We start from the raw sequence: 72,089 nt of genomic DNA on the forward strand, positions 1-72,089 counted from the left end.
CTCCTAGAGAAATCAAAAACTCCAGTAGTTCAGGCAATATTTGGATGTCACGGAAGGGAAGTGACCACCCTCCAGAAATAATACCACTGCTTACCCAACCCCTGGGGTGAGAGGGTGGAGGGGATTGGAAGTATTGGCTGAAAACCCAGTTTCAAAACAATACCTAACTTGTATTGAATGAGTTTATGGGACAAGACTGGCTACCAGAAGAAAGTACCTCGGTTCCTTCCTATATGTGCCCCCTTAGAGCCCTCTGTAGCCTTGGCCCTCCCCACCCTGAGTGACACCCCAAGCACACCTCATAGCTTTTCCCAGATCCGAACAGGCCAGACCAATGCAATCTCTTACCCATCTTCTTCTTGTCTATTTTTCTTGTGTTTGTTTAAAGTTCCTCCCTTTTCCACCACTTGGGCCTGCCTTAGGGTGGGATTTTATTGGGGGTGGGGAGAGAGGAAGAGCCTTGAGCCTCTTAGTTGGAAGGAAGGAGGCCTTCTTTCTCCTTAACTTCGCCTCCAACTCACCGCATCTAGTCCAAGACCCTCAGGCTTGGAATCAGGGCAGAAAGGATTAGAGGAGAAAGTCTGACAGACCAGCACGAATGTAATCTAGTCTTGGGACTCCCCGGGAATAGATAGCAGAGTGGGGAAATTAAAGCACAAGATGGTACCTCACTTGCCCATAGTTAGAAAATGGTGAGTGTGGATTTGAACCTGGGCAACCCAGCTCTGAAGACTCCATTCCCCGGGACTTGGGCGAAGCCTCATGTTGCCCCTTAACACCTGGCCCAGCATCAGGCAGGCCCTACCTCACACAAAACACCCCCGCCGGGGCTGCCTCACCGTGTCTATGGTCCTCTCGGCCAGGGTCCCTTCCAAGATGATCCCAGTGGGATTTCTCCAGTCAAACTTGCACTCAGGACAACACAAGTCCTCACCAAGCAGTCCTGTCTAGCCACCCTGCTGCCAGCCAGCTCCTCGGACAGTCTTCCAGCCTTTAGATCCCCTGACATGTGTGAGGAAGCAGACCCATTTGTCCCCACAAGTCCGAGGACACATGTCCAGCTCTCTGAAAGGTACCCTTGGCTCCTTTGGCTTCATGTGAGGGCAACTCCCAGCATTGATAACTCTCTCCAAAGAAATTCTCTCCCTCTGGTTTTTGCCTCTTTCAAGAATATTTTTTTATGTACCCCAAGGTGGGCTATGAACTGAGAGTCGAAATCTACTTCACCATCTCTTCGCATTTCTTCTATGGGTGATCTGACATCTACTGTTCTCAGGCTTTTGGGGTCCTGGCCAAAACTGAAAACTCAGAAGACAGTAAAAACCTTCATTTGACCTCTTATTATACATGTTAGAGGTAATACGCTCTAAAGTATAACTCTGTCCTCCAGAAAAAGAAAAACAGAATAAAGGAAGGAAGGATGCAAGAGAGGGGCAAAAAGAAAGAGAAAGGCAGAGGCAGAAAGAAGGAAAGAGAACGTGAAAGTGAAAGAGAAAAAAGATGGAGGAAAAAGAGAGAGAGAAGGGCCAGATTGAGCAATGACATCATTAGCGTAACACGTGATACGAAGCCCTCTGAGTGCGTAATACATCTCAGTTTATGAGGCTTTTTGTGGAATCTTCTAACAACAACCGTTAAAGAAAGATGTTATTGTCACTGTTTTACAGATGAGGAAATGACGAGAACCTCAGGGCAGCCTGACTTTCAGAGGGGCCCACAAATGGGGGGCGGGGGCAGCCTTCTACCAGGTTGCTCTTATTCTGCAATTAACACGCATTTGAAGCCTCTGTCTTACGTGGCGCCAAGGCTCCTGCACGCCCTGGCTCTCCCTCTTTCTGCCTGGCCACTTCTTCTCAATCTTCTTTGCTGGTTTCCCCTCATCCTCGCAGCCTCTAAACACCTCCAGGCTCAGGCCTCAGGCCTCTCTGCTTTCCTATCTCCACTCACCCTCGGGGCGATCTCACCGGGACCTGCTGGTAATTCCCACGCTTACCTCTCTAGTCCAGATCTCTCCACCTACTAGCTTACTCGCCATCTCAAATGTTAGACATCCAAAGCTGAGCTCCTACCATTCATTCCGCCCTGAACCTAGTTCTCTTCACAGATGTCCTCACGTCAGTAAACGGCAAGTCGATTCTGCTCGTTGCCCGGAACAGGAACCCTGAAAGCGTCTTTGACTCCCCTCTTTCTCTCCTGTCCTACATGTCCAGTCCATCAGGAGGTACCTTTGGTGTGGTGCCTTCAAAGCATAAGCAGAATCCAACCACCTCTCAGCACCTGCATTGCTACATCTCAGTCCAAGTCACCATCCCCTTGCACGACCATGGCCCCTTGGCCAGTTGCCCTGCTTTGTACCATGGCTTCTGGAGTCTACCCTGCACATAGCAGTCTTAGAGTCTGCACCTTCTGAAATGTTAGGCAGAGCAGGCCAGAGCACTGCAGGAAGCACCTCCACACCCTCACACGCACACTCAGTGCTTTCCATCATACTGGGAGGAAAACCCCAAACCCTCCTAAGACCTATAGCCCTGTGTGATCTGACCAGCAGGAACTCCCCAACCTCCTCTCCTTCCATGTCCTTTCCCCTCATACTGCTCAGCTGGCCTCCACCACCCCCTCCGACGTCCTTGAGCATGCCAGACATGCCCCTACCTGGCAACCTTTGCATTCACTCTCCCTGCCTGAAATGCTCTCCTCCCACATAATCACATAGCTTCAGGCCTTCACTTAAATGTCACCTTCTCGATGGGCCACCCATCCCTGGCCACTCTGTCTGTATCAGACATCCTCCACACAGCACCCACCGGTGGTCCAATTCTTCTCCCTTCAGACAGAATTCTTAGGGGGGCTCTCAGAAGTCAGTCCGGGGAGATGCCTGGATCTGTTGCACTTGATACCAAGCAGTGGCTACCGTGGAACCTGCATGGATTCTTGCACTGATTCTCCTGCCCTTCCTGCCTCATTACTCCTGTCTCTCATGCTTGCTTCCCTGGAATTTTCTTGCCAGTAGAGTAAAAGCACTAGTTTGTCCGCTATATCTGTGAGTCTGTTTCTGGTTTTGTAATATTCATTCGTTTTATTTTTTAGATTCCACATATAAGTGATAACATAATGTATTTGTCTTTCTCTGTCTGACTTATTTCACTTAGCATGATAATCTCTAGGTCCATCCATGTTGCTGCAAATGGCAAAATTTTATTCTTTTTTATGTCAGAGTAGTATTCCATTATATATATATATATATATATATATATATATATATATCACATCTTCTTTATCCATGTATCTGTCTGTCAATGGACATTTCATTGTTACCAGTGTGGAGAGGGAAGAGGAAGACCGAGGGGCAAATAGGGCTGGAGGGTAAACAGGTCCAAACTACTATGTATAAAATAAATAAGCTACAAGGATATATTGTGTAGCACAGGGCATATAGCCAGTATTTTATAATCACTTTAAGTAGAGTATGATCTATAAAAATATTGAGTCACTCTGTTGTACACCTGAAACTAATATAATATCATAAACCAACTATAAATCAATTAATTAACTAATTAATTAAAAGTAAAAGCTTTAGTTTGAAGCACTGTGTTCTCTGAAACTCACTTTCTAAAATTGTAAGCCTGCTGCCAACACACATCACACACACACACACACACACACACACACACACACACTTACACGTGCCTTCCTATCCTTTTCACTTCTTTATTTTTCATCTCAGCACCTATCACTATATACTATACCATATATATTTACTGATTTATTTTGTTTAGTATCTTTCTCCTTACTAGAATATAATCACTATGATTTTTTTCTATTTTGTTTACTGTTGCATCACAAGAATATAAAATATTGTAGGTGCTCAATAAATATTTGTTGAATGAATGAATGAGTATGAAAAGGAGTTTGATCTATAGAACTGAGAGGAAGCAGCTCTCTAAAGATAGAGACCAGAGACGATGCTATGCAGATCCTGGCCTGCTGGGAAAGACTTGGAGCTCAGTGACTGGCTGGTCATTCCACATCTTAGTGGGTAGACAGGTGTGGGGGGCCCTACAGTAAAGTGACACTAGATACACTCATGGCTTATGTCTATGAAACTGAATAAACTAGCTTCATGCATCTTGAAAGAAATAAGTTTTGCTGTTGTCATTGTTGATATTTTCCACATGTTTAATGTAGATCTAATTTGTGTTGTTTCACATTTGGCAGTAAAGTGTGCTGTGACTTTAGATGACATCTTTGCTATTTTTTTTTTAATCCTAGTGGTTCTGTAATATTCCAGTTACATTTTACCCAGAAAATCACCTTTCCTGAGAAGAAAATGCTAAAACCATATCAAATGGCTTAGAGATTCCAGGCTGATATAAATAAATTCTCAATAGGAAAATTCACTGCACACTTGGTCTTTGTGGGATTAGGAGGTGTTATCCTGCCTTTCACATCCTCTGCCAAGGCAAACAGTGGTATCTTTATGATCAGTTTGGAAATCTGCCATATCAAGAGGCTTTTACATCCGTCAAGCAGTATTTATTTGAAATCCAGACTGCCTACGAAGTATCTAAAAGTACTCATCTACTGGAAACAAGATCAATACAGAATAATAGCCTATTGTGAGTGGCTCTGAATCTGGAGAGCCCTTTATTGTATTGTGGGTACAGTGCACCGCACCAGTAAAGTTTCTAATGAGAGAAATAGTGCATTTCAGAAGAAACAAATTTGTTATGGTGAAGATTTCAAATTGTTATAGCAGAAGAAACTACAGAATAGTATGTCTAGATTTCAGCAAGACATTTGATTAAGTCAGCCATGATATCTCCTCATGGACAACGTGGAGAAATAAGAACATTCCTTATATGACTAGAGCGAGGATGACATAGAGAAAAACTAATTATCGTTATTATATATTATTATATAATTCAATTCCTGGTGCAGAATAGCTATTCCATAAGGGTCATTATTATTGGTATCTTTATATTAGCTACCAATAGTGAAGACTTACCATGTGTAACTGAAGACTTATCATGTGTAAGATGAGTTAAATGCATCCAGAATCATCTAGAGGATAGAAGGGGGGCTTGCCAGTCCGCAGCTGAGGGGCTAAGCTAGGGATTGGAGGGTTTGGAGGAAGTCTGAGGCTAGAACCCTCCAGCACTGATCGGTGGAATCAGTCTCAGGGAGATGAGGCCTGGGACAAGAACAAGTGAGAGCTCCTGGTCCAAAAACACTCATGCAAAAAGCAGCTCAGAGGTCACCTGAGACAGGAGGTGGGAGGGAGGGATGACTAAGGCGCACAGGAAAACTTGGGGGACTGATGGATATGTTCATTGTTTTTACTGTGGTGGTGGTTTCATGGTTGTGAGTGTATGTCAAAACCCATCAAAATATACACTTTTTGGGGCTTCCCTGGTGGTGCAGTGGTTGAGAGTCCACCTGCCGATGCAGGGGACACGAGTTCGTGCCCCGGTCCGGGAAGATCCCACATGCTGCGGAGCGGCTGGGCCCGTGAGCCATGGCCGCTGAGCCTGCGCGTCCGGAGCCTGTGCTCCGCAACGGGAGAGGCCACAACAGTGGTAGGCCCGCATACCGCAAAAAAAAAAAAAAAAAAAAAATATATATATATATATATATATATATATATATATATATATATATACACTTTTCTTATGGGCAGTTTATTGTACATCACTTAAGCACCTCAATGAAGGTGGAGAGGAGAGGATAAGAGAGGAGAGAAAAGGAAGAATAAATTAAGCCATATCAAAGTACCAGTAGCTAGCATTGAGTCAGGCACCTGGAAGTCAGTGATCAATTCCAATGCAAGACTGGAGTTGCCAGAGCTAAATTCAAATGGAAAAGTGCAGACATGACCGGATGCTCTGACGTAAGGTCAAGAACCGAGGGAGACATCATTGGGGGAGCAAGGCGAGTGTGTCTCTAACAGTGGGGATACAGCTTGATGCTCTTGCCTTGCAGGTTGCTCCGTGCCCCCAACATTTGAAAGGGACCATGGTCAGATCCACGCAGTGAAACTTACTGGGCACCATTTTCAAATGCAGGAAGGAACGGCTGTCTTGGGAGGTGGTGAGCTCCAGTCACTGGCAGTGTTGAAATGAATGTTGGCTAATCAAACCTTGCTGCCTAATTGCTTAGGAAGCTTGTTAAAATGTTCCCCTCTCCACTCTCACTCCTGTTCCAGAACTAAGGAATCAGAATCTCCACAGTGGCAACTGACATCTGTATTTTTTTCAACTTCCCAGGCGATTCTGAGGCAGCCTGTGTTTGGCATTTGCTGCTGTAGAATTGGACTCAATTGATTATCTCTACAGTTCCTTCTAATTCTAAGTTTCTATGATTCGGTGAATACCCTGGACATATGAAATTATTCTTTGAGTGTGACACAAGGCTTCTGGGACAGACTCCCCCTTTTCCCAGACAAGAAGTCCTGGGGAGAATCTTTCAAAGTATGGGAGCCCCAAGGTCCTGATTCCAAGCAACAACAACGTGTGTGAAAAGCTTAGCCTATCAAGATATTCATCCCTGAAGACCTGCCCGTCTCCTTGGTGAAGGTGTCTACTCCCCTGTGGGTCCCAGCACCTCTCTTCTTTGCACTCGGAACTCTACAGCATCAGAAATCTTGGTCCTTTTGAAAAGGGGACCAGGGCAGAGGGTGCTTCTCATGTGTTGTCTTGGCATCATTTGCTGGGAGATTCAATAGACCCAATGAAGAATGCATGCCCAGCAAGTTACAAACGAATTGAGAAATCAGACTAAAGAAAAGGGCCAGTGGAGGAAGCCCAGACCAATGAGATGATGCCGTGAGATAAGTGCTGTGGAAGTAGGTTTGAGGGGCCGTGGAATGACGGTGTGTATATCTTGTCTCCTCACATGAAGTATAAACCAATGGAATGCAGGGATTACGTGTTACCTTCTTTTGATGTTCTCTCCAAAGTGCCTGGCACTGTGCCGGGCGTATTATGGATGTTCAAAAAAATGTTCAGGACAAAGAGCCCAGGAACAAGGGATGGAAAGAGGGAGGGAGGAAAGGGGAAGAATAGGGTGGTGATTCTCAAGCATCTTAAGGAGGAGGGAAGCAGGGCTTTGACAATGAAGGCAGGTGGCCTGAGTTCAAATCCTGCTTCTGCCTCTTACCGGCTCTATTATTCTGAGCAAGTTACCTACATTTTCTCATCTGTACCTACCACAGAGCCTTGTTGTGAGCATGAAATGGGTTTGGGCCTATTGATGGGTTAGAACAAAGTTGGCAAACTACAACCTGTGGTCAACCTGACCTGATGCCTATTTTTATAAATAAAGTTTTACTGAAACCCAGGCACGCCCATCATGCATGTATTGCCCACAGCTGCTTTCACACTACAGGGCAGAGTTGAGTAGCTGAAACAGGTCTTATGGCCCTGAAAGCCCGAAATATTGACTATCTGGACCTTTATGGAAAAAGTTCGCCAACAAAACGCTGGCTTAGAACACAAGTGATCTATTCTTTATCCCGAAGGAGTAGAAGACTCAGTACGTGTGTCATTTTCTCTTCAAAGTAGTCTCATTTCTGACAGTCGGGCCTTGGGGGGTCCCTCCCCACTGTCATTCCACGGCCCCTCAAACCTACTTCCACGGCACTTATCTCACGGCATCGTCTCATTGGTCTGGGCTTCCTCCACTGGACCCTGGGATTCTCCAGGTTGGGACTGTGTCTTGGTCATTGCTCTAGCCTTGCACAGGATTGACCCCCAGGAAATGCTTGCTCAATTAACGTAGTAATCAGAAACATACTAAACACAATATAAACCCTCAGAAATAAGAGTCTGTAAACCTACCAAGGGACAAAAGCTAGAGTTCTAAGCAAGCCTCTCTGGACTTTGCCCCCATCACTGTGGCTGGGGCAGATCTTCACATCCTCATCTCTGCCTCTTTATTTTCCTCTTTTTATTTCTCAGCGTCTGGCTGCAGTGGCACTGGAATAGTGGTCCCCCTGTCATTGATCAGCCTGCAATCTACAACTGGCATCGCTTGTCATTCCTTGTGGGGTCATCAGCCCTCCCGTTGGTGCTCGGGAGTCCATGCCAAGATGTGGCAGCCGGGAGAGCTTCAGTCCTGGGGCAGATGCTGCCCGTGGGAGCTGAGGAATGCACCCGCCCTTGCATTCCGCAGCAGGTGTGCGGGGGCATTCTTATCATGCTTCTTGTGGAGCTGCATCTGCTCCTGGCTTTCAGAGCTCCTGAGCATTTTCACAACAAAATGTTAGGCTATATTTATCTGTCACATCACCAAAGCTGGGCTTTGAAATTTCTGTCCAGGAAATGTTTGAGCTGTGCTGTTAACGAGCTCAGTGACCTTGATACCTCCCAGATCCTTGACCTCCTCCTCTGTAAAAGGAGGGGAGATGGTCACAAGTCCTCCCCACTGCAACCTTAAACTCTGACATCAAGTGCCTCTACAAGGTCACATGAACCCTCAGTACTGGAAATTCCTCTAAATGGGATTAGCAGCTAATTCAGGCATTGACCTGCCTGTGGGGCAGTTGGCTGTGAACTGCCCACCATCTGTGAAACCTTCTGCCTATAGGATGCCGACCTCTGCTCCTCCCACTGACAAGATCTTGCCCAAATCCTCCCTTTTAAGGTAAAATTCCTCAAAAAGCTCTGAGTAGCTTGAGCTTTCCCAAGGCTCCTTGGGGCTCAAAGGTGAAGTCAATGTTTGTCTCCAAGTAAGAATTCATTAGCTGCTATTGCCAATCAGAGCTGTTTTCTCTGAGTGGAAACGGCCTCCCTGGAACTCTACAGGCCATAAGGCCAACAGCTTAACATGCAGAATCTGCAAACAGCCGTGGTGTGATCCACCAGGACTGGCAGGTAACACATACGTTTCCTCTTCTGACTCAACGGTCTGGCTACCCATCAGGGACCGGCTGAAAAGTACCTGCCATATCTTGTGGATGAGACCCAGGCCCCAGCAGACAGCAGACTGCAAACCTCAGATGGATCTGGAAACCTGAATCCCTCTCCTGGGCGTTCTGGCAAAGCTCTCTCTCCAGTGTGACTTGAAAGAAGAGGGTTTGTTTTTTTCTTCCTTACAGCACTTTTATTCCCATGGGAATCAGTAAGTAGAAATGTATTTGTAGAGTAATGGGTAAAAATGATTACTAGGTTTTTAAAATGTTCTTTCTGATGTTCCAGTTCACTCAATGGTGACAGTTATACTGACAGCCACACTTATTCGTGATCCAGGGAAATCTTCTTTGCTTAATACTACATTAAGCGCTGTTTGAAAAGTAACAAACCTTGTCTGGCTTTCCCCACGGTGTTCAGGGCCTTTGCCATCCTACTCCACGGGAGCTGACAATGTTTTAGCAAAGTTAGCTCTTGATGCTGAAATTCTATTTGGGGCAGAGAAACATCTCAGGATACATTGGAGCCTGTCTTCCTCAGATAAACAGCCTTAAGGAATGTCCTAGGAGGATGGTGCTGGCCCAGGGGTGATGACTGCAGCCCTCTTCTCTGGAACAGACTTTATTCTGACTGGGGAAAGGCCACAAAATGAGCTCTTTTTAATTAAAACCCCCTGAGCCTTACTTATTAAGACTTGCGGCACTCGCTGACAGTGGAATTTTTCCTGCATGGTCCTTTTGAGAGCTACCTAGATGACTTTGGCAGAGAAATGACATATAAATAACACTTAGAATTATTATTATTGGGCCAGGTTCTCACCCTGTGTAACTCTCTGGGAAGTCTACTGCTCGTACTTGCTTGCTATAAATACTGCATCCTTCACCTTCCCCCCAAGCGCACAGGGGATGAGACAGCGGAGGGCTATGTGGGGGTTGGTAGAGGGCATCATTTGGAAGATCCATTAATTGAAGTCAGTTTGAGAGTCATTCTGCACATGATTAATAAGCTATTACAAATTATTCCCTATTTTGGGAATTCATTCATTCTCCAAGTCTCCAGAGAGTGCCTTTTAGACCTGTTTCAGGAATGGAAACAGATTGAATTGGCCCAGTGAGAGATGAGATTGTAGAACAAATGACACTGACCTGCCACAGGGTAGGAAGACATGGCCCCCTATCACAGGGGGACCATGTCTCTAACCAAATGGGACCCCATCAGGAGGCAGAGGACAGGGACTGTAGACTATCCCCAAAATTTAAGGGAAGTGTTTCTATTTAGGAATGCTGGTACCAGATCCTAGGGTGAACACTGGTTTACTTAGTAGATATTTGAGTCTGTGCCATGTGCCAGGAACCACCCTCTGTACTGGCCTGGGTGGTAAAGAGGACAGGCAAAGTCTCTGTTCTCTGGAAGCTCAAATTCTAAGGTATGGTGTCGGGGGAGATAAATCATAAATAAGTAAACAAGAAAGCAAACAAAGAGATCAGATAAACTCAGAGACACAAACAATGATAGTCAACAAAATCATGGTGGAAAGTGACTGGGGAAAGGTAGGCCTCTGGGAGCCTAGACAACTCTGATAAGAGTGAGTGATGAAGCCTTCCAGAAGGAGGTAACATTTGAGCTGAGACCCAAAGAATGAGAAGCAGACAGACCTGGGAAGATATGACTATAGCTTTGTAGGCAAAAGGAATAGCAAGTGCAAATACCCTGGGGCCAGAACATGAGTGGCACGTTCCAGGAGCAGAAGGAAAGAGGCCCTGATGCGGCCAAGTGAACAGGGGGAGTGGCAGGAGAGGCAGATGGTGCCAGACCACCTCCGAGGCCATGGTAAAGACTTGGATTTCATTCTGCAAGCATGGGAGGCCATTAGAGGTGCTATAGAAAAGACTACTAGTTGCTCCCTATAGCCATTCTCCCCTTCTTTTCAGTCCTGGAATCCTTGACTTTTAGCCAGCAAATGCCACCCAGTTTGAAAGTACATTTTCCAGCTGTATTTTGCATAAATTTATGGCTGTATGATTAAATTCTTGTCAATAAGATGTGAACAGAAGTAATGTATGCAACTTCCGGGCCTCACTCTTAAAATGATCAGGCAATGCTCTTCTCTCTCTTTCTCTCCCATCCCAATGAGTAGGACACAGATGTGTCTGTAGATCCAGCTTTGACTTTGGAACATGAGGGCAACATCCCATGGCATGGTGAGCAACAAGGGAGAGGGAACCTCAGTCATTGCGTGATTACATGCAGTTTGACAACCCACCTGCCCTGAATCAGCTTACTTCCTTTGTCTGAACTGTTGTATTTTGGGCTTGTGCTACATCAGCTTAGCCTGCATCCTAATACAGGAAATTTCAAGCAGGAAAGTGACTTGATTTATGTTTCCAAGAGATCAATCTAGCTTCCACATGGATAAATTACTGGGGCGGGGTGAACAGTGGATGCAATGAGACCAGAGGCCAGCTAAGAGGCCATCTGCACACAGAGAGAAGTGAGTAGATATGGGGTAGATTTTGGAAGTAGAACCAACAAGAGCTGGAGATGGAGTAGATGATTGGGGTGGGGGGGGGGAGATTGAGGAAAGAATAAACAAGGTAACTCCTAGTTTGGAGTCCTTGGGTGATTTTCCCATCTAGATGGGATCTGAAGACAATAGGAGATGGACCCCACTAAAAGGACACTGAAGCATCTCTGCCAGGGGCACCTCTGGTAGGAGCTACCCCTGAAATAGCAGACTTGGAGATGATCCACACCACAATTGTCGGTCCAATAATCTTCTATAAAGACACGTGTATCACGCCCCACATTTGAGTTGAAAATCCTTAAGATTATTTTAGTTGCATGCAACAAAACCAACTCTGGCTAGTTAGAGACCTAAACTAGCCCACAGAACCTAAGTGTAGTCCTTTGGGAAAAAAACAAAAAAAACTAGAACTGAGGACTAGAAAGATGACAGGCATCAGATAATACTTTTAGCTCTTTATCCCTAAATAGACCACTTTGTCTGCTTTTCTGTATATATAATGAAGGATGGTGTTTCCATGGCTTCAGGGTTTATATTACTTCTAGCAAATATACTAAACCTATCTAGACACTCGTCTCAATCCTAAGCCCCTAGAAGTGAGAATTTAACCAGCCTCGATTGGGTTAGGGGTCCAACCAACTGTAGTCAGGAGAACAGGACCAAGTCATTTAAACACGGCTGCCTCTACCCATCCGCACGGAAAGGTCACAGAGAAAGGGGCAGACAGCACCCCAAAGTGCCTTTCTAACAAGTCCATATGGAACACAAATCTCATTTTCATGAAGACACAGCACCTCAGGGCTCAAAAGACCCTTTGGAAGCATCTACCTCCAATACAGAGGTAAATTGAAGTCATCTTAAGCCTTCAGATAGCTTTCTTATTTTTAAAGGTATCTTGCACAGATGATGTCATGGCCTTCCTTGGGGACCACTGGTGAGGACTCACAATGCTTACAGATACTCTCTTCTATTTCTCACCTATGTGCTTACCACAGCATGCAAAAAACTCTTCTCTTTTTCTCCTCATTACAAAGCGGCCAGCTGGTCACCAATTCTACCCCCTCAGAATAACCCTCAGGATGGTATACCTCAAGTAAAGCTGATGGTAGTGGATGTGGAATTCTGTGCATGACCGACCTGGATGTGACACTGCAGTCTCAGAGGTTTGTCTAAACCAGCTCTGAACAAATCAGAGGGCTGTGGATTTGACTTTTTTTTTTTCTAGAAGCATGTATTCTACAAGTCAGTGATGCCATATTCCTCTTCCCCTTGTTGGTCTCAAACACTCATTTTTTATTCCCATCCAGGGCTCATTCTCTGCACTTCTCTGAATAAAATTTAAAATTGAGCTATAAGAATGGATACAGCATCTCTTTATCTGTCAGAGGAAGATTAGCTAAGGATAGTTATGGGCCCCAGGCAAAGATAGGGATGTCATCTGCCTCTTAAAGCCTTGATTGGGAGGGTTTTATTGTTATTATAAAGATGCACTTTCTTTTAAAAGTTTAGAGCTTTTTTTTTTTCTTCTTTTAGTCACAGGGGGTCATGTGATTTTTTTTTTTTTGTAATTAAGAGGCTTTTTGGTTTTAAGGCTGAAACTTAACCAGATGCACAGTAAGGACTCTGGGAAAGTGAGTGGGGCCTCTGAGGAACAGTTTACCTCTATTTATACAGAGGACACTGTGAGTTCTGTGTCTCCTGATAATACGTGCCGGTCACAACCCTTCCACCGCAGAACAAGCCCACCGCAGGGGTCCATGTATCCTTTTTCCGAAAATCAAGGCAATGAAGAAATAACCTTTTGATATCCTTTCTCTCTCATCATTCCTTTGACTTTTTTATTATGCAACTAACAATTATGATCAAGCAGATAATATGTATTAAAAGTTCTCTAAATATAGTATCTCACTATTTTTATAGGTTTTAAATTTTCCTTCCAGACTTTCTGCTCATGGTGTTCAAAACCGTCATTATCATCATCCCTATTGTCCATTAACCAGTAACCATCACAAGTTCCTGCTTTTTTTCCCCACATTTTTTTATTGTGGTAAAATATACATAACGTAGAATTTACCAGTTCCACCATGTTTAAGTGCACAGTTCAGTGTCATTAAGTACATTCACAATATTGTGTGACCATCATCACTCTCCATTTCCAGAACTTTTTCATCATCTCAAACAGAAACTCTGTACCTATTAAACCGTAACTCCCTATTTGCGTTTCCCCTGCCCCTGGTCATCTCTATTCCACTTTCTGTCTCTATGAATTTGGCTGTTCTAGGGACCTCATATAAATAGAGCCCCTGCTTTTTAATCTACTCTCCAAAGCAGACTCTGTGGCTCCCCTGCCACACTCTCATACAGAGGCCAGAGGCCATGCATTCTAAATTGTGGTCTTTCAATATGAAGACGATACCCTTTGTACACTCTCTTACTTAATCCTTATGAAACCTGGCAAGCTCCATAGGACCTCCTCCATTTTCTTGCTGAGGAAAATGAGGCTCCTACAGATTAGATCACAAGGCTAGTGAACAGCAAAGCCAGGATTCAACTCAGGTTATCTGAATACCAATCCCTTCCCTTCACCATCATGCTGTCCTCCTTGCCCCACTGACACCTGGCACCATAGAATAACTGTCTTCCAGACTCTTGCCAAGGATTAACATCATGCTCTTTGTTGTTCAGTCTTTACACAAACCCGAGGTTGGGAGAATGTTATTTACGTAGGAAGTACATGCGTGTTAGTGAGAGACCGTGCCATAGAGTGGTCCAGCCCTGGAGCCAGGCTGCTGGGTACAGCAACTGAGCGACCTCAGCCAAGTTCCTTAATTCGCACGATTCAGTTCCTATCTCTGTAAAATGGGGATGATAATGGTGACACCAATCTCACTGAGTTCTTGTGAAGGTAAAATAAATGAGGGCACGGAGAGTGCTAAGCATAGGGCCGAGTGCTTAGAAAACATAGTATATGATTCTGAAGTATATGGTTCTTCTGAGTATCACCCATTTCTATAGCTCAATGATTTTTACAATATTTTGATCATAGATTCCTTGATGACATTTATGTATCTCGGCATCAGTTAGGACACTTTCTGTTGTAAGTAACGAAACCATAAGTCAAACTGCCTTAAACTAGAAGGAAACGTCTGAGAATAGGTGCAATCTAGAGGTGAGCAGATTCAAGGCATGTGCGGTCATCGGTGGATGACGTCATCAACAACCATCCTCTCTCTGTATTCCCTTCTGTCATCTCAGCATCAGGATCAGCCTAAATGTTGGCTCCTGGGGGCAGATGGCTTCCCGTGGCAACCGGAGCTTTGTGCTTCCTGCTCAGATCTGGAAAGACAGAAGGAATAAATAGGCTCCTCATTATGATGGAGCCAACTCAGGTCTTACACGCCTCCTCGTGATGGGGGAGGAGCTAGCGGGTGCTAAGGCAAGGCCATCAGGAGCCCCTCTTGGAGCTGACAGTAGAGGAGCTGCCTTCAGAAAACCAGTGTTTTCAGAAAGACAAGACTAACAGCAACAGCTTCGAATCTCTGTGCATTAAAATACAACACACCAATTTGGCAAACAAGTTCAGAAGTTTCAGTCTCCAGGGTAAGATCCCCGTGGTAGATATTCTGAACGAAAGGTTATCGATGAAAACAGACGTCCAGGAAGTTGTATATATGAAACATGTTTTGCTCCCTCTTAGAACCAGTTACTGAATTGCATGCCAGCATTATGCTGGGGGTCTCTTCCTGTCACCCACAATAATGTTAGGGAAAATGTGTGCCCCTCCTGAACAACTCATTTGATTTTAGTTTCACAACAATGTGAAACATATATTTAACCATGATTCTCTCTCCCCTCACTCCTCTAGGCACCTTAGTTTTATGGCTTAATTCAAGGAAAAGGTAGAATTAGTTGTTCTGTGCTAACCCTATAACTTGTTTGTTGTCTTCCTGTCAATAGTTTCCCTTCCTCCTCACTCAATTAAATGTTTTGTATTGTATGTAGATTTTTACCCACTCAACTTCTTTATGGAAGAAACAGGGTAATAAATAAATACATTTAAATAGCCCAAAAAAAGGAAAAAATATTTTTGCTCAGTGTCAAACCCAGCATTATTAATAGTTAATTTTAAAATGTGAAGAAATATGTGTTGAGGGAATAGTTGAATAAATTATGACATATTCATAAAATTAAATATATTGCAATTAAAGTTATGTTTATAAAGAATTTGTGATAAAATTTTAAAAATCTTTGCTTTTAATATTAACTTTAAAAAAATAGCAAGCAAAATTGAGTATGGGTATTCAGTTTCTGACAAACAGTAAACTAGACTAATACAGCTTCTTTTCACTACAAAAAATACAAGTGTTAGATTAAATTTTTAAAATAAATTTAAATACATAGCTGAGAAATTAAAAGGAAAGGAAGAGAGAACAGTAGTGAAGGAGAGAAGGAAGGAAAGAGGAAAGGACAGGAACTCCCAAGTAACATTAAAAAAAAAAAAAAACAAGGATTGAAAGCCAGAGGTGTGATTGCTTGACATCATACCATGGAAGTTCAGGAGAACATCAGATCCAGATACATAACTTGACAGCTAAGAGCTGGGGCTCCTACACTCATGTTGGGACAAAATATAGAGCACTGAGACTAGGTAAGGTGAGGGGGGCGGAGGGTTAGAACTGAAATGTTTGCATGAAACCAGAATCCTCCTCCCTGAATGGTAGTAACAGAACCCATTGGCCCAGAAAAGCACCAATGAAACTTGTCTCTTCCCATCATGGGAAGTGGGGAGCCTCCATAAGCCTCTTACATACAAGATGTATTGTCCAAATGTATTTTACTCATAGGGTGGTAATCCCAGGCTGAAAAACTGATGAAAAATTAGTCTCAGATTGGTGAAACTTCAAAAAAATCACATGTAAAAAATTCAGTCTGGGGCTTCCCTGGTGGCGCAGTGGTTGAGAGTCCGCCTGCTAATGCAGGGGACACGGGTTCGAGCCCTGGTCTGGGAGGATCCCGCATGCCGCGGAGCGACTAGGCCCGTGAGCCACAACTACTGAGCCTGCGCGTCTGGAGCCTGTGCTCCGCAACGAGAGAGGCCGCGATAGTGAGAGGCCCGCGCACCGAGATGAAGAGTGGCCCCCGCTTGCCACAACTAGAGAAAGCCCTCGCACAGAAACGAAGACCCAACACAGCAAAAATAAATAAATTAATTAATAAACTCCTACGTCCAACATCTGAAAAAAAAAAAGCTTAGTCCATGTTAAAAAAAAAATTCAGTCTGTAAGGACACTGTCACAGATTGCCACAAAAACAAACAAAAACCATTGGAGATGTGTATACAATCTAATATATAAAAGCAGATGTGATGATAGAAAAATTCATACCCCAATTTGAAAAAAATAGAACAATATTAGAGAAATTCTAAGATAAATGTTTGAAATTATCAGGTAAAACAAAGAATAGCTACATACTAAAAGAATTAGATACTATAATATTAAAAATATAGTCACTGAATGTAAGAACCCAATAAAACAGGAGATTAGAATCAGCTCAAGAAAAAATTAGTAAACTGGAAAACAAATATGAGGCAGTTACTTAGAATACAGCACAAAAATAAAGAGATGAAAAATAATACAGAAATTTTAAGAATTTAAAGGATCAAAAAGACAGATATCTAAAAAGGAACAATAAATAGACTGATGTCTCATCAGCAAAAGTAGAGGCCAATACAGTGGACTGACATCAAAGTATTCAGGAAACATAATTGTCAACAAAGAATCATACCCAGAGAAACTACTCCTCAGAGTGCGGGCAAAACTGTGCAAACAAAGATGAAGGGAGTTTATCCTTCACAGGCCCTTGTTGAAAGAATTACTGAAGAAAGTTATTTATTTAGAAATAAATTGAACTTAGAAGATAAGAGTAGAACACATGAAACATTGTTGACCAAATGGTAAATGCAAGGGTAAATCTAAATAAACATCATGTGCAGAAACTCTAGAAAAACCAAAACATTATGCATAATAAAAATGATTAATTTTAGGGAGTTTAAAAACAAAACCAACTCAACATATTATTACATAATGACATGGTGGACAGGTGACAATCACAGAGTTAAAGTAACCTAAGGTCCTTGTATTGTTCCAAGGAGAGTAGGCATGTTGATTTAATGTTAGCTTTCTTAAATTAAGTACATAGGCTGAAAGTTCAAGGGTGACCACTGACAAAATAGAAATAGAACATTTACTTCTAAATATAGAAATATTCAAAATAAATATAAACATATTAAATTTACTCATTGAAAGACAGAGATTATCAGATTGGTTTTTAAAATACGCCTTAGGGCTTCCCTGGTGGCACAGTGGTTGAGAGTCCGCCTGCCGATGCAGGGGACACGGGTTCGTGCCCCGTCCAGGAAGATCCCACATGCCGTGGAGCGGCTGGGCCCGTGAGCCATGGCTGCTGAGCCTGCGCGTCAGGAGCCTGTGCTCCGCAACGGGAGAGGCCACAACAGTGAGAGGCCCGCGTACCGCAAAATAAATAAATAAATAAATAAAGTAAAATATGCTTTATCTTCCTAGTAATTTTTTTCATAATTATATAACATTTATCTTTATCCCTACACAATTTTTTTGCCTTAAAACTTGCTCATCTGATATAAATATAAATTCCATTATCTTGAGTCAACTATTTTGATATTTTAGAATGTCCCCTAGTGGCCTTTTGAAATTACATAAATATATGTTAGTTTTTTCCAAAAAGACTTTGATTTAGAAAAATGTCCATTTTAATATATGAATAATATTCATATCCATTACCTTTTGATTTCTAGGTAGGCCTCCTCCAACAATATGACATGCGTTTATCTTCCTAGACATGGGCATCATGTTTCAAAAGTAGGATATTCTTAGTATACTTTTAGTAGTTGCTCTTCATCAAGTTAAGGGAAGTATTTTCCATTTGTAGTCAATGAATAGTTTTTATTATGAATGACACTTTAATTTTATACTTTTAAAGCATTAGACTCTTTATATGACACCTTGCCCTTCATCCCAACTTCTATTCAACATTGTTCTACAGGAAGTTTTATCTAACAGAGTGAGATAAGAAAAAGAAAATCAGAGATAAGTAGATTAAAAGGGAAGAAACCACATTGTCATTATTCATAAATAATATGCTTTTTTTGATATAGAAAATCCAAGAATATCTTTACATGAACTATTAGCATTAGTAGAGATTTCAGTAAATATGCTAAATACAGCCGCCATACAAACGCAAACTGGTGTATCATCGTGAATATTACCTATGTCTAGAGGGATAAATCCACGTCACATAGTTAGAACAGGCCTGGAAATCGAAAGGTGGTACATATGATATTTACTATGCTTTACAAACCTCACGGACATCCTCTTAAACCAAAGCCTTTCTGGAAAAAAATTAACCTATGTGTATATAATTTCTAAAGACCATTAGGGAACATTCTAAAATGCCCAGAGGAGTAGAATTTTTTGGATGGCTTTTAATTTTTATCTCTATTATTATCTGTTTTATAAAATTTCTACAATAAGCAGTACTATTTTATAATCTGGGCGGATATTTATTTATTTTTTTAATAAAAAGAAAACACTGGATCCAAACCCATACCCTATCACCTTCCTAAGGAGGCATTCTAACGAGCCAGAGAGCTCTGACCAATCCAAACTGCTTTCTGCCTCGTTACTTCCATCTTACTTTAATCCTCATCTGAAAATAATTTTTTAGAGGGGAGGAAGAGGGAAAAATTAGGAGTATGAGGTTAACAGATACATATCACAATATATAAAATAGATAAACCACAAGGATTTACTGCATAGCTCAGGAACTATATCCACTATCTCGTAATAACCTGTAATGAAAAAGAATCTGAAGCTGTACACCGGAAACTAACACAATATTGTAAATCAACTATAGTTAAATAATAAAAAAAATTTTTTCCATTCCTTAGTAGTATGTGCCTTATTTTCTCCTACTCTGCTTCCTATAACTACATCCTCAAATCATGTGATATACTTGGACTCAGTATAGCCTAGCTTAAAATAATACCATTACCTAAAAATGCAGCGTCTCACACTTGCACAGCTTGATGGACAGCCTGGCAGAGAAGTAGTGAGCAGGGCCTGACTTTAAGACACAGTGTAGGGACCTCCCTGGTGGTCCAGTGGTTAAGACTCCGTGCTTCCAATGCACGAGGTGCGGGTTCAATCCCTGGTCAGGGAACTAAGATCCCACATGCTGCACCACACCACCAAAAACAAAAACAAAAAAAGACAGTGTAGACTATTGCAAGGGTGGGAAGGTGGTGTCACAGTGTCAAAAATGTCACCATTAAAACCTTTATGTCAAGCATTGGTCTCTTTTGGCTCCTTTTTAAAGATTTAATTCTGCTGAGAGTGACTAACATATTAAACCCTCCACCTGTTTACATTCTCCCTTATAAGGGGAAGGGAGTAGAGGCAGACCAAAGGAAAAATACAGTTTCTCAAAATTTGGACTAGAGCCGCCTGATCATAAGTTCCCATCTTTAATTGTGGCAAGGAAGGATCTTGGGAAGATCCGAAAGGAGATGGGCTCCCAAAGCTGACCTGTCTCATGGTATGCTGGTGTGACTTTCTCCTAAGAAAGACTTCCTTGGATTATTCTGCCAGACTGTTCTGTAGAAACAATTACAATCCAACTTTTTCAGAATTTGGGCAAATCCACCGAGGCTTACATCCATGTATTTGGCTCATAAGAGTGAGTGAGAAAACCCATCAGGCAGCCTCTTTTGCTAGGTAGGAGGTGCCGGGGTAGGGGAGCTTCCTGTGTGCCCCTCACTCCAGAGCAGGCAGCCCACACCAAGGGCATGGCAGGGCCAGCCCAGCACCTTCTGCACAGCCAACACCCAGAGGAGTCTGGGCTGTCAATGGAGGCCCACCGATGTTTCTAGCTCTAGCCTCTCACTCAAGCCCCTGCAGCTTGGTCCGACGTGGTTACCTCCCTGATTTATTCAGGTTGCTGTTTAGGTTTATTTACTTTGGGATTGCCATCGACAGGCATAGTGAAGCCAGAAAACCCAGACACTGAGTAAAACCTGGGCATCTTAAGTAATCTGAATTTTTTTCAGGCCCCACAGGAAGTTTAAAATAATTGGAGATTTCGACAATCACACAGCCATTCGATCATGAAACTACAATCAAGCATCTTCCCATGTATAACGTCCCTGCTAGGCCTTGAGAGTTGGGGGTGAATACAGCATGATTCCTGTTCCTAGGCCTTAAGTGTCTATTAGGCAGAGATATGACAAAAGGCAAGTAACCACAAAACAAAGAAGCAAGAGAAAAGTCTCATGAGAAAATTCCAAACCTACTCCAGGGTTAGGCAGACAAGTTGGAATGCTGGGTCTAACTCTTCCTAGCTGTGTGACTTGAGTAAAGATGGACTAGCTAGCACTTACGGAGCATGTTCTAGATGTCAGGCTTTGGACAAAGTGCTCTCACAGGTATCATTTCATTTCATCTGTATAATACTCTTAAAAACTAATAGGATGGGCTTCCCTGGTGGCATAGTGGTTGAGAGTCCGCCTGCCGTTGCAGGGGACACGGGTTTGTGCCCCGGTCTGGGAAGATCCCACATGCCGCAGAGCGGCTGGGCCCGTGAGCCATGGCCGCTGAGCCTGCGCGTCCAGAGCCTGTGCTCCGCAAACGGGAGAGGCCACAACAGTGAGAGGCCCACATACCTCAAAAAAACAAACAAACAAAAAAACTAATAGGAGGTGTTGTTTTTTAACAGAATAGGAAACTGAGGCTTAGAAGCAAGGTGCAAGGGTGCAAGGTGTTTATTAGGGAATCAGCACCTGTGAAAGGAAAGTGGGGAGCAGGAATGGACGGATCTGAAGGATGGCCCACATTGGGCTGACGTGGCCGGCATTACATGCTCACTCCCTCAGTCCCTAGACCCTAGGTGCAGGCAGCCCCAGGAAGGACATAACCGCCTTGGAGGCAGCTTTGCAGCTGAGGGAGACCCCAAAGGAGCCAACAGGTGGAGACTGCTGACTGTGCCCCTACAGGTGGGCAGCATCTCTGGTCCACTGCACGTACCTACCCTGCCACACTGTTATAAGGATAGAAATAGCATATGCAAAGTACCGGGCACAGAGCAGTTACTCAATAAATTGTGGCTTTTGTTATTCAACCTGGAACCTGGGCAAGAAAAATGTCATCGTAGCTCCTGGAATATATGTTGCAAGGAAAACGTCATCCACACTGATTGGACCTTAAAACTCTGGTTCTCCCCTCGCCTGTCCATGGCCAGCAGATGCTGAGGCTCATCCCAGGTACAAAGCGTCCGTCACAGGGCGGTAGAGGGATGTGGCCGTAGAAACATGCACTCGCTGGTGTGGGCAGCGCTGGGAAAGAAAGGAAGGCCTGGTTTGTGGTGTGCTTTTCTTCAGGGGATCTCGGAAGTTGTACGTTTTGAGAGCATTTCGCAGAGATAGCTTGTAGGATGGTGTTTATGAAGAAGTGCCCCGGGGGGTCGGGGTGGCAGGTCACTGGTTACTCACCAGCGGGAGGGTACACAGCGAGGAGGCAGGGGTGCCACTTGGGGATCTTCACGGGAACTGAGCTGGGGGGAACGGTGGGGGGAAGAGTCTGTGTGAAGTCACGGTCAGGTAGAGAGGAGAAGCGATGGAACAGGAGTTACTCAGCAAGCCCACGCCTTCCAGTGACTCACACCCAGATCTCTTCTCCAAATATGAAAGTGACTAGATGGACCTAGAGATTATCATACTAAGTGAACTAATCCAGACAAAGACAAATATATCATATTGCTTATAGGTGAAATCTAAAAAAAATGATACAAATGAACTTAGTTACAAAACAGAGACAGACCCACAGACATAGAAAACAAACTTACGGTACCAAAGGGGAAGCGGGGGGATAAATTAGGAGGTTGGGATTAACATATACACACTACTATATATAAAATAATCAACAAGGACATACTGTATAGCACGGGGAACTATACAAAATATTTTGTAATAACTTATAAGGAAAAAGAATCTGGAAAAAAATAGATATATCTATGTATAACTGAATCACTTTTTTGTACACCTGAAACTAACACAACGTTGTAAATCAACTATACTTCAATTTAATAAGTAAATAAATAAAATATGACAGTTACTTTGAAAACTACGAAAGTGACAATTGACACAATAAGGGATGAGCCTTTGGAACATGTATCCCACATCGGTAATCAGTCCAGCAGATGCTAACGACCTGACTTGTAAGATATTTGGAGACCATTTTTAATCTGCCTATTACTTTTCGTTAGGAAAAGATAAGAGTTCAATATTTTTCTACTTTTACCTTCTTCTGTTCACATCTGTCACGCACTTAGGCCTTTTCACACCTGTGATCTCTCGTCTTCCCATTATGTACATCCTCCCCATTACTGGACCCTGTGCCCTGTCAGGGCAACTTTCGAGGCTTTTGGTGCCAAACTCTAGGGACAGGTGACCTATCCCCTCAGCCTCTACTTCTCCTCCTTTCATCACCCTCCTGACTCCTCAACAGTATGGATTCTGCCACTTCCGTGACAGAAATCACCCTCATCACAGCAGAGTCTTTAAGGACAAGCCCTCAGCATGTTTCAAAACAGACCCTCTGGTGCACCCACCATCTCGTGACCATTTCGCTTGTAACATTTCCATTTGATTTTCTTACAGCCCTACAGACAGCAAATAAATTTTGAATTCAGTGCCCACTCCTGCCAACTGGTCACAGCTGCCTGGAGTGTTGAGTGGGGAAGAAAATTCAACTTACACCTAGGACGTGGTGATGGGTTCACACACACGTCACAGGCCGAAAATGAGAGGTGTGGCATGGATCGCATGCACTCACCTTCCTGTACCACACAGCTTGTTTCCCCATGTTTCTTTTTTTTTTTTTTTTTTTTTTGCGGTACGCAGGCCTCTCACTGCTGTGGCCTCTCCCGTTGCGGAGCACAGGCTCCGGACGCGCAGGCTCAGCGGCCAGGGCTCACGGGCCCAGCCGCTTCGTGGCATGTGGGATCTTCCCGGACCGGGGCATGAACCCGTGTCCCCTGCATCGGCAGGCGGACTCTCAACCACTGCGCCACCAGGGAAGCCCCCCCATGTTTCTTTTTGTTCTCTCCTTTTCTTTTACACTTCAGACACCTGTTGACTTCCTGACCACTTTTGGGGTCTCTCTCCATTGCAGGAGTGATAAAGTCATTGAGAGAGTGACTCCCAGTGAGACGATGATTAGAAAGCTCCTTAATTATACAGGAGTCGGAATCAATAGTAACGATTATTATCACCTTGATTTGTTTTTTGTTTTGTTGTTTTGCTCTTTTCAGAGATTTAGTGCATCGGATATCACGTGTTCTTTCTTGATGCTACTCGCTACCACCTTGACGCCTATGTCTGCGTTCCCAGCCCTGCCTTCTTATCTACACTTCAAGAAAGAAGAAGACAAGTAGAGAACAGGAAGCAGAAACCCCTGCAAAGGATAAGCAAAACCAAAAAACTAGAGAAGGTGACATTATTTTTCTTCCCTGAGAGTTTGTTCGTTTGTTTGTTTTCAACAAAATCAAAAAGCTTTGGAGGAAAAAAAAGATTTTGAAAATTATTCTGTGTCTTTATACCTCTGGCAAAGACGTGATCCCTTCTACGGAGATGCTGACCCCCAAGTGTCTGACCTCTGGCTCCACAACAGGACAACCTGCTCACCTGCCCGCCTCACGTTTTCTCTTATCCTCTCTCTTCTTCTTACCTGCTGAGAGCCTCTTTTGAGTGTCTCTACTAGGGTGGAAAAACAGGGTAGGAGGAGAAACAGACTCACAGAAGTACTAGTAGATCAAGCAGGAGAAGAAGGAAAAAATGAGAGGGGAAGCAACAGCCAGCAGTGAAGCCCTCCTCTCCCAGACCCCAGACAGCCTCTCAGCCTCCACAATCCTGACCTGACCCCAGGTGCCATTTGACAAACCCTTTGTGGATGGATATCTGCCTTCAGTATCTGTTTTTCTACCCCAAGGATGCATTTTGCTTTTCTACAGGTTATATGCAATCCCACCTTCTCTCTGCTGTCTTTGCAGGGGGTGTCAGGAAGCTTTATGTTGGTCACAGATGGGGGTGGGGCCTGATTAGCCAGAATTACTCAGGAGGAGCGCCTCAAAGATAAGGCTCCTTGCTCCTCCCACCCACCCCAGAAGGGGGGGGTCTCTCCCTCCCTCCCCTCAGGAGGCTCAGATTCTAACAAATGAAAAGGAGCCCCTCCTCACAGAGACTTAACGTCCCCGTTTCAGTTTGTTTCCCAAGTGTTGGTGCTAGAGCTTTTTCTCTCTTAAGAGATTGACCTTTTTCACAGAGGACAATTCTACCCTGTTTAGTGACTCTTGGGAGCTCCGTTCTGGGCCTGAGAGGGGAGGCTGAAGAATGGTCCCTGCCCTGCTGCCGCTGGCCTCTTGGGGAAGATCATGCAGGTAATGGCTCAGCCCTAGGGCTGTGGTTCGCAGGCAGAGGGCCGCAGTTCTGGATATGTATTCTGAAGCACCCCAAGTCGAAAACTCTCAGATGGCATTCCCCATCAAAGAAAAACTCTCCTGACCATAAACACATGAGTCGCCTTGCTGATTAAACTCCATCCTGTTAGACATCAGTTGTACACTCTTTGTTTTACCGCGTGCTATTTTAAACACGAGACACACATTCGTCACGTCGTTTACGAAGTGCCCTAGCACCCTGGAATTTTGCTTCAAAGCTCTTGTCCATTGTATCATCATGCATAGATTTGTATGATTATTTTTTTCTTTTATTTTTTAATTGGAGTATAGTTGATTTACAATGTTGTGATAGTGTCTGGTGTACAAGAAAGTGACTCAGTTTTACATATACATATAACCACTCTTTTTTAGAGTCTTTTCCCATATAGGTCATTATAGAGTATTGAGTAGAGTTCCCTGTGCTATACTGTAGGACTTTATTGTTTATCCATTCTATATATAATAGTTTGCATCTGCTAATCCCAAACTCCCACTCCATCCCTCCCCCACCCCTTCTGTTCTCTGCATCTATGAGTCTGTTTCTGTCTTGTAAATAGATTTATTTGTGTCATATTTTAGAATCCACATATAAGTGATATCATATGGTATTTGTCTTTCACTTTCTGACTTACTTCACTTAGTATGATAATCTCTAGGTCCATCCATGTTGCTGCTAATGGCATTATTTCATTCCTTTTATGGCTGAGTAATATTCCATTGTATATATATTTTATGATCATTTTAACATCTGTGTTTTCAGCTAGACTGAGGTGCCTGAGAATACGGACCATATCAGCTCTTGCCCATCATTGTGTCTGTAGCTACTGGTACAATCCTTGGAACAATGAGCCTTGCTCACCGGGAGAGGGGTGAGGGAATGGGAGGTGTGTTCATGCCAGGAGCTGGTGGCTTTAGCTTGATTTCACTCTACTGGAACTTCTTGTCTCCTTTACATCATGGATGCCTTGGAGCACCTGGTGCCAACCATAGAGCATTGCCTCAGAAACAAATGCATTTACATCAAGTTTCAGACCCCTTGAAGCCCATCCACCAACCCCAACTTTGAGAATCCCCAGAACACACAATTGAGCATCTTATTTTTTCAATTGACATTTTTAGGGGCATTTCCCCATGATATGAATTTTTCCCTAAGTATCACTTTTGAGAGTTACAAATACATAATTATACAAATTTATCATAATTTACTTAACCTTTGTCCTACTGATATATTTCCATATTTCTGAGGATCTCCTGATTATGGAATTCTAGGGATGGCATTATTGGTTGAAAGATTCTTAATACGAGATGCCATATTGCCTTGCAGAAGGGTGTACACATTAATACTCTAATGCTATGTTAGCATAAAGTTGAGCAGTTTTAAATATTTTTTAATTTAATAATGGAAAAAGAGTATTTAGGGAGCATTTTAATTTTTCCTTCACTGATCTCTAATAAAGCTAAACATTTTATTAGCTACTTTATTGGCTCTTCTGTAAAAAATTTACAAAATTTTTCCTACTGTTTTGAGGTCTTGCCGCTTTTTTCCTAATCAAAGTGTATCAGCTTATGATTAATCCTTTGTCTTATATGTGGAAGATGTATTTTTTTCTCAGTTGTGTTTTAAATTGGACTTACAGTTTGTTTTTTTTTTTACATACTTACTGAGGTTTTAAACTTTTAGGTGTCATGTATCTATTTACCATAGTAATTTTAAAAATTATTTTTCTGTTTAAAAATCCCTTTCTATGCAAATATTTAATCAAATTTGTATTGCTATTTTTTAAATTCAGCTACTTAAGCCATGAGGAAATTGTTTTTGTGTATGCTATGAGCTGTCTGTATGAGCGTCTATTCATCCTAGCTACCCAGCTTTCCCTGGTAGCTTGCTAAATGTTGCGTGGATGGTGGTGCCTTCACATACAATTGTTTAGGTCACATGATACATAAGAGCAGCACATCTAAAGAGGTGGCCTTTACATTGAAAACATCACAGATTTGCATTTTTATGATGACAGTTTTCTGGCAGGTGGCAGGAAAGAGTCCTGTTCTAACATATTCAGCATACTATGACAATTTTCCAGCAGGTGGAAGTAAGATGTCTTGAGCAAGGGGTGCCTTTTCTAATTCCCACAAGGCACAGTATGGACCAGTGCAGCACTGCCCAGGAATCGATGCTTCCTGACCTCTCCCTTCACACTTAGAGGGTATCTTCATGACCTGGAAGCTCTATCCCACTAGATGTTGCCACACGTGCACACACACACACACACACACACACACACACACACACACACACAAAACGCCTTTCCTTCATGAATATGAAAGTAACAGGCCCTCCCGCAACAGCCATTTGGCCTCTTTCAGATAACTAAAGGCCTAGAGGAGTATTTGATTTGCTTCAACCTGAACTGTGACCACAAGGCTCTCTCGAATTTCTCTCTCTTCTCATGAATAAGGAAGTCTTCTCTCACCAGTTCAACAACTGGCCTTACAGATGGGACTCCAAGCCCCCAAATGAATACATGCCGAGACGGCAACGTGCAGATTAATTATGCAGGAAATAATCCGCAGCTGCAGCATGCTCTGTGTGCTCTAACAAGGCTAAAAATGATTTGTGCCGCCTAGTTATGGCTCCAAGTGCTCACCTCGGGTCCTTCAAGTATTCCATTAAAAACTTTTTTTTTTTTTTTTTTTGCGGTACGCGGACCTCTCACTGCCGTGGCCTCTCCCGCTGCGGAGCACAGGCTCCGAATGCGCAGGCTCCGGACGCGCAGGCTCAGTGGTCATGGCCCACGGGCCCAGCCGCTCCACGGCATGTGGGATCATCCCGGACCAGGGCACAAATCCGTGTCCCCTGCATCGGCAGGCGGACTCCCAACCACTGCGCCATCAGGGAAGCCCCATTAAAAACTTTTTGATTAACTTGGTCTCAGGGCTAACTTTTGTGTGTTTGTGTCTTTGGAATGAATAGACATTCCACACCCTTGTGCCCAAAGAGCCACCTGGGCAAATCAGCAGGAAGCAGTCAGGCTTAGAAAGACCAGAAATGTGGGCATTACTCTCCGGACTGACATTACCTGAGAGAGTCAAGATTTGTCTGATTGATAAAAACTCCACCGCGCAGGTGTGTAGAGTGGACTTTTCCATTTATTTTAAGGAACTTTGAGCTGTCAGGAGTTAGGAAGAAGGTGGCTTTGTTTTTTATGAGGCTGCAGTATTTTTCACTGTTTGATGCTGAGAGGAGATTACATGTGTGTGGATATAGACCCCTTCCCAGTTTGGACCCAGGTCATAATAAATGTATGTGCTATTTACACATGGCTTTAAATAATTTTACTAAGAGAAGTATGCAGCCTAGAAATTTAACTGCTCTTTGTGGTGCATAAATGGCTCTCTCTTTGAGAAAGAGAAAGGAAGGTAGGGGAGGAAAGAAGCAGCTTCTACCATAACCAGAGCACTAATGATGACAGCTTGTTTTTGCCTAGCACTTAGGAACATGCTCTCCCAGGCGTGTCTGATCCCCATAAAACCCCTGTAAAGTAGGAAGAACAGGGATTATTATGCTGAAATACACATATAGTTATATAAAATAGTTATGTGATAATATAATTTGTTTTCATAAATTATATATAACTATTATAAAATTAAAATATGTATAAATATTTACATAAAATTTACATATATCTATATATAAAGAAGCTGATGCTTAGCATAAGAAGTTGACGTTTTCAAGTTCATGCAGATTGTGTTTCCCAAAACCTAGACTTTAGGGATTATGACATCAAGGAGTCCAATGGCCTTTTTAGTATTCCATGCTACCCCCATAAGCCATTAAGGTTTTACTATCCACTATAGGGTCATACTGTACTTTCAACATTTTGGCATAATACTTAATTTCCCAAGCCTTGTGCAGTTACTGAAAATTTTATGTGGACTGGGGTCCGGATAGGACTCAGCACCATCATGGATGGGACTACAGTAGGCATATGGACCACCTTACTTATTACTGGGCTCATGACCGTCATCACCAATCAATCACCGCACCCTTTCCCAATGGCTGATGTCTTGGATCAGACAGAAAAAGCAGTTGGACTAAGTCCTGTGTCTTCCTACTCCACAGCACGGATTGGCCTCAAAACCTACTACCCTTAGATTCCTAGGGTATCCAAAGAGCAATCACTCACTGTGCTTCATCTTACTTCTACTTTCTTTGGAAATGGGAATCTCAAGACAGTGTTTTAAACCATCCCCACGGATTGACAAGAATCAGCCTGGGAGAAAAGCCTAGTTGCCACCACAGCCAAGTGTTCTAAAGCATATTGTTCTTGACCGTATTGATTACTTATATGGGGTCGGTCAAAAAGTTCTTCTGGGTTTTTCCATAGATGTTGCAGAACTATGTTGACTATATCATTTCATTTCTAACCAAGTCATGCCAAGTATTAGGATCCCCACATCACTAAATCCAGGGCACTAACACATGAAGCCTTGGAGGGTATAAAACCTATGGCTCTATCCAAACTACAACACCCACTGTAGGGTCTGCGTTGAAAGCAATGCTGAGATTCCTGGCCCATTGGTTTGAAAGTGAACTTAAGACAGGACAACTACCCCACAGAGACTCTATTGCTGGAGCTGGAGCTTTGAAATGACAAAGGAACATAACACCTCTCACCATACTGGTCACTATGTATCAAGCTAAACTCTTCTTTATTCCAGTGTGATTGAGATATAATTGACATACAGCTCTGTACAAGTTTAAGAATTACAGCATAATGACTTGACTTACATTGATTGCAAATTGACTACCACAGTAAGTTCAGTTAACATATATCTCCTTATATAGTTACAAAAAAAAAAAATTCTTTTCTTTGTGATGAGAACTTTTAGGATCTACTCTCTTAATAGCTTTCAAATATACCATACAACCAAAAAGGATCTACGCCCAGGGAACGATATTCAGTACCTTGTAATAACCTATAAAGGAAAAGAATCTAAAAGAGAATATATATATATATATATATATATATATATATGTGTGTGTGTGTGTGTATATATATGTATATATATATATTTATGTGTGTGTGTGTATATATATATATAAACTGAATCACTTTGATGTACACCTGAAACTAACACAACATTGTAAATCAACTGTATTTCAATAAAAAAATGTTTTAAATACCATACAGCAGTGCCAACTATAGTTATCATGCTGTAAGGCTAAACTCTTTTTTATTTTTTTTAACATCTTTATTGGAGTATAATTGCTTTACAATGGTGTGTTAGTTTCTGCTGTATAACAAAGTGAATCAGCTATACGTGTACATATATCCCCATATCTTCTCCCACATATCCCCATATCTCCCTCCCACCCTCCCTATCCCACCCTCTAGGTGGTCACAAAGCACTGAGCTGATCTCCCTGTTCTATGCGGCTACTTCCCACTAGCTTGTAAGGCTAAACTCTTAACTCCCTCATAGCATTTTTGATTTATTTGAATATCTATTGTCTCTCTTCAAAAAATAAAATGAAAGCTCCTTGAAGGCAGGAGGGGCGTTGTTCCATTTCCTGCACAAAAGCAACACCAGGAATGTAGTAGATCTCCAGTAAATATTTGTAGACAAACCTACAGCAGAAAAAAGAGACAAGAATTTGTTCCAGGCATGCTGGGAAGCAGATCCCTTTGTAAGCATGGGATTTTACAGGGAATCCTTAAATCATGTGACATTTGAGATAACATTATACATGTCTGGGCTTTTAGAAATACTCTATTCATCTTTATTCAGCCAGCAAGTGTCACTGACATGCCTATAATATGCTCAGGCATCAGGCCGGCTTTCTAAGGAAGACCTCAGCCCATCCGGCAGAGATGGAATCCCCAGAGCAGTGTGTGAATGGACCCACCCAGCCTCCCCAGTCTCATGTCATGGATCAGGGTGAGAAACAAGTTTGGGCCAAGTCCTGTGTCCTCATGAACAGCCAGGCACAAACCCACCTCACCTTTCAGGGTGGATTCCTAGAGTGAAAGAATAATCACTTACTTTGCTTCATTTTTCTTCTACTTCCTTCTAAAATGCTTTTGTTCTCACAACCATCACTGAAGCTCAGGGACAGGAAAAAGCAACTTTCTTAAATTTCTCTCTTCTCTTCCACCTTGACGCCCTGCCTATCTGGTAAGTTCCATAACATCTCTGTATTACCCCCACATACAAGGAGCCATTGCTCTGGGAGGGGCGAGCACTGCCCTGCCTAAATCTCTTTTCTCATCCATATTCTAATTTATCTTTTCATGCCGAGGAGACAGCCAGGAATGGGGTAAGATTTTATAATGTCCAGTATAGCATTAATTTATAATAGCAACGCTCAGAAACAACATAAACTTTCTTCAGTAGGAGAATAGCTAATTAATTATAGTACTTCCATAACACGGAACGCTAAGTAGGCTTTAAACAAGCATATTTAATGGCACAGAGAAATGTTCCTTATATAACGGTGTATGAATAAAAAACAGATGCAAAACAGACCAGTTATATAACTGCACACATAAATGCATACACCAAGAGACAACTGAAAGAGAGAAACTGAAAAGTTAACACAATTAACTCTCAATAATGGAATTTGGGGGTTTTTCTTCCTTACTCACACTTTGTGTATCTTCCCAAATTTTCTACAAGAAATCCAGTATTTTATATTTTTTATATTATAAAAAAAGCAACACAGAATTGAGAAGGTGTGTGTATCAATCATGGTTTATGACAGGAAAATAAACATGCGATAGATCAGTGGTTCTCACACTTGAGGATGCCTTGGGATCGCTTGGAGGGCGCGTTAAAACACAGATGGCCAGAGTTTTTGATTCGATAGGTCTGGGGCGGACCCAGGAATTTGCATTTCTAATGTATTCTCAGATGATGGTGAAGCTGCTGGTCCAGGACCACTCTTTGAGAACCACTATCAAGCAGAAAGAGGTTTAATTTTAAGCAGAAAGGGGTATTGCAAGCAGGAAGAGAATTAAGTGTGAGCAAAATTGTTGGCTGTGCAAAAGAGAGATAACTTAGGGGAGATGCCCCCAGCTTTCATGCTACCCTACAACAGCCATGCTCCAGAGATCACCACGGTGGTCCTCAAATCCCGGGGCAGGAAACTGCAGCTGACTTCGTAGCTGTCCCTGGACCTGAAGCTGTGACTGACAGTAGGACATGGAGTCCACTGCAAAAACTCACATCTGCTGCAGCCCATGTTGTACCTGCCGTACTTCTGCCAGAGATTGAGGAGCCCCTTTCCTGCCTTCCAGATCTCCCTGGAGTGCTTCTCACCTGGAAGCAAGGGAGGCTGGATGTATGGTTTCTAGTCTCCCCCCAGCCCCGGACCAAGATACGAGCAAGAATATAGATGTGTTGCGGCTTCCCTGGTGGCGCAGTGGTTGAGAGTCCGCCTGCCGATACAGGGGACGCAGGTTCGTGCCCCGGTCTGGGAAGACCCCACATGCGGCGGAACGGCAGGGCCCGTGAGCCATGGCCGCTGAGCCTGCGCGTCCGGAGCCTGTGCTCCGCAACGGGAGAGTCCACAACGGTGAGAGGCCCGCATAACGCAAAAAAAAAAAAAAAAAAAAAAAAAAAGAATATAGATGTGATTGGGAAGCTGGTAACAACAAATAATATCTAGCAGACAGGCGGGGAGAAAAGGGATGGGAGAAGAAGGGAAGGAGGAGAAAGAAGAGAGAGGAAATAGAGGTGGTGTGTATCACATTTAGGTGTGAAATTAAGTGCGATCTGCAGTTGTGGAATGGGAATTGGTAGTGGCATTACCGGGTGGGGGTGGGGTGGGGTGGGTGGGGAGTGGAGAGCCAGGAGACTGGCTGCACCAGGCTAACAGCACAGAAGAAATGTATGGACAAAAAGGTGTACTGGAATCAGATCCAAAATACATTAACGGAAAGATCAACGGCCAACGGGGCGAGACAAATTCTGTGATTAAAACAGAAGTAACAAAGTGTTGAGATTCCTCCTCCCTCATTTCCATCCTATGCCTTTAAGCGCCTCCGTTTTGGTAAGTAGATAAAAACTGCTCTACAGGGAGATCAACTCGATGCTTTGTGCTGACCTAGAGGGGTGAGATAGGGAGGGTGGGAGGGAGGCTCAAGAGGAAGGGGATATGGGGATATATTTATACATATAGTTGATTCACTTTGTTATACAGCAGAAACTAACACAACACTGTAAAGCAATTATACTCCAATAAAGATGTGGAAAAAAAAAACTGTGAAACACTATGCAGATGTAAGGAACCATCGTCTTTCTTTTTTACTCCAAGGTGGTCAGCTAAGAATCACTACTGACTCATCAGAAAAGCAGGGAGAGAGGGCTCCCTCCTGAAAGCCTCCAGGGAGGTGGAGAGGTGAGGAAGGAAGGGGTCACCTGCCCACTCCCACCACCCCGTGCCCCAACTTGCAGTTCCCTCCCTGGTCTGCTCTCGCTTTGCTGCACAACCATCCTTGGGAATCCCTGGGCAACACCACAGGCCGGGTAGAACTGCTTTGCACCTGAACATTTATGGGCAGTAAAAGCGGTTGCTTTCTCTTCCTTTTACAGCGTGGCCAACCAGGTGCTGAGCCTCCTGATGGATGAGCCGGGAAGCTTCAGGACAGGATTCCCAGGGCAGCTTGGGGTCTGGGAACTGTGTTCTGTGAAGCATGGAGGCACTGCCTGAGAAATATTGATAGGAGACCTGAAAAAAATAGCCAGAGGAAGCCCAGACTCTTCCCAAAGAAGCAGGACAAGAAGCTCTCAAAGTCAAATGATGGAACTTTTCCTAACGTTATTGCTCAAGGAGATGGAGGCTTAAAGAGGATGGCAGTGGGGAACTCAGATAAATCCCCTCTGGTATTTCTCCACAATGCACATATTCTCTTCTCCCCAGTGTCAGGGATTCAGTCTGATGCCCTCTTTTGAAGTCAGAGTTGCCGCTGAAGCCAAGAATGCACCAGTGATGACTATAGATCATAGATCCTCTTTTAGGAGCGGGGCTACCTCCCTGGGACTCGTGGCATCCTCAGACCCCCTGCAGCCGTCCTAACCCACCTGGCATCACTGAGGCGCCCACGCCTCCCCTTCCAGGTTTCTCCAGGCAGGGCAGCAGCTCAGCCTGCCAGGGGCTCCTCAGAAATTGATCCTTCCCCGCTTCACACTCTGCTTTGCTGCTGCTGCTTCTGTTATTATTGCTGTGGGGGGTTTGTTTTGTTTGGGCTTTTCTTCATTTTGTTTAATGAATGGTCCTTGCCAGCCTCGAGCAGCAGAGCAAGGCACCTGTCCACTCCTCCCTCTGCTCTTTTCCCCCAAATGTGAACAAGGACCACATCTGGCTTCTACCCTCTGCCCAAGGGCAACGAGGCGCCGTCTCAGTTCTCTCGCTTTGCCTAGCCGGTAGGGTGAGGCAGGTTTACTGCTGCTAAAGAGACCCAGGTGTCGGCCGGTTTGAGGCTGACATACAGACCATCTTTATTCAAGTCACTGGGGCACAGTCTCTTTTTTCTCTGATCCTTGTTCATGGCTTGTGAGCTCTGGATTGGCCTTTTTACAAAAAAGAGTGATAACAAGTGGGGCTCAGGTGTGAACTTCGGGAGGGAAAAGCAAAAGCAAACTTTTCAGACTGCTTCTGGTACAACTGAAACAGGCTGGGACTCGGGACCCTTTGCTGCCGTGCTGCAAAGCTTGCACCTGGCTAAACGTCTCCTCCAGCTACGAAATACCAAGAAACTAAAACTAACTGCATGCTGCATGCGCAGTTGGGGCAAATTATAGACAAAAAGACTAAAAACCTCAACTGCCACTTCTGAAGAGCCGGGAGCAAAAACAGGGTGTCAGGAGCAAAAGCAGCGTACTGCGCATGCCCCGCGGCGCTCAACACCACCAGTGGGTGGGCAAAACGCCTAAGCCAGCCCTTTGGCCTGACCCTGGACCCGCCCCTACCCTCACCCCGCCCCTACCCTCACCCCATATAAGGAACCAGCTCGGCCCACCTCAGAGAGCCAGCAAGGGAGCCTGTTCTTGCTCTCACTCCTCCCTGCTGCAGCAGGGGCCCCAATAAACCCTCACCTGAATTTCTTGTCTGGCCTCTAGTCAATTTCTATTGATTAAGGAGGCCAAGAACCCTGGTCCATATCACAACCACCACGTGCCTCGTGATCATTCCCCTCTCGGGAAACTCCAACTAATACCAGACCCATCTCTTACTCTGCTTGGTCCCCTGGGGGTATGCAGATGCACGTGGCAGTGGGTGAAGGAGTTAGGGACTGTCTTTGGGCCATCGGGTTCTATATGAACATCCCTGTTTCCACTGAACCTGCAATCCTGACCACTCATTTAAGGCAAGGAGGGTGCCTGCCCTCAACGGAGTAAGTGTCCCACCTTGAATACTGTTCTAGCGGCCAAACTGCGTTGTCTGTGTCACACGCCCAATCAGACAAACATCATGAGCAAAGCATTCTGCTGGCTCTTCTCATCTTGCAGAAACAGGTACCCCATGAGCGGAGTGGGGACATTTTGCTCCCGAGACGCCCAGGTTGCTGCCCTTCTCAGCCGGGCACATGCGGGGTGATTCTCGGTCTGGCTTTTTTAGGCAACGGCATTCGTGGCATGTCTCCCAGATTTTGAAAAGGCTACAGGGTAATATACCATCTATCTAGACATTTCAAAGGCATTTTTAAAATGCCAAATGTCTGTTCGCTGTCTGATCAGATGAGCTTCTGTACCTCATTTCCACTTTAACTTTGTGGGAGCGGGCTCACGTACAGAGTGTGGAAACTTGGTTATTATGCACCAAGTTTTATGGCAAGAAGATCTGGGCTGATGAAGCTGACCGATCTACAACCTGTCTCTAATTTATCTGCATTTAAGAAACTGATCACGATCTAATCCATTCCTTCAACATTTTTGTTAGTTATATATGTTGTGGTATTGCTGAGTCTTTCATCAGAGCTAGCTAAGCCTTTAAAAACTTGAATTTCCACATTTGTAAATGGGAAAAATACATTAATTATGCTACTCAGTTTTGAGAATCTAATGAAGCAACGTACGTGTAAGTACATTATAAACTATTGTGGACTTCACAAGTTAATGATATTTTTAAATGATTCTTGGATATATTGTTGGTGATTTCTCTATTATGAGTGGAATAGTGTATACCCCACCTCCACCCCCCAAGAAAGAAACTGATCGTGGACAGCCAAGAGGACTGGAATTGCAATATCATGCAGTCAGAAGAGAAGCTGTGGGGAGGGGGAGGGGTGCCCCAGCAGCAGAGCTGGGTGGCGGGAGGGGCTCAGGACTCAAGAGTGGGAAGGAAGCTGAATGAGGCTCCTACTTCTCATGTGTGGTGCCTGAACCCTTTCCAGCATGCCGTCTTCCATTCCTGATACCGTGCGTCCCTTCCTTGTGCTTTGTTGTGATATCCCAACACTTGGCAAAGGGGGTCCCAGTCCAAACATTCGGTATTATTTTCTACCAGGTGAGTGCGGTGCTCTGAGCAGGCTCGGGCTGGACCTGCAAAGGTGGCTGTGAGTGTGTGTCATTTGGTCATGGAGCTTTTCATTCAGCATCAGGCTGTCCTAAGAATGCTTAGTTCATAAAGAAGAGCCCTGGGGGGTTAGTAGCCCACTGTCTAAGACAACTGTGGGCTGAGAAAAAGGCACTTAGCATTCTCAGCAAAGACCTGGGCATCGCCAGGCTTGGTATGTCGCAGGGTACCCCAATTTTAGCCTGATAACGTCAGTCATATAAAGTTTAACAGTTACTTACTAATAGCCAGAGAGACAAACTACCCATAGATACATAAGTAAGAGAAATGCCCCTACAGATAGAGAAGAGAAAACTGAAGTATGCAAATAGGGGCGCACAAGGAACAGGACCAGATATTTTAATCAACCATGAAGTCAATCAACGGCCATTGATTGACCAACCATTTATTCCAAAATATTAATTGGGTATCTCCACGAGCCAGGTACTGGGAATATATCCATGAGTAAGACACTGACCCAAATGTAAATGGGCTCACAGCACATGTGGAGAATCTGAGAAGTACATCAATGATTACAGTAAACAAAGATAAGTGCCACAATGGGAAAGTTCAGGGAGCTGTGGGAGCACCAGGAAGGGACCCCTAACTCAGAGAAAACTTACCAGGCCAGGTAAAATGTGCTGAGGTCTGAAGGGGAGAGGCTAGCCAGCCACGGGTGGGAATGGGTGTCCATCGGGATCATGACCCTCTCGGATGCAAAAAACTAACCAACTGGAACCAGAAGGTTGTGTCAGATGACAAAGGTTAGCGTTACTGGAACACAGAACTCAGCAGAAGCCATCAGAAAGACATCCCAGAGAACGTGATATGGGCCTTAGAGTATAAGAAATGTTTATTCAGGTAGACAAAAGAGGGGAAGGGCTTCCATTACAGGAGAAAATTTATGGGAACAAGAAAGGACACAGGTGCTTAGGGGTCGGTACTTGGAACATTCATTCAATACATGTTTATTGAAAAGTACGTGGTTCTGAAGGGCAAATGAAGTCATATAAGACATGCTTCCACCCTGTAGATCAGGGGTCAGCTATCTGTAAAGGGCCACGTGGTAAATATTTTAGGCAGTGTGGGCCCCGTAGAGTTTGTCCACGGACAGTGGCATCCTGACCTTTGCTGGAGAGACTTACACTCTTAAAGGGATCACAAGATGGGTATGTAAATAATTATAATGCAAGATGAATCTCCCTGGAGTCTTGGGGAACTGGGATCAGACTGTGGGGGGCTTTGAATGCCTGACTCAGCAGTTGGATGTCATCTTGTAAGTAATGAGGTACCATTTGCGGTTTGGAGCCAAGGATTGCCTTTTGGAAGATGAATCTTGCAAGAATGTGCAGGATGGATGAAAGCGTGGAGAGCCTGGAGGCAGGGAAACTGGTAAGAACTCTAGCGCGGTCCTCAAAGCATCAAGAGAGGAACTCGGATTCTCCAGTTAGTCGGGAACATGGGATGGGAGAGACATTCCACGCTGTTCAATAACTGGGTAAGAGACCTGAAGGAAATTAAGGAATCCAAGGTAACCCCACAGTGACAAATCCAGGTGGCTAAATGATGACTTTGAATGAACAGATATGAAAAGTCAGGATAGGCAAGGGATTTAAAGGGACAGGTTTGTTTAGCTTCAATGCGTGTTGAGTTTGAATCGACAGTGAGACGTTCACGTGAAACTGATGGTCTAAAATACCAGGAGGAGAGCTCAGAGGTGTGTCCAGGATCGCAAGAGGAGACTGCGGATCATCGATGAAGGATCAGCAGTCATAAAGTTTAGGAGAATAGCCAACAGTGAGCACTAACGTTATGACAAATATTGCCTTAGACTTTTTTTTTCTAGATTTTTTTATGTGGACCATTTTTTAAAAAGTCTTCATTGAATTCGTTACAATATTGCTTCTGTTCTTTTATGTTTTGGTTTTCTGGCCCTGAGGCACGTAGGATCCTAGCTCCCCAACCAGGGGTCAAACCCACACCCCCTGCACTGGAAGGCGAAGTCTTAACCACTGGACCGTCAGGGAAGTCCCTGCCTTTTAGACTTTTTACATGTGTTAGCTCCTTTAATCGCCCCAGCTACACTTGGAGGCATATATTGTTATCCTCATTGGACAGATGACAAAACTGAGGCTTGAAGACGTGAAGTGATTTGCTCAGAGTCACGCAGTTATTAAGGTGTTAAGCTGTTAGCTGGTTATGTCTGCCGAGTAACGCTGTGCTCGCAGCATCAAATGGCGCCGCTGTTTGGTTGAGGGTGAGGGTCCTTCCCTGGATGCAGACGCTTTCCTCTCCACTAGGCTATCACACTCAGAGCCCTTATGCACTCCTGGGTTCCCAATGTATGTGGGAAGATACTCCCGTTCTTTTCTTTTCTGAATTAACTTAAAACCCAGACAGGCACTGCTCACACACTCATCCATCCACTGCAGGTCCAACTTCCCTGAGGACGCGAGGCCTGGGGACAACCGGAGAGGTGTAATCTCCATCCCTCGATTACTGGGTTAGCATCCAGACCTCTTCCCTTTTCACCTGCTCTGTCAGCAGACGGCTGCTGGGGTGTGTTCCTTAATGTATTAGCTCCCAGTGATAGATGGCAAAATAGGCCACAATTCTTCCCCTTCCTGTATCCATGCCCTTGCAGTGTGACTTTGAAACTTCTTCCATCAAGAGTAGGGTATTTCACCCCGGGGATCTGGGTTGGCCTTGTGACGTGCTTTGGCCACTAGAAAGTTATGAAAGCGATATTTTGCCAGTTCCAAGCCCAGGCTTCACGAGGTCTTGCATACAACCACTACAACTTTAGAGACTCCTGTCTCTGCAGTTTGAACAGTTTGAATTAGCCTGCTGGATGATAAGAAACTACCCGGACCAGAGTCGAGTAGCCCCATCATCCCAGCCAAGTCCTAAGACAGGTGAGGGAGCCCAGCCCACATCAGCAGAACCACGTACCAACGCACAGACACACCACTGACCGGATGCCTGAGGAGGCCCCACGGAACCCAGACTAAGCTGGTGATTTGCAGAATCTTGAGCTAAACAAATGGTTGCCTTTCTTTTTTAAACCCCTTCATTTTGGGGTCTCCTAGCCGTATCTGATACACTCCCTTTCACACTAAAACTTCATGATATCTGCATTTGAACAGCCATCAGCTAACCACATTCTACTCTAGAACTTCCTGGATTTCACATATTTGAGCCTCCGAGACCGGCTCGTTCGTGGTCGCTATGAGTTAGCACCAAAACTGAGAACAGAAGGCGGAACCAGGCCAGCTGTACCTCTAACCACACAGACACTCTCCCTCTTGGATGAAAGGGCTCTAATTAAAAGGCGGGAAAGATCAGATACCTGCAGAGTTCACTGCTTAATGTCTCTGAAAACCTGGCTCTTAAAGTCGTTTTGCTTCTGACTATTCATACATCAGAAGACTAATTAACTATGGCAAGTTGACCACTGAAAGCCATTTTCATGAGGATGACACAATGATGGATGGGTCCATGCTGTTACAATTTCATTGCTGAAAAAGATGTGATGAGTCGAGTTCCACTTACTTAGATGCACACACAATACAGAAGCCTCTTTAAAGCCGCAGAACCCCATTGCAATGGCCAACATGTGTCACATTTCTGTAGTTAAGGGCCACAGTCATGGGCCAATGACACACTGAGTTATGCATGTTAGGCCTTCTGTGTCTGGCAGTTGGAGTGATACCCAACTATATCTTGTGGCTTCAGGGCTTGGGACACCAAATGGGGAATTTGTACAATAGAAAAACCCAGCCAAGAGCAATATTTTCCCATTTTCCCATTTCCAACATGGGAAATGTGTGTGTGTGTGTGTGTGTGTGTGTGTGTGTGTGTGTGTGTGTGTGTGTGTTTCCTGCCTAATGCTGCCCCACGCAGCAAAAACTGTATGTCCTGACTAGCCCTGCCTCGTCCATCACTCAATGGCTTTTATGTTTTTGTTGGGATGTGTTTGGTCCGAGGTTGGTCTCAGTTGTCACCACATACTTTAGAGCAAAATTTGGAAAATGATCTCAAAAGGTCCTAAATCTGAGGTGGCAAATGTTTTCCTGAAGGGCTGGATAATAAATATCTTAGTCTTTGCAGCCCAAGAGGCAAAAAGGCTATTGCCTAGGCATTTACAGAACCATGTAAAATGTGGTCATTCAAAAATGGAAAAGCCATTCTTAGCTCACCAGCCATAACAAAATAGGCAACTGGCCAGTTATGGCCCACAGGCCATGGTTTGCCAACCTTTGCCTTAAATAAACAAAATTGTTAGATTTCTCACTAGTGCTATATTTCTTCAGGAAAAATTCCCTTAGCTGCAGAAAATATATTTTAGGTACAGAAAGTCTGATCACAAAAAAAATTTTAAATAAGTTAATAAAAAAATTATTTGCAGTAATATATTATATATATTATTATATGTATAATATATATTAATATACTTATTAAATCTTATATTCATATATAATAGATTACATGTCAATATTACATTATATAATATAATCAATATAATATTGACATTACATGTCAATATTATATTATATAATCTATTATATATGAATATATATGAATATATAATAGATTACATGTCAATATTACATTATATAATATAATCAATATAATATTGACATTACATATCAATATTATATTATATAATCTATTATATATGAATATATATGAATATATAATAGATTACATGTCAATATTATATTTATAATATATTTTTATATATTATATTTATAATATATTATATATAATATATATAATATATAAAATATAATAAATTATATCTAGTAATATATTGATTATCACTTCTTCCAATTATCATCACAAACCAGTTTTTTTATTTCCCTCAAACAAAAGCTAAGGCTCCTTATTTGGTTCCCGATGTTGCCACTAACTCACGGCTCACCAAAACCTCCCCATCTCACAAATCCAGGGTGTAGGCTGGGGGTGAAGAGCTACTTGCCTAGAAATGTAGCAAACACTTTGATTCCATTATTTGAAGTATATGGAGGGGAGAGTTTTAAAGCCTCCTATTTTAGTCATCTTATGACCTTCTACATGTCTTTTCTACAAGAATATTGAATACTCTGTGGCACTAACATTTCTAATTTAAAATTCTAATACATTCACACGATTCAAGAATCAAATCTGCACAAAGACGTGTATTCTGAGAAACGTTGCTCCTGTTCATTCCCATCCACCCTGTAGAGAATCCTGTGTATGCTTCCAGGGTCTCTTTATGTAAATACAAGTATAAATTCTTGTTTACCTATTTTTAATACCCAAAGGTAGTCGACTTCATACTCTATTTTGTATCTTGTGCCCACGCCCCCTTGAATATACATTCTACCTTGGAAAATTGTCCACATCAGTACGTAGAGATGTGGCATGGATTTAAGGCAATCGAAATTAAGCAGATTTTTTTGGTAAACAGTTTCTTGGGATGTTTTAACTCTATGTGGGTACGAAAATGAAATCATCTTAATTTTTCCAAACTGTCTCCAACTTTGCTAAGTCAAACTCCATTTTCTTACTGGACAGTAGCTCTTTTAACAACATCTCAAGTTGATTTTGAAACTTGACAATGACTTCTGCTTAAAACAATCACTTTCAGTTTTTAAGAATAATTGAAAAGCTCATGGCACACAGACCAGATTTGAGTTCCCAGAGGCTTAGCGAGGGGCAGTCATCTGGTGGTGGGGCCTGGGAATCTAAACTCATACTCTTTCCCTTTCCATTGGGTGTTGAGGCAAGAACAATGAATGGGAGGCAGGGATTTCACTTTATGCTGCTGACGTGAAGGAGCTGTAGCCCTTCTCTGGGGTCAGTCATTAACTGCATCTGGCTCACTGCCTGTGGGCTCTATGTAGATAGATGGTAGCAGCTTTGTTAGGCAGTGGGTGTCTGTGTCATTGGAATCAAACGCTGTTACAGGTGGTAGGAAACCCAAGTAATAGAGGCTTAAGTAAGAAAAGGGTAATCAGAAGTCTAAGAGTAGATAGTCTGGGGCTGGTATAGTAGCTCCACAAAGTTGTCTGTGACTTACGCTCTTTCTGACTTGTTGTTCTGCAATCTTGAGAGTATGACTTATCCTCATTCTCACAAAACAACTGTTGGAGCTCCAGCCGTCTCATCCAAGTTCCAAGAAATAAGAAATAGGAAAAGAGTAAAGAGAAGAAAGGACTTTGCCTATGACAGGAAAGCAAAACCTTCCCAGAAAACCCCAGTAGGCTTCCACACACTGACTAGACCTGTCTTATTTGAACAACGTGAGCTGCAAGAGAAGCTAGGCAATGTAGTTTTTAGCCAGGTATATTGCTCGCTCCAGATGTTTTGCAGTTCCCTTAGAAAGGAGAAAAGTGAGAGTAGATGATAATAGACAAACACCAGTCTGCCATGTGGTTCTTTGCAAGAATCAGTACATTTTCCAGGGAACCACCAGCTTGTGACCTTGCAGTATTCCTCTGCTACCCACAAATATCTTGCAAATTTGTAACCCCCCAGCTCACCTCTACTAGCCCCACCTCCAGAGCCTCCTGTTGTGTTTCGGATCTACCTTCAGTACTCCCAGAGACCAGAAACCACAGAGGATGCCCTTGCTCCCCTCTCTACCTGGCCATCTCTCTCTTGCCTCTCCCTAAGCTGCAAACAATTCAGTGAAGCGGGATGGTTTGGCCAGCCCAGTCATTAGGTGGGAACACCGAGGACATCCCTCCTCTCCTCTCCCAAATACTGCACTTTCCTATCCCACCCAGGTCCTCCTGAGGGGCAGCCACAATCGTTGGTGCTTTCCTGAACTTTGATTGTCATTGATTTAGAGCCTTTTACTTCCGGTCTTAGGTTTTAGATGAAATTCTGGAGTGACAAGATCCCCCTTGGCTCCCAAAATACCCACACCTTTGCCTAGATTTCTCACTACCCCTGGGCTTCCCCTCTGCTCCCCACAGCAAATGTCCCCTCGCCCTCCCTAATGGTGCAGTTCTGACGTTCACATACTGTGATATTGTGATTTATAATAAGAAATATACATTTGGTCTTCATCCTGTTTTGGGCACAAAACTCCTAAAACCCTTGGAATTTCCTAGGTGATAAGAGCAATAAAGCTGTCTTGATATTCAAAGCAAATCCCTTTCAACCACGCTGGAATTTATGTTAATAAGGTGACTTTTGGACATCACCTAAGGATGGGAGTTGGTTGCCAGGGGAGACAACCTTGTGATTGGAGCATTGGAACTTTCAGTCCCGCCCCCCTGACCTCCAGGGAGAGGGAGGGGCTGGAGGTCGAGTTGCTGGCCAATGGCCAGTGATTTAGTCGATCATTCCTATGTAATGAAACCTCCATAAAAATCCAAAAGGATGGGGTTTGGAGATCTTCCAGGTCGGTGAATTGTGAATGTGGAGATTTGGGGAGAGTGGTCCGTCCAGATGGCATGGAAGCTCCACGCACGCCCTTTCCCCACCCCTTGCCCCGTGCACCTCTCCATCTGGCTCTTCCTGAGTTATAGTCTTTTATAATAAACTGGTAATCCAGTAAGTAAAATGTTTCTCTGAATTCTGTGAGCCACTCTAGCAAATTAATCCAACCCAAAGAGGGGGTTGTGGGAACCTCCTACTTAGAGAAGTTGGTCAGAAGCACAGGAGACAACCAGGACTTGTGATTGGCATCGTAAGTGGGATGCGAGCAGGCTTGTGGGAGGAGCCCTTTACCTGTGGGATCGGACACCGTCTCCAGGTAGGTAGTGTCAGAATTGAGTTGAACTGTAGGACACCCAGCTGGTGTCAGAGCACTGCTTGATGGTGGAAAAAACTCCACGTGTTGGAATTCAGAGCAGAATTGTACATACTATTCCAACCTCCAAGCCCCATTATTTTTTTCACAAGTATTTATAGCGACAGAGGCATCAGACATAGATGTACATGCACGCTACCTCCATCAGAAGCATTAGCTGTGTGGCTAAAATCAAGCTGTTAATGGGTTTGAAACTGTTGTTGGGCTTTGAGCCTCACTGCTTCTAGCCTTCTAAAAGCTTTGGGATACTATCTGGGGAGATAAAATCTGGGGAGATTTTATCTGGGGAGATAAAATCATCCATGTCACGATAAAACACCAAGTTTGTTTTCTGCTGCATTCTGAACTTTGTTTAAGGCGTAAGGGCTACAGGAGCTCTGAGGGGGCCTTAGAGGTGTGTGTAAGTGTGGGGTGCAGCTCTGGGAGGGGTAAGGAAACAGATTCTGGGAGTCTTGCTACCCTCCCTCTCAAAGCCCGTATCTCCCGGCTCCTTTTTTCATCCTCTTCTGCTGCTGCCTTCCCCCAGTTTCCTCTCATCAGCCCTTGACCTCGGATTGCCATTCTTCAATCATCTTGGCAATTTGGGCTGCTTTTATCCTAGATTCCATGAGTGAACAATGTCTTCAGGTTTGCAGGTTGGAGGCCTCTAACCAAAGGTTCTAAAAAGTGTTCCTGGCCAGAGGACTTCGTGGAGGCAAATCCATCTGCAGACCAAGGAGTTCTGGGGCAGGCCTGGCTGACCCATCACCGCTCCCAGGCCCCCAGAGCCTGGCCCAGTCCACTTCAGCTCTCAGGTCTGGGTAGAGGTCCTGCTCTCTTCTCTGATTCACAGGAACCCCAGAACTCCAGGCCAGGGTCAGGCATTATCTGTTGCCCCCACTAGAACGTAAGCTCCATGCATGCAGGGATATTCGTTTGTTAATTCCCTACTGTAGCCCCAGTGCCTAGGACAATGCTGTCACATAAACGCACAGCAAATATTTGCTGAACACTTGAACGTTGGCCGCTGGAGAGACAGCCTTGGGACCAGGGGGGTGCTGCAGCTGACCCCAGGCTTGGGCCGGGGTACCAGCCATACAGATCAACTGGACCGAGTTCAGATCTAACAAGCCCCATTCAGAAGTGTGCACAGGTGGCTGGTCCAGAATCCTACAGGACTCCTGGAGCTGGGATGGTGGGGCTTTGCTCATTACTTTTTTTTTTTTTTTTTTTTTTTTTTTTCCGGTACGTGAGCCTTTCACTGTTGTGGCCTCTCCCGTTGCAGAGCACAGGCTCCGGACGCGCAGGCTCAGCGGCCATGGCTCACGGGTCCAGCCGCTCCGCGGCACGTGGGATCTTCCTGGACCGGGGCACGAATCCATGTCCCCTGCATCGGCAGGCGGACTCTCAACCACTGCGCCACCAGGGAAGCCCCATTACTATTTGACGTGTGCTATTTGGCTCTTTGACAGAGTGCAGAGACCCGCTCACCTTCCTGCCATGGTTGGGCCGTTGTGTGTTACAGCCTCTCTGTGCATTATACGGAGTCATCACAATGCACAATTTCCGGTTCTGGACAAATAGTTCCACTTGCTTTTGAAAAAATGAAGATAATTCAGTTCACTGATTAGGCTTCCAGATGAATCAGTAGGGCATTGAAGATGGTTTCATTATTGTACTTTTTAAAAAAGGTGGGGAAAAAAGAGACAAGACTGAAAAGAAAGGCTTATGTGGTTTACAGTTGGAGAATTTCTCTTCTGAACCTTTAGAAATTTTCCCTGTGAGGCTTAATACAGCAAAGGCGAGAGTGGAAAACGTGCTTATCTGCGATCTCAGATGCGAGGCAGCCTAATAAATCTAGCCTGGGTTAAGATTAACATTGTCTGAAGCTGGAGCCTCTTGGTCTAATCTATAGTCAAAGGGGTACCCACACATCTTTTCATGTGGCCCACTGCTGACTTTTTTTAATTCGCAGAAGTAGGACCAAAGAAAAACTTTAAAGCTGACGTCGTTGAACATTATAAGCTGAAAAGCACCTCTCTCTGCTGCATGGAGAAAACAGAGATTTTCATGAACTGCCAAAGTAGCGCCCAGTGAAGCCCCAGGTTTCCTTAAGGAAAATTCATTCCAGTTCCCTGAAGAGCTCCTGTGCAAAATGTCCAGGATGGAATGTGGAAAAATTGAGACAAGTAGTTGTTGATTTAATGGAGGGTAAAATACTTTGGAATCAATTTTCTTAGTGTTGAAAACCCCACAGTAGCTCCCTGTTATGGACTGAATTATGTCTTCCCGCTCCCCCAAATTCATAGGTTAGAACCCAAATCCCCAATATGATAGTATTAGGAGGTGGGGCCTTTGGGAGGTAAGGAGGGTTAGATGAGGTCATGAAGGTAAGCCCTCTGGTGGGATTAGTGCCCTTATAAGAAGAGACCAGAGCTTCTTCCCATCATGTGAGGACACAGCAAGAAAGCAGCAGAGTCTGCAAGCCAGGATGAGGGCCCCCACTAGAACCTGATCCTACTGGCACCCTCATCTTGGACTTCCAGCCTCCAGAACTGTGAGAAATAAATGTCTGTGGTTTAGGGCCCTCCCCCACCATGGTATTTCCTTGTAGCAGCCAGAGATGACAAGACACTCATTTCACGGGCTCTGAAAGACCTCCCTCCTCAACCTCCCTCTCTTTTTCTCTGTTCCAGCCCATCGGCCTCCTAGCACATGCTAGGCATACTCTCACCTCAGAGCCTCAGCATTGGCTGTTCCCTCACCTGGAACACTCTCTTCCAGGTGCCCACATGGCCTGGGTCACTCCCTAAACATCCCTCAGGTCTTTATCCAATGTCACCCTCTCAGTGAGGCCTCCCCTCACTCTGTTTGAAACCACCACAGTCACCCATAGTGCCTGTCTGCCTTTCTGCTTTATTCTCTCCCTGGCATGTATATTGTTTTCCTCACTTGATCTTGTTTATCATCTACCTTCCCTGGTAGATCATAACTTTCATACAGATATGTATTTTTGTCTTTACTGTTATAGCCCTAATACCTAGAATAGGCCCGGTACTTAATAAGCTCTCAATTTTTTAATTGAATGAATGAACACATGAACGAATCAGTGAATGAACTTAACTAATCCTAAACTTACTTAAATCTGAGGTCTAAACTTATCTGTACACATTGTCCTATCTTAACTGTGTTTGCAAAATATTTGCTCTCTTCCTTCCAGACTTTCCACAGAGTTGCACGGCTTACTCCAGGTTGCCCGTCGAATGTACCAGATGGGAAGCATGCTATAGACTCTCGACAACTCAGGGCAAGAAGGCCCAAGAGGAAGCCAGGCCTGGACAGTTGAGAGTATGGGGAGGACTACAGAGCAGGCGTCCAAGATGACACAGTACTCAGCTTTCCCAGGCATGCAGACAGGACCTGGGAATAGCAGCAAGGAATTAGGATGTCGGTCAAATGCTCAGGCAGCCTGTGGTTCTAATGCCACAAAATCTGTCACATTTGATAGGACTCTACCCTGGGGGTCAAGCATGGAATTCAGTCCCTAGAAGATGAAATGGAGCAGAAGGATGGAAGCTCTCAAGACCTTAGCTACACAGTCCTAGAACAGTAGGAACAGAGAAGAAATCAAGAGCCTCCAAAGTGATCCATCCCAAGACCCAGGGGCCACGTCCCTCTGGAGGGTGGCGCGGAGCGGGGAGCTCAGAGGGACTCAGGCCTGCACAAGGGGAGTGTGGTTCTGGCTTCAGTAAAAGGGGGAGCTGTCCTAACGGGTCCCCGGGCCCCGCGGGTTGGAGTGAGAGGTGACAGCCTCCTTCATCATGAGCCTGAGTCTTGGGGTGCAGACACCCCGCAGATGTAGCTGTGAGTGGTTGAGAAGGGCCGAGGAAGGAGAGTGAACCAGGGTCATTGACCCCACTCTGGTTGTTCTAATATTCTTATCATCTCGTCTCCAAGGGAGACTTAAGGAATTGCATTTCTTCTCTCAGGAGTTGCTTCTCAACGGCACTCTCGTCATTTTGCTTTCTTCTCCACTTCTGGTGCCCTGTTCTGTCTGGTGGATGCATTTAAATTCACTGTTTTAAACACAGTTGCTTTAATGAAAGCTTATCCAGGGTCCAGAGGACTCAGCCACCCCCCAGAGTCAGAACTAACATTCCATTCAGAGCTCAAGCTGGTGGTGGTGGTGGATTAATTAATTCTGCCTTCAAAAAGAAAAAGAAAAACCCTCGTCTTTCCTTTAAAACCACGATAAACTACTTCTTTATTTTTTGTCAGTTTTATCAACTTTTTTTTTAAAGAGCTGGGCTCAGCTTTATGGGTTTTTTTCTGTGCCCTTTCAAGTAAAAAGAACTTTTATTAACACTGTTCCTTGCCTGTTAAGAGCCCAGCTTCTGAAAAGGATCTTCCTGGAAACCCCGAGTGATGGAGAGCACCCAGGGCCGTTCTGGGTTTGCAACTGGCTGTCTTAGCCGGGGAGCCTGTTTCCCCACATGCGCCAGGTCCGCGGAGACCCCCATACTGATAAACATAAAGATGTTTGAAAAGTGAGGCAAAGGACAGAAAAGAAAACATTTCCCAGGGCTCTGCTTCTTTCATTTAACTTTACTGTTTGCCACACTCTTTGGCTCTGTTTCTTAACCTGGGGCCAAGCAAAAGAACCAACTGTTCTAATCATATTCATTCTAGAGTTTCCGGATGCCCTGCTCCAATGACTACATCCAGGGCACCTTTGGTCCAAGGATGGCCAAGCTGCTCACAAACATCCAGTCGTTCTCGTCATACTCTCTCCCTCCCTGACCCGCTCAGTCTCCTCCCAGAAGGAGCTCTCTATCCTTAACTCCAAGGAAGAAAACCAAACCCTGAACTGCTCATTATTTTTCCTGAGTCACCAAAATTTAAGTGGAGACTGGACCTAAGAGAATGCTCAACCCAGGTCCCAGGACAGCTGCGTCTGCCCCTCCCAGGTCCCTTCACTGCGGCCAGAGCCAGACTCCCCTAGTGCAGGCTTGACCTGAGTCCTAAGCCTCCCACAGGGACATGTTCTTAGGTCCCGGGATGGACCACTTTGGAGGTTCTTGATTTTTTAATCTCTCCCTGCTCTTCTAAGACTGCATATCTAAGGTCTTGATACCCTCCATCGTTCTGGTCAATTTCTTCCCCTAGGGACTGAATTCTGCACTTGAACCTCTCTCCCCACCTCCCCCACCCCCCGCCTCCCAACACATACACACCATGCTTCTGGTCTCCTTGAAGCAATCAGGCTCAGGCTCATCGCAACCCTTGACCTTGGCCATGGGGACAGCCAGGCTTGGGGCATGTTCCCAAGTGCATTTCAGCATCAGACCCCTTCCTTTCCCCTGGCCTCGGCAGGAAGAAACACTGAGCAGTGCAGTCCGGCGCCCACTCTCTCCTTCCTGCCTGACTGCTGTGTCCCTGGGGTAGTGCCCACTGGGAATAGCGCTTACCTTCCTAAGAGAGGTTCCTGCTACTCACCTCCTAGGATGGAATCCTCCTTCTCTTTATTTTTTTCTGAGAAAGCCGAAGCCCATTCCAACCACCTTATCTCTTTTGCAACTTTGCACAGCTGTCCAAGGTGGATTTTATAGTTATTCACAGCAGAGAATGCCCCCAGCTCCATTTTCCCTCCCATCCCCCAAAGAGCCAGGCTTGACAAAGTAATTCTGCACAACTCCAGCCCAGGCTCCTACCAGCAGGAAGTGCCTCAGCAGTTCAGAGATAATACAATAAAAACCACCAGCTTGTTTTCTCACTGGTAGCCTTGTAGCTAAGTGCTAATGGCGTCTTCTGCTGAATTGATTAGGTCTATCGGCTGGTTTTCTAATACCTGGGCTGTTCTGCAATTAGAGAATACCTGCCATTTTTCTGTCTTTTTACCTAATCATTACTTAGGTCCTAAGTCAAGGTGAGACATTTCTCCCCACTCTTCTATTTGGAGATGAAGAAACAAGGGCACTTCACAGAAAAAGCCCATGGCAGAAACGATCCAATGACCTTCTGAGGTCCTCTCAGGCACTCTACCCACAGTCCTCTGCCACCAGGTTACTTTGGTCAGTGACACCAGACGGACCAGGCATTCTGCCCCCTGCTGAGACTCCTCAGAGCACCACAGATCTCACCACAGTGCAGCTGGGGGGGACCAGATCCCTGCCCTCAAGGCTGGCCTGTGGCCTAGGGGGTGTGAAAATTGTGTCAAACAAGGCTGAGCCCATCTGATCTTCTCTCCGGGAGTTTGAACTCAGAATCCACAGAGGGAGGTTCGGTTTTGCACAAGAGCTGCAGAGAATGTGGAAGCAGGGACAGAGTCACTGAGGATCATAAAGGTGGAGCATTAGAGCACGGGGCCACCTGCTGCCGCTCTAGTTACATTGTTAACCGGCTGCCACGGGGGCAAAGTTCACGAATGTTCTTATGTTACATGGTGGGCTCTTCCTAAGCAACCTCAGGGCCATTTGAAACTTCTGTCTTCAGGATTTTCTCCTGAATCCCTACAGCCAGCTCTCATAGCTAAAGATAAACTGCCCACGGCATTGTGAATGAATCCAGCAAATATATCAACCACATTAACCAGAAAAATAGTTAAATGTTGGTCTATTGTTTCCTAATAGATATTTCAGGAGAACCAGGGAAGATGTCTTAGAATTATATCATGGCTTGCACTTTTAAAATGTGCAGGTCCAAGTCCCATCAGCCTTCCTGAATTAAATCAAAATTGAATCAGTTACAATAGTTAATGTGTGGGGCAGCAGCTGGTACGATGTCTGGAAGTGAGAAGGATTCCAACGAACATAAAATTTTAATTTGGATATTGAAACTTATGATTGACACATGACAGACAAATTTGGATCAGAGTCTCTGGAGGGGAGAAGGTAGAAATGTTCCATGGTCAGCACCTGGCCTGACGGCCTCAGGCCTATGGGGGCGGACACTGCCTCCAAGATGCTTTTAGGCTCAGGACGGAGGACACTGCATCAGGATGTTCAGAAAGGCTGATGAGCCAGGTTCTAGGTTTTTGGACAAGATACCTCTTTAGGCCCTGTTAGGCCTTCTCTAGAGAAGGATTGAAGCATAAGCAGGGAAGTGGATGATGGAGACAGAAACAGGGAATATTCAAGATGCCTAGAGCCTAGTCCAGACCATGGCAAAAAAAAGAAAACAGAAACAAAAACAATAAAACCAAACACAATATTGTAAAGCAACTATACTCCAATAAAAATTTTAAAAAAGAAATATCCTATGAGCTAGAGCTAGAGGGAGTGTTATGAGCTGAACTGTGTCCACCCAAAATTCATATGTTGAAGTCCCAACCCCCAGTACTTCAGAACGTACCCATATTCAAAGAGTGATTAAGTTAACATGAGGCCATTAGGATGGAGCCCTAATCCAACATGACTGGTGTCCTTATAGTAAGAAGAGGAAAGACACCAGGGGTGCAAGCACAGAGGGATGACCACAGGAAGAGGCAACAAGAAGGTGGCCACCTGCAAGGCAAGAAGAGAGGCCTCAGAAGAAACCATCCCTGCCAGCAAACTTGATCTTGGACTTCCAACCTCCAGACTGTGAGAAAATTAATTTCCATTGTTTAAGCCACCCCATCTGTGGAATCTTGTTATGGTGGCCCAAGCTGACTAATACAGAAGGGGAATAAGAAATGAGTGAGAGTGGGATGAGCTAGGTCAGATCTGAAGACTGGTGGGAATGGCAACTCAGACTAGATTTTTTCAATTTGCTTTCGCTTCTATTAGTTCAAAATCAGCAATTAACCAATGCAAAGGCTGCCCCAGAGTCATGAATACATGTGACGAGGCAGAACTCTGGTCCTTCCCTGACTCCTTGGAGTTTATTGGTCTTACCAGGTCCAGGAGCCCAATGCATGGCTCCCTGTCTTTTAAACCATTAGGCCGGGAGCAGGGCCACACCCACCCTGTCTGCTACCCCCACAGAAACAATTTCCTGCTCTGCCATGGTTATATACCTCCATGTTGCATTTTTTAAAACATCATTCGTTAGGCCTATCTGGCCATGGACCACCAACAGAAGGTCACAGCTGCCAGGTAGAAGATTGAGAAGATGTCTTAGAATTACATCATAGCTTGTACTCTTCAGCCTCCAGCCAGGGTACTCAGAACCCACACCCTGTCCCATGGTTTCAGGAAGAGATGGGAGACATCTCCTGAAGGTCAACATCTCTGCAACTGAGCATGCACTGGAAAGAGCTCCTCCTCAGCATTTCTAGAACTGGCTGCTCAGCATTTTACATGTGTTATCTCATTTAATCCTCAACAACACTACAGAAGATGTATTATTACAGTATCACCCCATATTATAGCTGAGGTTCTGCTAAAAATAGAGTTGCCCTATCATCCAGCAATCCCGCTCCTGGGCATATACTCAAACAGAACTCTGATTCGAAAAGATACATGCACCTCAATGTTCACAGCAGCACTATTCACAGTAGCCAAGACATGGAAGCAACCTAAGTGTCTGTCGACTGATGAATGAATAAAGAAGATTTGGTACATATACAAAATGGAATATTACTCAGTCATAAAAAATAATAAAATAATGCCATTTGCAGCAACATAGATGGACCTAGAGATTATCATACTAAGTGAAGTAAGTCAGAAAGAGAAAGACAAATACCATATATCACTTATATGTGCAATCTAAACTACAACACAAAGGAACCTATCTAAGAAACAGACACAGGCTCACAGACATAGAGAACAGACTCGTGATTGCCATGGGGGTGGGGGAGGGATGGATCAGGACTTGGAATTAGCAGATGCAAACTATTATATATAGAATGGATAAACAATAATGTCCTACTGTGTAGCACAGGGAACTATATTCAATATCCTGTGATAAACCATAATGGAAAAGAATATGAAAAAGAATGTATATATATATATATATATATATATGTATGCATGTATAACTGAATCACTTTGCTATACAGCAGAAATTAACATAACGTTGTAACTCAAGTATACTTCAATAAGATTAAAAAAAAAGAAAGAAAGAAACTGAGGTTCTGGGAAATCAAACCACTTCCTCAAAATCACAGAACAGTGTTGTTGGCCCTGAATATCCCAGAGTTCCACATCTGTGGATTCAACCAACTGCTGTAGCAAGGGGGAAGGGTGGTGATGGAAGCCCAGGGTCTCCTCACAGCACCACAGCACCCAGCAAATTACCCAGAGCTGCCCACGTGGTGTGATGCCCCCTCTAACCGCCTTAGCACTCCCCGGTGTGGCCCAATGTTAGAACGTGAGTGTAATTGCTTTATTTACAATTCTCTTTTTCAATCGTTCTAATTATATAGCTCTGTTTTGGGGTTTTTGTTGTTTTTTTTTTTTCGTCTCACACCCCGCATACAGCCCACCAGGAAATCCTGCTGGAGCCAGACCCAACAATTCATCTGCAAACTCACTCCCTCCACTGCTGCCACCTTGGTCCGAGCATCACCCTAGATGCATTTCTGTACGTCCTGGATTCCTGCCACAGGGCTCCTTGCCCCACTATAGCCACAGATCGAGCTAAAACCTAATGTATCCCAAGCACCCAGGACAATGCCTTGCACATAGTAGGTGTTCACTAAACACTGGTTGAAGGGATGGATGGATCTGGAGCTGACAGGACCCTAAAGTCTTTGTGCTCCTCTCTCCCAGAGCCCATCGGGACACAGCTGTAACCCACCGTCTCCACCGTCCGCTTCTGGGGCAGGATGCTGGTACCCTACTCCTCTGTTTCTGTCCTTCCATCCCTCTCTCTGGGAGGAGACCTCTGTGTTCTGTATGTGCCTCCATGAGCTATCCCAGCCCTCCGGTTCTGTTGCAAATGCAAAACGTTTCAGCCCCACCTCAGGGCAGCTCCTCGTCCTGTCCATTCTACACAGAATGAAGACTTGAGGCGTCTGAATCTCCAACCAAGAGACAACAATACTGCGCAGACCCCAGCATGTGTGAATGAACAGAATCCCACCTGCACTTCTTTTCTTTGTAGTCAGAAGTGGCTGACGGCAAACGTCATTATACTGGATAGCCTGAAAACTGAATGTGGGTTAACGTTCACAAGAAGACGAACAATTAGTTCCTCCCCGGAAGTTGACACTTAATTTCCAAGGTTTACTGTTTATCTTGTCTTGTTTAGGGCCCTTGGTAAATTATTTTCATTTAACAAGTTTTCGACTCTCCCAAGTCTCGTATTTCATACTCGAGAAGCCAGAGAAGTCAAAGCAACACCTTTGATCAAAGTGGAATGTTTTAATTAAATAACCATAAAATTCCCCTCTAGGAAACAGGTCCACACAAAAGCACAGTGAGCAGATCTTCTCATCGCTCTTTTCAGTTCTTGACATTGGCCCAGCGCAGTCTCTGTCCTGCTGTGATGTGTGTGTCTTAAGCCCAGCGTCGTCCTCTTCACCCTAGGAACTGAGGCAGTGATTGCCAAGTCCAGGTCATCAACACATCACCTCGGGAGCTTCCCATGAATGAGGAGAATCTGGAAGCTCTGATCCCGTGTGCAGGTGACGGGGCCTGGAATCTGCTCCCTGGCGAAGCTCCCCAGGTGCTGCTGGTGAGAACCAGATGTGGGAACCAGTGCCGTGGAGATTTCTTCCAATCAAGCTGAGCAGAGCACTGCTTTGCACACAGTGGCGTCCACTTCAAAATACGCAGTGACTTGGAGAGAAAGAAGAAAACAGCATTACTGATAGTGATGCTGAGTATTTGATACGGAAGCTCCAGAAGAATAAGGACCTTGCTGGTCAAGTTCTCAGTTGATCTCTAGCTTTTTGCGCCGTACCAGGGACACGGTGAATGAAAAATCACTGAGTGAATGAATCTACTCCAGCTGATCTCTTTGCGTACAGTGTTCATTTAACCTACTCCTTACAAAACCCAGGGGAAGCACGTACTATCAGCTCTACCTTTCAGATGGGCACATGCACTGACGTTCTAAGGAGTGAAGTAAGTTCCTCAATTTGCCTAGAAGTGCCTGAGGAAAGACTGAAGCTCTGATTTACTTAGCGCCAAAGACCTGCGTGTTGCACACCCCTGCAGAGTGACTGGTGAGCCAGTCATGGTGGGTTCAGACTGTGCCAGTTACTGTCTTTCCCAACCCCATCCTGCAGCAGTAACCCAAGCCCTCCACCCTGCCGGTCTTCCTCCACTCACCCCCTCCAAGGCCCATCCTGACCCTGTCTCTCTCAGAAGGTCAGTTCTGGAATGTGTCACACTGCCCTGAGTTAGGACTACCCAGGGTAACCCCAACTATCACAGGGTTACAGAGCTGGACTCTCCCATCTTGTCTGCTTTCTTCCCAGGCCCAGCCAGGAGGGACCTGTCTGTAAGATCCGACTTCTCCTGGGCTCATCGCTGGAATTCTTGTCTCCTTTAGCCGAGTCCCCGACAGCTAGCCTGGCCCTTGTTAATCCCTTTTCCCGAGCTCTCCAGCCTGCATCCCCAGCTCATCCCTATCAGATTCCACGCATGTTCAGAACTCACTGGGTTTCCCTTGGTTTGTTGTCCTAGATTCCTAAGTGGTCTCCTGGCTTCAAGAATTGTTCCATTCTCCAGACATCTCCCATCATGATCTATGAAAGCACACGTTGAGCCTTGTCTTAAACCTCTGAAGGGGTCCCTATCACCTACTGACTGGCATCCTAGCTCCTTAGAAGGGCACACCCACCCTTCCACAATCTGGCTCCTACCTCCCTCTCTGGTCCCATTTCTTGCAACTCTAGTCACATGGAACAAGCCATGCTGTTTCCACATGTCTCTGCTTTTCCCTCTACCTAGAAAGTCCTCCCCACCATCTTCAAAATATAACCCTGTTTGACTCATCCTCCAAACTTCAGCTCACCTTCTGCAGAAAGTCTTCCCTCAGTTCCCATCCTGGGTTGAATACCTCTCCTCCGCACACTCAGAGCAACCTCAGCAGATTATGTTGACGTCATCTTGTAAATTCCCCAAGGGCAGGGCCAAGGTTTATTTATTGCTGAGCCTAGCACCATGCCAGCCACAGACTTGACATTCAAAAATTATATGGAGGGCTTCCCTGGTGGCGCAGTGGTTGAGGGTCCACCTGCCGATGCAGGGGACACGGGTTCGTGCGCCGGTTTAGGAAGATCCCACGTGCCGCAGAGCGGCTGGGCTCGTGAGCCATGGCCCCTGGACCTGCGCGTCCGGAGCCTGTGCTCCGCAACGGGAGAGGCCACAGCAGTGAGAGGCCCGCGTACCGCAAAAAAAAAAAAAAAATTATATGGACTTAACTGCACTGAAGCCTGTTGGGAACCTCACCACCCCTAGGGAGCACATCCCTCCCTCCAGCATGCCTGACCATCAGGATTTTAGTCTTTGGAGACTTCCAGCCACTCACTCACTAGACCAATATATCAGGATGTCAAAGCAAATCAGGCTGGTGTACCTCCTTCTGTGTGGAGACATAGACCATAGGCTTTTATTCTGCGGCAGCTTCATGGACAGAGGTCCCATCCACTCCCAGCCTTTTCTCCCTATCCGTTCCTGCCCCCAAAACAAGCCCAGCATGACTCTGAGCCACGTCCTCCACACAGGCCATGTAGATGATACCTCTGGCCAGGGTCACACATCTGGCAAACAAGCATCACTGCTCTCAAAGGACCAGAAAGGTAGTACTGGTGGTTCAGCGTGCTCTCTACATGAACAACAACTTTAACATAGATTCTCTCCTGAGAGCGGGTAGGAGCCTCATGTACATACCTGAGTAACAACACTCAATTAATATGACACCTCACTGGGTAAGTAGGTTCCAATTTTCTTGCATCACCAAAACGAAAGCTCCAAAGGCACCCCTAGAACTCCAAGCCCCTGACAGTCCTGTCACTCCTGTGCCCTGATCCTGATGGGGAAGGATGGTAGTGAGGGGGAGGGTTTCCTTGCTGCCATAATGCCCACTCTCCTCCCGCACTGGCATCTTAGAGCCATAAATGCACATTGTATTTTCAAGGCTTGTCTGATCCTATTTCTCTGTAAATGATATTGAACTCTTTACTGTGTATTACTGATATTAAAAAGGAATGAATTCACATCTTGCAAACACAGCAAAAAGCAATCGCTCCCATGGCAAGGAAGTCATTGGCCAGTATCCACAAGAACCCAGTTTTAACTTTCGAGCCCAGTCAGCAGGCAGAGATGCTGGCTGATGGCAGGGTCAGACCCAGGCGACACTGTGAGCTGGGTAATGTGAGTTGCCAGCATCTCAGATCTCCATCTTTTTCTCTCTTTCTTCCCCATGCATTTTGAGTGCCTCTTTGACACAAACACTCCATCCTCCTCCATCCTTCCAAGCCTCTTCATGTCTCCTGGAGAAAAGACCCTGGACATGAAGGTTAGGTATGGAAATGGCATGACCAGGGGATATGGTCTGTGAAGTCCTGTACAAGAATCACAGCAACCCCTTATATGTGAATCATCTCTACACTTTGTAAAGCCCTCTTGTCTCGGTGGCATAGAAACTCTTTGGAAGGTTGCATCTCCACCCCACTCTCCCCTCAGTTTCTCTGCATTTTAGAAGATGATTTTGGTGGTAGAGAACAGAAAAACAAAGCATGAAGACATGAAGTTTAAGATTTCCAGGCTTCAGGGGAGCAGTGATTTGGGATAGAGCCTAGAGAAGGGTCAGGGGTAGTTTTCTGCATTCCTCAAAGTGCCAGAAGGCCATAGCTCCAAATCTGGCCCTTTTGAGAATTTTTAATGATTGGGATCAATAAAAACATGAAAGGAGCATGAACTACTTAGATATGACTTTCCCATAATCTAAATGTCCATATTAGGGGAATGATTAAATAGTATGCATCAATTAAGAGAGTAAGGTAGATCTGTATGTACTGAGATGGAAAATTCTCCATTGTAAGAAAGCAAGTCACTGAATAATGTAGGTGTCATAGAAGGATCCCATTAATACACACACGTACCTACACATCTAGCCATGTCTGTATGTAAAATACGTATGTGATAATACATGGAAGAGGTCAGGATGGCATCTTCCCAAACTATCAAGAAATACAGATAGCCAATAGGCACATGAAAAGATCCTCAACATCACTAATCATTAGAGAAATGCAAATCAAAACTACAATGAGGTATCACCTCACACCAGTCAGAATGGCCATCATTAAAAAGTCTACAAATAACAAATGCTGGAGAAGATGTGGAGAAAAGGGAACCCTCCTACACTGTTGGTGGGAATGTAAGTTGTTACAGCCACTATGGAAAACAGTATGGAGGTTCCTCAGAAAACTAAAAATTGAGTTGCCATATGATACAGCAATCCCACTCCTGGGCATATATCCAGACAAAACTATAATTCAAAAGATACATGCACCCCTATGTCCATAGCTGCACTATTTACAATAGCCAAGACATGGAAACAACCTAAATGTCCATTGCTAGATGAGTGGATAGAGAAGATGTGGTACATATATACAATGGAATACTACTCGACCATAAAAAAGAACGAAATAATGCCATTTGCAGCAACATGGATGCAACTAGAGATTATCATACTAAGTGAAGTCATTCAGAAAGAGAAAGACAAATACCATATGCTATCACTTATATGGGGAATCTAAAATATGACATAAATGAACTTATCTATGAAACAGAAACAGAATCATGGACATAGAGAACAGACTGGTGGTTGCCAAGGGGGATGGGGTTGGGGGAGGTATGGGTTGGGAGGTTGGGGTTAGCAGCTGTAAGCTATTATATATAGGATGGATAAACAACAAGGTCCTACTATATAGCGCTGAGAACTATATTCAATATCCTATGATAAACCATAATGGAAAAGAGTATTTTTTATAAAAGAATATATATGCATGTATAACTGAATCACTTTGCCATACAGCAGAAATTAACGCAACATTATAAATCAACTATACTTCAATTAAAAAATTTATTGGAGGAAAAAAAGGATCCCAAAGGATCGCCTTCACATCCTCATGAAGGAGTTTCCCCTGCCACTTCCCTGCTCTCACCCACCAGGAGCTGAGATATTCCTTCAAGGCTGGACTCTGCCACCATGGGCCTGGGTCGACCGTGGGTCCCATGGCTGGGTGAGGGCCTGGTGTTGCACACAGTCTCGCTGGAGCACTGGACACCCCCAACAGAGCACCCCACACAGATGCCCCTTCTCTCTGTGTCCAGCTGGGGCTGGGGGTGCAGGGCTCACAGCACACCTGCCTGCACTCCCAGGGCACAGCTCTGTGCATTCCTGCTTTCAGGTGACATTCACTGTCACTTCCTAAGGCCAGCCCATGGTGCCTGGCAGCTGAGTCAGAGGGGTTCCAGAACCATCCCCTCCCCTTGACCTCGGCCTTAGGGTTGTGTCCAGGTTGTTAGTCTAGATCCTCTCCCTTATATTGAGCCTATAACAGAGCAATCAGTGGCTTTGTGCAAAATTTGGAAATGATCCTGTCTCCTTGACTGGTGCCCTGAAACACAGTCCCCTGTTAGGTGATCTCAGTGAATGAAAACCTGGGCCACTTTCCACATGACTTGGCCACACAGACCAAGGTTTGGTCAGGTGGGCACTCAAGACGTCAAGCCCCTGGGCAGCTCATATGCTAAGAATTGTCAGCCTACACTGGGACATCCCTGGTGGTTTGGTCGAGAACCTGGCAAAGCCTTGGGGCATGAGTCAGCCTCTGCCTCTACTCACATTCACTGAAGCAAAGGGAATCTGACTCTAGCTGAGCCAACAATTAACTACCGAGACTGAAGAGTGAGAACTTGTCCTTCGGAACTATTGTAAGCTCTTATAAATGGGTGTTCCCCAAATGGGTTTCTTTCTTAGGAAAGAAAACCCTCTCGGACCACTGTTATGGGCTGAATAGTGTCTCCCCAAACATTTAGATGTGCCTCAGAATATTACCATATTTGGAGATAGGGTCTTCAAAGAAGTAATTAAGGTGAAGTGAGGTCATTAGGATGGACCCTAAGCCAATATCACTGGTGTCCTTATACCAAGAGGAAGTTTAAACATAAACCCATACAGAAGGAAGACTCTGTGAAGAAATAGGAAGAAGGTGGGCAACTACAAGCTGAGGAGAAAGGCCTTGAACAGATCCTTCCCTCGTGGCCCTCAGAAGGAACCAACCCTGTCGACACCTTGATCTTGGACTTCTAGCCTCCAGAACTGTGAGACGATGAATTCCTGTTGTTTAAGCCCCCAGTCTATGGTATTTTGCTACAGCAGCTCTAGCAAACTAATACGACCACTCAGCATTTTTTAAAAAGAGAAAAAAAGAAGAGGAGGAAGAAGACGGAGGAAGAGAAGAAGGAAGAAGAGGAAAGAAATCCACGAAGCAGGTGGACTTTTGCCAGACGGTCTCTCCTGGACCCACTTCTTCCCCAGTCAGGTTGACCCAGTCTGTAGCTCTGGATTTGATCCCCCAAACACTGATAGCTTTTGCTTCTCATTCTTAACTGTAGGTCTTTCCCGCAGTCACAAGGAATGAAGCAAGACCCAGGTGCAGCCGACGGGAGGGCGGGGTGTGGTTTGTGAGCAAGACGGCGCAGGGGGTGATGATCGCTGTCTCTCATTGGTTCCTGAGCTTCTTCAAGTCCGACTGCTAGACACGGGCGTCTCAGGTGGATGAAACTGACGAACCCAGCTTGGAAACAGAAGGTCCAACAAAGAGAATAGAGTTGTCCAGAGATGGGGGGGGTTCATGTGCTGCTGGCTTCTGTTTCTAAAAATGGAACAGAAAAAATGATACATATCCTTGAGTTCGGAGGAGGGATGCTCTTCCAAGCATGGTGCCAAGAGGGAAGGGGGGTCTGCAAGTCACCTCTTCTGACCCACCCAGACTTGTGTCTCACAAGTGGCCCCATTTCTACACAGGTAAATGGCCCAAAGAGAAAGGACTCCTTTGGGTCTGATGCTTTTTCAATGTTTTTTAAGAGAAACAGTCTAAAGCTGAACGTTTGAGATGATTTGGGGTTCCCACCCACTGTCTGTGGGACAGCTTGGAGCTGACGAGCTTAGCTTGTTGAAACGCTCTGGGATCCACTCCGACGCTGCCCACACAGAGGAGCCTGGCACCTGCCGAGCTCAGGGAGATCTGGTTTTTGCAAACAGCCCCTGTTTTCCCTCTCCCATCAGTTTGGGCCGCTCGTTGCTTTCTTTACCCATGATCTTGAGGGCGGCTGCCTCCATCCTGGCCCAGCCCCTCAATCCCAGCTTTCAGGTTCAGTCAAGTTCAGGGCTTGGTCTCTTAGGGTGAGTCCTTGGAGCCGCACGCCTGTTCTCCCTCCAGCTTCTCTTGATTAAACGTTGCTGGTATTTTTACATATCTAAGCAGGCTGCACATGCTTCCTCCTCCTTGGCTCACTTCCTACCAGCTCTTCTGCTCCCGCTTCTCTGATAACCAACTCAGACAGAAGGGCCTTATGTAACACACCTCCCCCACACTCCCAGCAAGGGGGGCTTCCAAGCCAGCCTGAAGCACAGACATCTACATGTCCCACTTACGGAAGCAAACACCGCGATGGGCTCCCTGGAGCCTCTCCAGGGCTGTGAGATCAAGAGAGGCACAAGCTGATCTGAGCACATTCCCACCTGGCACCCTGGCCGGCCTTGCCTCTGCTACCTGGTCAGAGAGGACATGAGCAATTGTCCTATAATTGTCATTGAATCTCTTCTCAGAGATTTCAGCTGGCTCTCAATTGTTCTGGCTAATACAAACTAAGGAGATTTGCAAGAAACTCCAGATGCGTTCGAACACTTTGGCGGATAGCGCAGCCTGAAGGCAGATGAAACTTAAATAAACAGAAGGTAATGTGCATTGGCAAAAGTAATCTAAGACGTGAGCGCACATCTGTATGCTCTAAATTTGCAGCTGTCTCTGAAGAAGCAGATCTGGGAGTAGCTTATAATGGATGAAGTGGGAAGAGCAGCTAAAAAGTATCCCAGGGTAACGACCCCTTGACAAGGGAAACTGGATCTCGTGTTGGGCAGATTCCAACTGTGGCCCAAACTGAAAGGTGTGCTTGGGTCGGCTACAGATTCCAGAACCTCACTCCCTGCTTTCTCGTGTGGGAAGACAGCGAGGAGTGGTTTCCAGAGGCAGGTGAGGCTGGGTGAGTGTGATGGCATTCCTGAGGGGGCGTGGAGAAGGATACGTCTGGGTTTGCCCGTATTTACCATTTTCTGCCAAGGCCTGGAAGGTGCTAGGTTATCTGGATCTGCTGTTTAACCCCCAGGGTCACGTTTAGATGGGACAAGCTTTCAAAGTACAGCAGCCCCCCATCTCAGTCACTTCCCTACTTTCTTATATAAAAAGAACTGAAAAGCTGCATTTTAATACATACACAAGATATAAAACAGAGCTCAATTCCAGGGGTGATGGGGGGCTATGTATACATATGCATATACACACACAACAAATAAATATATATGCATACATGTGTGTATACACACACACACATATGTGCTCATTATGATTCCTGCAGTTCTGTCTCCTCCTGGTCCAAGAAACCCAGTAGACAGGTAGGCGATGCTCCTGGCACTTTAGAGGCACCGGCCTATGCAGGGCAGGAGGAGGCTGGCACAGGCCTGCCTGTCATGCCTTTGTCCTAGCCACTTGACCCTCCTCCAGACAGGCTGGGGCAGGAGGCCACCCGCCCCAAGACTCCGAGCTGCTCGGAGAGGCGCTGATTTCTGGAAAGGGGAGGGAGAAATGACCTGTTCCCGCCCTCAGGAACTACTGAGCTACGTAGGGCCTCAGCCAGCCCAGCTGCCTTTGCTCTCCCGCCCGACCCTGCAGAAAAGAAGCGAGGACTCCAAGGGAGGCTGTGGCTTGGGACGGGAATTTGGGCCGGGAACATTCTCCTTCCCAGAAAATGGTGAGAGAAGTTCCAGGGCACGGCAGTCCAGAGGCCCCCTGCAGCGTGGAGGAGAAAGGAAGCCATGGCCACAGCACTGCCTTCATGGCCGGTCAGGTCCACATGGCCCGTGCATGATGTCGTGGCTTGAAATCATCAGTATGTAACTGACAACATGAAAGACCAAACTGCACATGTGAGGGGGCTCACAGGGGTCAATATGTAATGTGCAGAGCTTCCGGTTGTGTGAAAGGCAACCACCAAAAAGCTGTGGGCTTCCCCCTCGTCCTCAAGAATGGAAGCATCTCTCTTCTTTCACGGTCAGCACCTGCTCGGCCTGAGGGCCCATGTCCTCAGGTCTGGTGACACGAAAAGCCACTTCTCAATTTCTCCCCCACTCTGAGGCCACTGAAACAAGCGTACCACCCCACTGCAGGCCTTGGAGAGATTTTATTTCTAGTAAGACAGGGAGTGAATTAATTCATTTATGCCATCAAATATGCCTCCACTCTGTACAAGTCACTATGCTAGGCAGGGCAGAAGATAAAGATTTAGCAGTTATAAACAAGACCAAAAGACAACCATCAGAATGGGAGAAAATATTTGCAAATGAAGCAACTGACAAAGGATTAATCTCCAAAATTTATAAGCAGCTCATGCAGCTCAATAACAAAAAAACAAACAACCCAATCCAAAAATGGGCAGAAGACCTAAATAAACATTTCTCCAAAGAAGATATACAGATTGCCAACAAACGCATGAAAGAATGCTCAACTTCATTAATCATTAGAGAAATGCAAATCAAAACTACAATGAGATATCATCTCACACCTGTCAGAATGCCCATCATCAAAAAATCTAGAAACAATAAATTCTGGAGAGGGTGTGGAGAAAAGGGAACACTCTTGCACTGTTGGTGGGAATGTAAATTGATACAGCCACTGTGGAGAACAGTATGGAGGTTCCTTAAAAAACTACAAATAGAACTACCATATGACCTAGCAATCCCACTACTGGGCATATACCCTGAGAAAACCATAATTCAAAAAGAGTCATGTACCAAAATGTTCATTGCAGCTCTATTTACAATAACCCGGAAATGGAAACAACCTAAGTGTCCATCATCAGAGGAATGGATAAAGAAGATGTGGCACATATATACAATGGAACATTACTCAGCCATAAAAAGAAACGAAACTGAGCTATTTGTAATGAGGTGGATAGACCTAGAGTCTGTCATACAGAGTGAAGTAAGTCAGAAAGAGAAAGACAAATACCGTATGCTAACACATATATATGGAATTTAAGGAAAAAAATGTCATGAAGAACCTAGGGGTAAGACAGGAATAAAGACATAGACCTACTAGAGAATGGACTTGAGGATATGGGGAAGGGGAAGGGTAAGCTGTGACAAAGCGAGAGAGAGGCATGGACATATATACACTACCAAACGTAAGGTAGATAGCTAGTGGGAAGCAGCCGCATAGAACAGGGAGATCAGCTCGGTGCTTTGTGACCGCCTGGAGGGGTGGGAGGGAGGGAGACGCAAGAGGGAAGAGATATGAGAACATATGTATATGTATAGCTGATTCACTTTGTTATAAAGCAGAAACTAACACACCATAGTAAAGCAATTATACTCCAATAAAGATGTAAAAAAAAAAAAAAGATTTAGCAGCCTCCAGGGGAAAAGAAACTGGACACAATTTACAATGTCTGCCAGAAAAACAAAGCCAAGAAAATGCTCAGAAGAGCAAATTGCATCGGGACTAACTAAACAGGAATTTACCTGCAAAGCAAAAGGATTCCGAGTGATGTCATCAATGAGGAATTGATTGGTTCTGCTCAGACTTTGAGGTGCACCCAGGTCACTGGAGGAACCAATTCAGACAGGCTGGTGTGGACCTGAGTCTCTGCATGTCTACCAAGCTCCCCTGTGTTGGCGAGGCCACTGTGCTTGGTCCTCAGACCACTCTGTGAGTAGGAAGGTTCCAGACCACGTTGGATGCCACTGTGTCTTCTATGAACTTTCAGCCCTGGGTGGTGGCATCACAAGAAAGGACGGTTCAGCTGTAGCCGAGTGGCGGGCGGGAGGCTACCATGACACCCATGTCGCCACATCCTGCCAACCTGGCTGGATCCAGGAGTCGTTTTCAGAAAAGCTGGAAGAATGGCAGTTTGAACACGTCTTTTAAATTCTCCCTAAATATCGTTTTTTCTCAGTCTAACATCTTATAATACCAGGTGGCTATAAACTCAAGATGGTCTTCCCCAACACACACCTGGAAAGCAGCGGAGTTGCCACTGGAGCACAGGGCCATCTGCCACAGCAGATGTCAGCCACCTCCGACGAAGCTACGGAGCCTGGAAAGGATGTGGCCCTGGGTCAGAAGGACAAGGGTGTGGGAAGGACAAGGAGGGAAAGGGACTTCCCAGGTGAAGAGAAGAGCTGAACCAAGTCCCCAAAGTAGGAGGAAGAGTAGAGTGCGTAAGAGATGCTGTTCGCCTTGTTCGCTTGCCTCCTTCAGTTCTCCGCTCAAATGTCCCCCCTCAGGCCACCGCATCTAAAACAGCCTCCTTCTGCACCTGCCAGGCTCACCACCGCACCCCATACTTCACCGCACTCATCACCACCAGAGACCCCATCAGCTAGTTGAAGAAAATACTTCAGAAGCGGAAGACGCTGCAAGCGCAAGGCCCTGAGGCTGGAGGGAGCTGCCGGAATGCAGCGAATGGGGCTGAGAGTCCAGAAAGGCCGCTGGAGAGGACGCCGGGGACCACGAGGCAGCCTCCCCAGCTAAGGTTGCCCAGCAGTGAGCACCTGTTTCTCTGTGCATCTGGCCATCGGTTGGGGCAGCCCTCCTCCGTGTGTGTCGTTCTGGGGCCCAGGCTGCAGCCCCGCCAGCCCCTGGGGTCCATCCTCGTCCTGGCGATGGCAGAGGTGCAGGAGAGCAAACCCATCAGCACAGAGTAGGTCCACTACCATCCCATGGCCAGAGCACAGCCCGTGGCTCACAGGGCGGGAGGACACCATGGCCTTGGCCAGGCTGTGGCAGGGTATGGGTGTCCTATTACCACACCACAGGGATGGGAACACGGGGACAGTAATTCATTCCTCCCCACAGTGAGTGGGATGGGGCAGTCACTGCGTGGGGGGAGGAGGGCATTGGGCAGAGGAGTGATACGACGGATGTACACTTTTTGGAGTCCTCTCTGGCTGTTGCATAACCAATAGACCCACCCTGGGGACCAGGGTGGAGATAGAGAGACCCTGACAGAATACAGCCGATGATGACCGTGGGCTCACTGAGGCCTTGCCATGTGCCTGACAGCTAGAATACAGGAGAAGAGGAAACACTTAGGCCCTGCCTCAGGGACCCCTACACAGAGCTGTGGTCCCCACGCCGACAGCATTGAGGAAAGGCGAGCACGTTCGGTTTCACCCTCATGGTACTCCCAGCACTAGCGTGGACGGACAGGCAGAGAGAGAAAGCAGGGACCTCTGGCCCCAGGGATGACCACTGGGAACATCACAGGAGTGGGAACGGGCACTCGGACCAGATGTGGAGAGAAGACTCCCTGATGGCACTAAATGCGCGTGCGGTGTTCAGAACGAGGGCTGGAAGGGAGGCGGACAATCTGTGCCTCACTTGAGCTGTAAAAATAAGGCAGCAGGATGATGAGTCAGAGGAAGCTGGCTCGCTTCACACCCTGCAGGAAGAAAGGAACGGGCTTCCCATCTCATCCCATCCCACTTAAACCCTGCATGTGTCATGTCTCAGATCTCCTGATAGCGACAGCAAAATGAGATGCTCCGAGCAAGCAGCCTTTGGGAAAGCAGAACGTTTTATAAAAGAAACACACTGTAACCAGGAATTTCCGTCTGTGGAGAAGTCAACAAGTTGTCAGAGGGTGTCAAGCAGACACTGTAGGAAACAGGCAGAGGGATTCTGAACTGGGCAGGGCTGGGCAGAGGGGTTGCTACCTTGAGATACGACAGGGTGAATGGAGGTACCTCTGGATCCCAAATAGCGGCTGTCAGCTGGACACCCAACGGCATGGATAAGATACCCTCTCTTCATAGCAAAAGGATAGCACTTTAAGGCCAAAAAGGAAACTTGTGTTATTCAAAACTTCATAGGAGTATAAATAGCAAAACATAAGCACACACAACCAGAAAGGAAGGATACGCCACTAAATGGGTCAGATCCAGTCACGTAAGCTCTTGCAAAATTTAGTTTTTCGTCTTTAGGCTGGGGCGTTTGGACCAAGTCACATTTTAACATTCCTTTTAGTTCTGAAATTCTATGATTCACTAGAGCAGCAGTCCCCAACCTTTCTGGCACCAGGGACCAGTTTCGTGAAAGACAATTTTTCCACTGACAGGGGGTGGAGGGGGGCAAGGCGGAGGATGGTTCACATGGCAATGTGAGCGACGGGGAGCGATGGGGAGCGGCACTGCTCACCTCCTGCTGTGCGGCCTGGTTCCTAACAGGGGTTGGGGACCCCTTCATTAAAGAACACCTTGCAAGAAACCCCGAAGAATGTCAAAAATAAAACCAAGAAACTGATGGCAGTAGATGGAACGCACTAAGGAATGGAGAAAGGAAATAGAAGGGAAATTGTACTAGCGCTGTGCCTTGCCCTCTACCAGGGAAATGAGCACCCTTGAAATAGACAGGTCAGGACGTTCAACAAAATTGTAGTCAATGCACAGATTGTTCTAGTCTTAACTGACAAAACACGTATCAATAAATCACCCAGACAGGATGGGATTCACCTAAGGATTTCCAATGAATTCACGGGCAGGATTGCTTAACTGTCGACCATGATGTGAAACCAGTTGTTGCAAAAGATGCTGTGTTAGAGACAGAGCAGTCAGGTTGCCAATGTCAGGCTTATTCCAAGTCTCCAGAGGGGACCCTGGGAAAACATCCACGGGTTGTTCCTCCCTTCCCTACTTGCCAAGCTGGTGGAATCATTAAATAAAGTACAGAACTGCAGAAAGCTCAAATCAGCACAGCCCATGGAGGCAAAGGAAGGACGGAATCTATACGAGGAACTGGGTCTGATGATGAGTTCTTTGAGGGTCTATGGAAAGAGAGGAGAGAGTCATTTTCCAGACTCTGGAGCTGCCTTTGACAAGTGTCCGCACCAAGAACGAGTAAAGAACGGTTGAGTCACCATGGGATTAAGGGACTATTTGAAATGGATGAAGAATTTAATTCCAACATAGGAAAACCGGGTAATAATAAAAGAGACATTCCTTTGCAAAAAGTAGGAGCTCTCGGAGATCAAGAGGGGCTGATCTTGGTGACTAATTTTATAAAGAGATTTGAAGAACTAGGTACACAGTGAAACTTTCACAGTTGTCGAGGATCCTAAAACATTCTAAGGAGTAAAATGGCAAGTCAGTGGGATAGCGACATTTTTTTAAGGCTGAGCAGAAAGTGGTACAGGAGTTTCAGTGCTGGTAAGTTTAAGTTAAAGCACCTTAAAATCAAAAACTTGTAGAACAATAGCCTAGGAACTAACCCTAGAGCCAAGAGGAGACCTTAGGGGTTATTTGCTTTCCTGAGAACATTAAGCCCAACGCAGGACAAGAGCATCAAAGACAGTAACGTGCCAGGCACTCTATAAATATCTGTTAAATGAATGAAATGCTGAATCATCAGAAAGATGCAAAGTAGAAAATATGTTCAAGCTTGAATAAAACAATTTGTAACAGGATGTCAAAATGGGACTCTTCTTACCACCGTTTTAGCTGAAGCACGAAAACAATATGTTAATGTTCCAAAGTAAGACCATTTTTTTTTTAAAGACTTGTAAAAAAGGAGATGGCTGACAATCTCAAAAAGATATGTACTGAGTGATCCCATGAAATAACATAACTACAGAGATGGAACGTTGATTAGTGGTTTCTGGCTTAGGGGTAACAGAAGAAAGGGGTGTGCTATAAAGGGGTGGCGTGAAAGAACCTTGTGGTGATGGTGCCGTTGTGTATGTGATTGTGCTGGTGGTTACATGGAACTACACGTGTGATAAAATTGCACAGAGTGGCAAACACACACACACACACACACACACACACACACAATTGGGTGGTGAAATCTGAATAAACACTGTGGATTGTACCCATGTCGGTTTCTTGGGTTTGATATCTCTTTACAGTTATGCAAGACATTAACATTGAAGGTGAAGGTTGCATGGGAGCTCCCTGTACATTTCTTTGCAATTTCCTGTGAACCCATAATTATTTCAAAATAAAACAATTAAAGAACAAAAAGAAGTGGGAGGTTGAAACCAGTTTCAATCCTGAGCTGCCTACCCACCTCTAGCCTGAGGAGAGAGAAGAGATTGGAGAAGCCAGGAAAGGAGAGGGCAGAGGTCGTGAGATTCTTTCAGAGAACGCTCTAGGTGTGTTATGATTCCAATCCTCTCCTGGGAGGTAGGATTGCGATGTCAGCCCCTCGTGTTAAAATTAGTGAAGAGCCTTCAGTAGGAGCACCCCGAAGGCATAATCTACGTCCCCTGCAGGGATAGGAAACATTCCACTGTGTCTGACTCGCACCCAAGAAATGTCAAGATCAAGAGTTTCAAGGCACACAAGCGAAGGAGAGGAGGCTGTGTTGGGTGATCTCTGCTCTCACAGACTTTGTCAGCGTGAAAGATGCATGACTGCTTTCCATGCAGCCGAGGTTCAGCAAGCAGAGTCTTATCCAAGAAGGCCGTCTGGAGGGATGAACAGACAGCAGCAGAGGTAAGTTAGAGATAATGCCAAATGCCAAGAAGTGCAGGAGTAACAACGAACTGGAGACGAGTGCATTGTCTCTATTAGTGATCTACAGAGGAGACGGAGGTCTCCATTGATGGGGATATCAAACAAAAGCACAAAATAGAGATGAGAACCAAGAGTCAGCTTTCAACACTTCCCAGGCACAGAGAGGGCAACACCGAGCTCACAGTAGCACCAGAAAAGGAAAAACTAACCAATGTTATCTCTTCTCTCTCCCTGTGCTCTACACAGGGAGCAGAAATCACAGTTAACAGGATGGAGGGGAGATGGAGGAGAAGCACAAGGTGAAGAGAAAACATATCCCCTTTCCCTGCTGCCAGCTTCCACCTGCAACAGGTCATCATCAGGGGAGAAAAAGAAAACTTAATATTGAACCAAGTTCTAAGTATTATCTGTTACATGGGACTGGACTCTTACATTATTGATTAGAGGAGCTTGTATCACCTGGGTGACCAGCAAACCTGCCTGATTTTTCAAATGCAAGAGAACGAAACCTACACAGCAACAGCCACCACTGTGTCCATGAGGTAAGCTTACTTAGAGGGAACACTCTAGGAGAGAAAAATAAAACTTGACCTTGTTTAAGCTGCATGATTAGTGTTATTTTTTAATTGTAACTAAATCTAATTCTGATATCTAGGTGGATAGTAAATATTTATTGGATAACTATACGTGTGTTTTTCTTTTACACTTTTAATTTTCAAAAACTTTTAACTTTTATACTTTTAACTTTCAAAAACATACCTTGCTACGTTCCCCGCTCCAAATCTCTAATTAAGCAGTTCTCAAGGGGGACTTGTTGATTGCGATGATCAATGATCAAGAATCCTAGTTCAGTCTCTTACCTGCTAGCTGTCCCACCTGAGGCAACTTGCTTCAGCTCACTAAGCCTCAGTTTTACCATCAGCAAATCAAGTCAACACTGTAAACAGATGCTTCATAATTATTCATTGCTGTTGTTATGCTATGAATTCTAAGGCAAAGTAAAATATTTCAGGAACGTGCCAGTGGCTGTCTCTGAACCTACACTGGGAAAACCACAAGGACAACCTAATCGACTATGACAATTCTCACGCTGCAGTGCTTGAAGGAAAAGAAGATGAATCATATATAGAGAACGCCTCTGAATGCAAGTTACTGGGATTCAGTGGGTCTAGCTAAGTTGAATTGAGGAATGTGGCTGAGCCAGGGAATGACTCAGCCAGGGACTGAACAGCCCCAGATTCTTTCCCCATCTCTGTTTCCTCCTCTTCTCTTTGTTTCCATTCCATTCTTCTCTTCCTCTCTGTAACCTGCTTCCTCTGCTTTTCTAGTTCACGTAGCAGAAAAATATGGCTGTAGAGAACCCTCTAAGTTCACATGTTACTGTTCCCACCATCTGGGAGGAAACACAGTTCTCCAAGTTTCCAGGGAAGAGACTCTGGGTCAGCTCAGCACCATGACCACCATAGCCTCAGGAACTATACAGTAGGGGCAGGGTGAGTGAGTCCTACTATAGGAACATGGCCAGTCCTAACTCGACGGTATGGACAGAGACGGGAACAGTGCCCCACACTGGAGGGAGAACTGGACAGAAAAACAAAGTATTCATTACGAGAACTGAAGTCACGTTTTCTCTGGTGAGCAGAGTGTCTGAACCAGAACCAAGGAAGAAGTACGGGTGGTGAGCTGAATTGTGCGAGATGCTAACTCTTCAAAAAGCTGCCCCCCCAAAAAAAACAGTGAAATGTGTGGCTGAAAACTGGGTGTAAGGGAGAGATGGACCTGAATGAAGACACCCTGGCCACTGCATGGACAATTCAGAGAAAAGCGACTTGCAAGAGAGTAGAGGGCTTGCAGTGGTCAAATGTTTCGTCTGATAAATATTCAGGTATCGTTCCCCTCAGAGACCAAATGCACAGATGGACTGAATGTAAGAAAAAAGAATGTCTCTCATTGGCCGCCTTTAATCTCTTTCATCTTTGGAAGTAAAAAGACTATTTATAGATTTCTCTTTCTGCAAGTGCTGCTTTCAAGATGATATGCAGGCTGTGTCTCCAGGGCC

This window comes from Stenella coeruleoalba (genome assembly GCF_951394435.1).
Source record: "Stenella coeruleoalba genome assembly, chromosome: 4".
NCBI classification, from domain to species: Eukaryota; Metazoa; Chordata; class Mammalia; order Artiodactyla; family Delphinidae; genus Stenella; species Stenella coeruleoalba.